Here is a 60,948-nt window from a genome sequence, read left to right as displayed (position 1 = left end):
GGAGACTATATGTCAGGTAACTGACACTGTTTACACTCCTTTATTTTGTCTTTTTTTTTTTTCGATGTTTATACTCTTTATATTCTTGCAAAAAAAAACCATCAATAAAAACTTATTGAACCATAAATTAAAGTCCATAAGTCCATATGCATACATGAAAATAAATAAAAATATAAATAAATAAAAAGTGTATATATATATATATATATATATATATATATATATATATATATATATAGTCCAAAAGGGCAAATCCCACAATGTGAGCAAGTGGTGCAAAGATATACATATTGCAAAAAAGTAGTGGTCAGTTGTGGTTTTTCAAGTGACTTCAGTGCTCAGCAGCAGAAGGTGACTGGTAGTGCTCCCCCCATCAGGTCCCCACTCACCGATAGAAGGAACCCCTGCAGGGGTAGTGGGCATATGTGGGTAACCGTAGATGGAAAATCCTCCTCCACTCTCTCCGTGTCCCATCTGTGGGTCTGTCGGTCTCCCGCAGCTGGCTCCGCTTGATCAAGCTGCCTCAGCTATCTCCATTCAGGGGTGGATGTTTCAGTCAGATCCTAAGAAGCCGTCACTCTGCAATCCGGTCCTCATATGAGGAAAAGAAGGGCTCCCATAGTGTAGTACTTAAAAAAGGCTTTATTAAAAAATCTCTAAAAGAGCTTCCCCACCAACAAGCGAGGAGAATCTGTAACACTACACTCTAGTCCTGTAGGAAGAGCTGGTTCATGGCGTGCGCTCCACCTGTGTTCCAAGCTCCCTACTTTCGTGTTGAGTATGACGTGAAAACGTAACCCTGCCTTACGCGTTTCGTCATAGGACGTTCTCAAAGGCAGGGTCGTACAGAGGTGGGGCAGATGAGAAAAGGGGAACATTGGTGGGACAGATGTGCAGGGGGTTACAGTGGTGGGGCAGATGTGCAGGGGGCACAGTGATATGAGGTGTGGAGTTGCAGGAATTGGGGCTGAGGCGTGAGAGTGCAGGATGTTCATTTCTCACTACTCAAGTAGTTTACAGCATTTACTTTATAAAAAGTCCTTTTCATGATTGAGAAGGTGAAGTTGACATTTTTTTGTTATAAAATTGGCACACTGTGCTCAAAAGGTTGCCCACCCCTGATATAGTCTGTAGGATAGTTGGAGTCCACAAACGATGGTCTATATGTGAACATGGATTAAACCTGGTGTACTGACAACCTATCATTTTTTTGAGGCCCAAAACCGCCAGGATGGTATAAATGACTTTTTTTTTTTTTTTTGGAAAGTAGTCCAAAGGTATTTGAAGTGAATCTAGCTAAATCTGTGCACTTGTGCAACGAGGTTAAGCTGTTGATATTAGTAAGGGCCACTTCACACCATAGAAAACACAGTCTGGATGCGTTTGATGCGTTCCAGAGCGTTTTTGATGCAGTCCAGTGCATCCCCCCCTTATTTCTTCTTAACCTTAACTACATGTGTGTTACAGAGTGTTTTACAGCGTTCCAGTGCAGGAAAAATGCAGCATGTTCTACTTTTTTTTTTTTAATCGGAACTGCAAGTACTGGTATGAACTATGCCATTGAAAACCATATAACCTACTTTCCATGTGTTTTTGATGCAGAAAACCCCCCACATTGGACTGAATATATTGTGAACTGGTCCTGACAGCAGCTGAGTACAATGGCCAGACACAGAACACACATCACTCAGCGCTGCACCATTATGGTTTATAGTCCAAGGTATTTAGTAAGAGGCACGGCAAGCACTTTTTGAAGTTGTCATTTTTTGGAAAATAAAGATTTTTTTTTTTTTTTAAATCACTTTTTTTTATTTTAATTAAATGCTGTCACTAGTGCAGTACATTGATAACATATGATCGGTGTAGCAGGGATCAAGGACATTTTAATTTTTTTATTATTACATATGTTTTTTTTTATTTAAAACACACTGTAACCAGAGCAATATAATGTTACCATTGTGACCATTATACCATTGTACTCTGGGGAAGGGATCAGCAATTATTCTTTTTTTTTTTTACACACGATTCCTTATAGCTGTGCATTACATTGCTGAAAACCAAGCATTTCACTGGATGCAACCGATTCATTCAGTCGTGATTGGACATAGCTAATCACATGGTACAGATGGGCTTTGATTGGCCCTGTCTGTACCATGTGACCACACTGACCAATCACAGCTAGCAACAAAATCGGTGGCATGAAAGACCGTCCATTGTGTACAACTGTCATGTGACCTGCTGTGATTGGTAACAGGGGTCACATGGTAACGCCAGCAAGCCCATCTCTATCAGTCTCTTGTACTGTATTGATAATCTCTATCGGTTTCTTGTATTGATCTCTATCAGTCTCTTGTACTGTATTGATAATCTCTATCGGTTTCTTGTAACCTTCTTGCCCATCTCCAATAATCTATAACATAGGACGGATCTTTAGCAGTCTCCAGTAAGAAGGTTGGATCCTGTAATGATCATATAATATGGAGACGTCTCTAATAATACAGAACAGGTGTAATATGTTGAGTGTCTCTAACAATCTCCTGTAAGGTGTCAGCCTTGTTCCCTGTATGGTAATCCCTCTGGTAATGAGGTGAGTCTCTCCTGTAAATTGCCCCCAAGCTCCAGTAACACAGCAGTGCCCGGCTCTGACAGTCTCCTATCACTCCCAGGCATGTCTCTGGCTCTCTCTATAACCCCTCTCCCTATCAGTATAGCAGCCTCATGACAGTGACGTTCCCTGTCACGTGATCCTCGAGCGAGCGTGACAGGGGACGTCACTGTCGACGTGTACCAGGAACCAAAATGGCCGCCCACAGACAAAAGCATTGTTGCCTTGCCCATAGTAGACATGGCGACCTTAGATAGTCGTATTTGCGTTTCCCACATCTAAGATGGCCGTCGCGAGTTAGTGACGCTCGAGGGTGCAAAAAAAGAGACAACACCGGAGATACGAGGGAAGGGTGCGCCTGATATACTGCGCTTCCTGCCGGGATGGAGGCCGTGCTCAATGACTTGGTGGCCGTGGAGGATCTGGTGGTGAGAGCGGAGGGGGCAGGGCGGTGTGGGCTGTGAGGGGCTCGGTAACTTGTAGCAACCAATCAGAGTTCACTCCTCTGAGGATTGGAGGCGATGGATGCTGATTGGTTGCTGTGGGTTACCACTCTTAACGGGACGAGACGGGTTCTGATTTGTTGCTATAGGTTACCACTCTGGACAAGGTAGATGCTGATTGGTTGATCTAGGTTACCAGTTTGAACAAGAGGGATGCTCATTGGTTGCATTGGGTTACTACACTTCACAAGATGGAAGCTGATTGGTTGCTGTGGGTTACCATTCAAGCCATAGTGATATGTAGACCCTCCATGACTGGATGAGGGGGGGGTCTGTGTCACCATCCCTTCCTTTATATTGTGTCTCCTCTCATAATAACACGTCTCTTCATCACTGATCCCCCATTGTGGAGCCCCCGATACCCCTCATCACCGCAATATTCACCACAACCAATGAGATGAGCGCAGATCGCGTCCTAATAAAACAAAGACCTCCAAAGATGATGACGGGCGAATGAGAACGTCGCCTAAAATAAATGTCTAAAATCAACCCCGCCCACACAACCATGTACCCTCCACCTGTGGGCAGTGTTCTGTGTCCGAGTCATTGTCAGTCATACTATCACCGCACTGAGCAATGGCTGGACAGGGAGGGGCGTATACAGGCCGGTGCTGTATAAGAAGTATACAGGCCGGTACTCTATAAGAAGTATACAGGCCGGTACTCTATAAGAAGTATACAGGCCGGTGCTCTATAAGAAGTATACAGGCCGGTACTCTATAAGAAGTATACAGGCCGGTACTCTATAAGAAGTATACAGGCCGGTACTCTATAAGAAGTATACAGGCCGGTGCTCTATAAGAAGTATACAGGCCGGTACTCTATAAGAAGTATACAGGCCGGTACTCTATAAGAAGTATACAGGCCGGTGCTGTATAAGAAGTATACAGGCCGGTGCTGTATAAGAAGTATACAGGCCGGTGCTGTATAAGAAGTATACAGGCCGGTGCTCTATAAGAAGTATACAGGCCGGTGCTGTATAAGAAGTATACAGGCCGGTGCTCTATAAGAAGTATACAGGCCGGTGCTGTATAAGAAGTATACAGGCCGGTACTCTATAAGAAGTATACAGGCCGGTACTCTATAAGAAGTATACAGGCCGGTACTCTATAAGAAGTATACAGGCCGGTGCTCTATAAGAAGTATACAGGCCGGTACTCTATAAGAAGTATACAGGCCGGTGCTGTATAAGAAGTATACAGGCCGGTGCTGTATAAGAAGTATACAGGCCGGTGCTGTATAAGAAGTATACAGGCCGGTGCTGTATAAGAAGTATACAGGCCGGTGCTCTATAAGAAGTATACAGGCCGGTACTGTATAAGAAGTATACAGGCCGGTGCTCTATAAGAAGTATACAGGCCGGTGCTCTATAAGAAGTATACAGGCCGGTACTCTATAAGAAGTATACAGGCCGGTGCTGTATAAGAAGTATACAGGCCGGTGCTGTATAAGAAGTATACAGGCCGGTGCTGTATAAGAAGTATACAGGCCGGTGCTCTATAAGAAGTATACAGGCCGGTACTCTATAAGAAGTATACAGGCCGGTGCTGTATAAGAAGTATACAGGCCGGTGCTGTATAAGAAGTATACAGGCCGGTGCTGTATAAGAAGTATACAGGCCGGTGCTCTATAAGAAGTATACAGGCCGGTACTCTATAAGAAGTATACAGGCCGGTGCTGTATAAGAAGTATACAGGCCGGTACTCTATAAGAAGTATACAGGCCGGTGCTGTATAAGAAGTATACAGGCCGGTGCTCTATAAGAAGTATACAGGCCGGTGCTGTATAAGAAGTATACAGGCCGGTGCTGTATAAGAAGTATACAGGCCGGTGCTCTATAAGAAGTATACAGGCCGGTGCTGTATAAGAAGTATACGGGCCGGTGCTGTATAAGAAGTATACGGGCCGGTGCTGTATAAGAAGTATACGGGCCGGTGCTGTATAAGAAGTATACGGGCCGGTGCTGTATAAGAAGTATACGGGCCGGTGCTGTATAAGAAGTATACGGGCCGGTGCTGTATAAGAAGTATACGGGCCGGTGCTGTATAAGAAGTATACAGGCCAGTATTGGTGGCACTATATAAATCCTGTATAATAATAATTATCAATGCACAGCAATGTGCTACCATAGATGAGTCCCATCGTCCGTCCCATGGGGTAACCTGGGAGCACATAGATTGGTCTGCACCATAGATCAACATGAGACAGAGCTTGTCGAAGAAATTGAGAGTGCCGATTTTATAACAACAAAATGTAAACTTTACACTCTCCATCATGAAAAGGAGTTTTTATAAAGTAAATGCTGTAAACTACTTTAGTAGTGAGTAATGAACTTCCTGCACTCTCATTCCTCAGATCAGCCCCAATTCATACACCTTCACACCTCAGATCACTGTCCCCCCTGCACATCTGCCCCACCACTGTACTACCCTGCTCCTCTCCCCAAACACTGAACCCCCCCCCCCCCCCCTTGCTCATCTGTCCCACCACTGTACCCCCCTGCTCATCTGCCCCATCAATGTACCCCTTTTCTCATCTCCCCCACCACTGTACCTCCCTGCACATCTGTTCCATCAATGTATCCCAATACTCTTCTGTCTCACTACTTAATAACCTTCTCATCTGTCATAACACTGAACCCATCTGCTCATCTGCCCCACCACTGTACCTCCTGCACATCTGTATCACCTCCTGTTTATCTACCCCACCAATACACCTCCTTTCACATCTGCCCCCCCCCCCGCCGCCCACTCATGTGGCCCAACACTGAACCCACCCCCTGCTCTTCTGTCCCACCTCTGAACCCCTCCTGCTCATCTGCTCCACCGCTGTACCCCTCTTCTCATCTATGATATGTGTGATATGCAGAGTGGTGAAAGGAAGCAGAGATGAGACACATCTACCTGTCCTGGTACACTCATCCTGCTGATCCACCTCTCACATCCAGCCCACGTGCTTGTATGTGATGTATGGGATGTATGGGATGTATATGATGCATGGATGTATATGATGCATGGATGTATATGATGCATGGGATGTCTTAGATGTATTAGTTGTATGGGATGGGATGTATGGCATGTATTAGATGTATGGCATGTATGGGATGTATGGGATGTATGGCATGTATGGGATGTATGGCATGTATTAGATGTATGGCATGTATGGGATGTATGGGATGTATGGCATGTATTAGATGTATGGGATGTATTAGATGTATGCGATGCATGGGATGTATGCGATGTATGGGATGTCACATACAAGCATATGGAACAGATGCACAATGATGAGCTCAGGTCAGGGGTATTTTCTGAAAGCAGTGGGCCTGTGTTCAGGAACATAGGTTGGGCCCCCGCACCTGAGAAAAAGTATTTGGATGTGATTTTCATTGCGCTGAATACTGGCTGTGGCTTAAAGGGACACAGAGTGCAGAGGGGTTCAGTAGTAAGTGACGCAAAGGTTCAGGAATAATTTCAATCTCCCAATCTCTTCCCCCATCACAAAATCTGACGATCACAGCTGCAGCAAAGTTAGATAACCAATCAATGCTTCCCATCTTTTACAGTGTGTGGGGGCGCAGTGCCTCCCCCCTCAGTACAGGTGCGGTTTGGGGAATTCTTAAATTGGAATGAATTAGTGTCTCACTGACACTTCCCTGCACTGCTCTGCTGATGGGGAGGGAATCGCGTGCTGGCAAAAGAGGCTTCGCATGTCACTTGCGGCACCAGTGCCCGGGGGTTGCCCACCCTTGCTGTACACTCACTACTTTACATTGTAGCAAAGTGTCATTTCTTCAGTGTTTTCACATGAAATATGCGTAATAATATATATATAATAAAATATTAACAAAAATGTGAGGGGTGTACTCACTTTTGTGAGATACTGTATGTATAATATGTGTATATTTGCATACAGTGTGGTCCCTGCATAGGACCACTAGGTGGCACCAGATGACTGGTAACAAGCTCTAATCAAGTCAGCAGCTACAGTGTTTGTAGCTGCTGACTTTAAAATGGTTGTATACCCCTTTTTTGTAAATTTTTACCTACAGATAAGCCTATATTAAGGCTTACCTGTAGGTAAAATGAATATCTCCTAAACCTATACAGTTTAGAACATATTCACTTTGCATGCAGCTGCTGACCTCAGCGGCGCATGCGATGTGAAGGCCCGGCTGAAGGTCCGGCGATGGAAAGAAGACACCCCCCCGCGCGCATGCGTGGGAGTGACGTCATCGTTTCTCTGGCCACTCACAGCGCCAGAGCTGCGAACCCGGAAGACACACCGAGGGGAAAATGTCAGCTCCCTCGGCAGTGACCAGGATCAGATGCCGATGCCTTGTTCTAAGGTAAGTATTTCATAATGAGCTAGTATGTGCTGCATACTACTAGCTAATTATGCCTTTGCCTTACAGGTTGTTTTTATTTTTAATTTTTAGTTTGTGCTGGTATACAATCGCTTTAAAAAAAAAAAAATTTGCGGCTGGAACACCCCTTTAAGGTAGTATGAACCCCGGGGGTTTGCCTTGTGGGTCCCCCCCCAAGCACATACTGCCTCAAAGGTTGGTGCTCTGTCCAAGCGGCAGCAGCTGTCAGCCTCTCTTAGAGCTTAAGAGCCTCTTGGCACTTGGTCTGGACCCTCCCGCCAGGATCTCGGATATCGGGGCTAAACGCCCGGTGTGTATGGGACCTAACACTGTCACACATGATGAAGGCTTCTCTGTGCTGAGGTTCTCCATGTTGTCCTCTGACCTCCCTATGACCTGCAGCGGTTTCCCCGGCTCCATATTGTGTAGGCGCTGAGTGTCCTGTGTGTGTGCCAGCATTGTGTGTACAGACACTCATCAGCGTGTTGGGTAAACACTCCTCTATGGGTCACAGCATGGGAATCCTTCCATCTGAGCAAACCTGGAAACCACAACAAGGATTAAAGTGAGGATAGGAATGTGGAGCCTGCCATTGATGATTAATTGACAAAACATAAAAAAAATAAATCAGGTTGCCCCTTCCCTCACTGAAGGATTGTGTGATACTTTAAAGAAACCCATTCAAATGAGCAGAGCAGAAAACACACCTGAACTCCTTTCCACCGCAGCACACAGCAGTGCATTGGCATGCATCGTGGTGTGTTGAATGCAGGGGCGTTCCTTTAGTGCGTGGTGCCTTTACCGTGTACTGCGGTTTAAGTTTGAAGTCTGCCTAATTACACCTTTCCCAGCTCATCACTGAATGATAATCAAATCATTAAATACAGCTTTTGTGTTTTCATGACATACCCCTTTTTTAGTAATGTTTGGGGACCATCTGGTTCAGCTTTTGATCATGTGACCACTGTAAAAGCCAATCACATCACTCACATGATCGGACAGTCCTAGCTACCCTACATGTGAATTAACACACTTAAAGAGTACCCGGGGCTGAGTTGGAAGAGGTTAACTAATCTTTCCCAATCCTTGGCAAGTGTTGTCGGTGATGGATTCCTTGCCCGCTGAGTGAAGAGTGTCACGTTGGTGGAGATGTCCCCGCATGTCCTCACCCCACAGAGACAGTACGAAGGTTTCGCTCTGCCTGATTCTTGGCCTGTGAATCACTCCATTCCCTCCGCTCCCTGCCCAGAGCTGACTCCTTTCTGCTTTCTGTTTAGTTTTATTTAAATTTGTTCTCCCAATCTGGCTTTTTTTTTTTTTAAAGCCCAACTCCAGGCAACACTTATTATGAAATGCTGGATAGAGTGGAGAAGAGTTGGAGCCTCCATCAGGTTTATACTTCTGTCTGTGTCTACTCAATGATTGGGCCAATCTGGCTGAGCCCTGGACTGTCCGTGTCTCTGAAGACTCATCTAATGAGTGGACCCACCAGGCTGAGCCTTGGGCTACCTGCATCTCTGAAGATGCACTCAATGAGTATGCCGACCGGGCTGAGCCCTGGACTAACCTGTGTGTCTCCTGAAGACTCGCTCAACGCTGAAATGGACTGGGTTACTCCCTAGACCAGTGATGGCGAACCTTGGCACCCCAGGTGTTTTGGAACTACATTTCCCATGATGCTCATGCACTCTGCGGTGTAGTTGAGCATCATGGGAAATGTAGTTCCAAAACATCTGGGGTGCCAAGGTTCACCATCACTGGTCTAGGGAGTAACCCAGTCCATTTCAGCATTGAGTGAGTCTTCAGGAGACACACAGGTTAGTCCAGGGCTCAGCCCGGTCGGCATACTCATTGAGTGCATCTTCAGAGATGCAGGTAGCCCAAGGCTCAGCCTGGTGGGTCCACTCATTAGATGAGTCTTCAGAGACACAGACAGACTGAGCCCTGAGCTGTCTGTGTGAATACTGGAGTTGCCACCTCATCCCTTTTTTTAAACCTGAACACATATGAATTACACAGGTTCTGGGGCTAATTTATTGCTAATAAGGTTCCAAGTGAGTTTAATTGCCACCTTAATTAGCCACAGAACCTGTGTAATTTAATGTGTGTTCGGGTTTAAAGTAGAGCTGCACGATTAATCGTATATAGAATCATGATCTCGATTCACGCCCCCCCACGATCTCCAGCCTGGACTACCGCAATTTTTTTCGAGTGTCCCCAGAATGTAGCCTGGACCGGAGGAGAAGCCGTCGGAACCAGCATGGAACGCAAATGGCGCCGATACCGGAACTGACGTCAGCAGAGCAGAGAGCGCGATGCGCCGCAGTAGATGCCTGGGTGTGGGCGGTACCACGTTAATTCGTCGGAGACCCCGGCCGAGAAACAGTGCAGTGACTGCGCAGTGTGGAGCGTGCGGACCAGCATTGATCCGATGGATTTTTCCTACACAAATGTGAGCTGATAATATATTATGACTGCTTGCTTGGACTTTGATGTCCAGAAAGCCCATGACATTGGAGGGGGTAATCTCAGTCCTCCCGATGTCACCATGTTGCACCATCCACAGATCTACATTTCGAAATGGTTAATTAACAAAAGAAAAATCTATATCAAAGTTAAACTCAACAAGAAAAAAAAAAAAGGTTGTTTTTAAAATGTGTGTGTGTGTGTATATGTAATATATATATATATATATATATATATATATATATATATATATATATATATCTATCCATTAAACAACTTTTTTTTTTTTATTGTTGAATAATCTATCTATTGATAGATTAGATATAGATATATATATATATATATATATATATATATATATATATATATATATATATATATATATATATATATATAGATTATATATATATATATATATATAGATTAGATATATAGATTATATATATATATATATATATATATAGATTAGATATATAGATTATATATATATATATATATATCTATATATATATCTATATCTAATCTATCTATCTAATCTATCTCTATCTAATTATTTAGTGAGTCTCCACTAGGGATGCCACCTCATCCCTTTAACCACTTAAGGACCAGCCTCGTTTTGGATTTTAGGTGTTTACATGTTTAAAACAGGTTTTTTTGCTAGAAAATTACTTAGAACCCCCAAACATTATATATTGTTTTTTTTCTAACATCCTAGAGAATACAATAGCGGTCATTGCAATACTTTTTTTTGCACCGTATTTGCGCAGCGGTCTTCTAAGCGCACTTTTTTTTGGAAAAAATTCACTTTTTTGAAAAAAAAAATAAGACAACAGTAAAGTTAGCCCAATTTTTTTTTATATTGTGAAATATAATGTTACGCCAAGTAAATTGATACCCATCATGTCACGCTTCAAAATTGCGCCCGCTCGTGGAATAGCGTCAAACTTTTACCCTTAAAAATCTCCATAGGCGACGTTTAAAAAATTCTACAGATTGCATGTTTTGCGTTACAGAGGAGGTCTAGGGCTAGAATTATTGCTCTCACTCTACCGGTCGCGGCGATACCTCACATGTGTGGTTTGACCACCGTTTTCATATGCGGGCGCTACTCACGTATGCCTTCGCTTCTGTGCGCGAGCTCGTCGGGACAGGGCGCTGTAAAAAATTTTTTTTTTTTTTTTATTATTTATTTTTTCACTGTTTTTAAAAAAAAAAAAAATTTGGATCACTTTTATTCCTATTACAAGGAATGTAAACATCCCTTGTAATAGAAAAAAGCATGACAGGTCCTCTTAAATATGAGATCTGGGGGGTCAAAAAGTCCTCAGATCTCATATTTAGACTAAAATGCAAAAAAAAAAAAAAAAAAAAAAGGTCGTTTAAAAAAATGACACAAAAAAAATTGTGCCTTTAAGAGAAGTGGGCGGAGCCGTCGTAATGACGTCGCTCCGGCCGTCACATGGTATGGAGACGGGTGGGGGCCATCACTCGTCTCCATACCTCAGCAGGGAAAGGACCCGATCTCCTCCGCCGCTACCGACGGCTCCGGTAAGCAGCGGAGGGTGCGGGAGAGCGGCGGGAGGGGGGGGTGGCACCTCTCCCGCCGCCGATAACGGTGATCTCGCGGCGAACCCGCCGCAGAGACCACCATTATCGTATACGGAACCGCCTGCTGAAAAGATGGATACCTCGGTTGTGGCAGCAGCTGCTGCCGTTACCGAGATATCCATCTTCAAAAAAATGACGTATATATACAGTGGGCGGTCCGGAAGTGGTTAAGCTAGAGCCGCACGATTCTGGGAAAAATGAGAATCACAATTCTTTTGCTTAGAATAAAGATCACATTAAAGAGTGTGTGTGTGTGTGTATATGTATATATATATATTTATTTTAATATATATTCTTTAAAATAGAAAAGTTATTGAGAATCGTGATCTTTATTCTAAGCAAAAGAATCGTGATTCTCATTTTTTCCCAGAATCATGCGGCTCTAGTTTAAAGGGATGAGGTGGCATCCCTAGTGGAGACTCACTAAATGAGTAGGCTGACCAAACTGGGCCTTTGGCCAACCTGTGTGTCTGAAGACTCGCTTAATGAGTAGTTCAATCAGGCTGACGACCGAGCTGTCCCTGTCTCTGAACACTCCATCTATGGGTATTCCATTTGGGCTAAGCACCAGGAGCTCCATCTTTTACCTGATCGCTGGGCATCTTTTAAATTTCCCAGTTTCTGCAGTTAAAGTGGAATTCCCGGCTAAAACTTAGAGGATTTTCACCCACCACTGCAAAAATCAAAAGCCAGCAGCTGCACATACTGCAGCTGCTGACTATTAATAATCGGACACTTACCTATCCTTGAGTCCAGCGATGTCGGCACCCGCAGCTGATGTTTCCATCAGCTGTCGGGTGCTGCCACCACCATTGCGGGTAAGGGAACCCAGCAGTGTAGCCTTACGGCTTCACGCCGGGACCCTAGTGCGCATGCACGAGGCACCGCTGCTCTCTCTTACTGGCCTGTCGGCGGGGGGAGGAGGGAGCCGAGCTGGCATGTAATTCGCCGCGGGCTGGGCTCCCAGGAGTGGAGACAGGTATCCGTTTCCCCCTCCCCAAAAGGTGCCACCGGAGGGGTGGGGGGGGGGGGAGAGACAAATGAGCAGAAGTTCTACTTTTAAGCTTAAAACGGAGTTCCACCCAAAACTGCTCCCACCTCCCTTCTAACACCTATCTATTCTCAGGTCTGGTCACATGATTTCCCCAGCGGCCTGGCTTCAGGTGAGAGGAGAGAACGCCAACAATGGATGGAATGCCTAGCCCTAGGGGATGACATCACCCAGTATGCTTACTATGGGGCATCCGTTGCCAGCTGTCCCTCCTCTACATTGAAGCTGCAGCTGGAAGCCGGTCAGGTGGAGTGCCCTGAGCATAGGAAAGTTTATGCATCTTCCTTCTACAGAATAGTTTAGTATAGGAGTTAGAATGGGGGGTTGGGAGCAGTTTTAAGATGGTTGTAAACCTTTTACTACCACTTTTATCTACAGGTAAGCCTATAATGAGGTTTACCTGTAGGTACCGTGAATATCTCCTAAACTTGCACGAGTTTGGAGATATACGAGGAGACGTCATCGTCGCACTGCACTGCGCACTGAAGAAACTGTTCGCTCCTGACGTTTCTTCAGTAGCTGTGCCGCTACCGGCGGCATCCGCGCACATGCACGGGAGTGATGTCATTGCAGCTCCAGCCAATCACAGTGCCAGAGACGCAAACCCGGAAGTAAGATGTCCGCACTGTACTCGGAGGGCCGACGCCGATCCAGGGCATCATTCTAAGGTTAGTATTTAATAATGAGCTAATATGCGATGCATACTAGCTCATTATGCCTTTGCCTTGCAGGGTTTTTTTTTTCTTCCCGACGGTTTACAACCTCTTCAAGCTTAGTTAGTTCTAGCCTGGGATGCCACTCTATTACTGATGGACTGAGCGCTGATGTCATCTACTCACATTCTCTAGCGCGGGTTTTTCTCCCATGTTTATTAGTCATATACTCGGTAGATTGTCACACTTGCCACTCGGCTTTGAAGTAGCTTCTCCCCGCTGCAGCTACTGGAAGTTGGATCTTCAGTCTGTTCCTGCTGCCTTCCTACAGTGACTTGGGTCACCTCCAGTCATCTGGCCTTCATCTGGGTTTTGTTAGTACCTGAGGCCTTATTCTTATCTTTACATTACCAAACTGCCCCAAGGTTGCAGCCTGGAATTATTTTGCCCTCTGATCCTAGAGCCTATGCCATCTTCAGAGACTTCCGTGTATGGTCCAAAGGCAGACAATCAGAGGAAATAGCGTTGTAACTTCACCTTTATCAGTCCCCTTTGCCTTTAGGGCTTATAGTACTACCAGTACTAGGTTGTCTCCAGTGCTTAATACAAGAAACTATATACTTTGACTGTAGAATGTCACTAGTGGACCCAAGTTGGAAGAGTAGACATACTGTACTGCAATGGAGGAAAGTCAGTTTGGTGAAGCTGGGGCTGGAGGCTGACAGTGGGCGCAATCTGCGGAAGCAGTAAACATCAGGGCAGGCAGCAGATGGAGACATCTGGTAAAAGTAGCAAAGGTCAGGTCAGGGCAGGCAGCAGACAGGAGATGTATTTGTTAAATGGAGCTCAGGAAGGCAGCTAGAGGACAAAAATCCATTTGGAAGTAGCAAAGGTCAGGGCAGGCAACAGATGGAAGTACCCATTAAATGTAGCTAAGGTCAGAACAGGCAGCAGACGGGAAGTATCAATTAAATCCAGCTAAAGTCAGGGCAGACAGAAGCATTCATTAAACATAGCTGAGATTGGGGCAGGCAACAGACTGAAGTATTCATTAAACGTAGCTAAGGGCAGGCAGCAGACAAGAGAAGTATCCATTACATCTAGCTATGGTCGGCATGCAGCAGACAGAAGTATATATTAAACATAGCTGAGATCGGGGCAGGCAACAGACAGAAGTATTCATTAAACATAGCTAGGGGCAGGCAACAGACAGAAGTATTCATTAAACATAGCTAGGGGCAGGCAACAGACAGAAGTATTTATTAAACATAGCTAGGGGCAGGCAACAGACAGAAGTATTCATTAAACATAGCTAGGGGCAGGCAACAGACAGAAGTATTCATTAAACATAGCTAGGGGCAGACAACAGACAGAAGTATTCATTAAACATAGCTAGGGGCAGGCAACAGACAGAAGTATTCATTAAACATAGCTAGGGGCAGGCAACAGACAGAAGTATTCATTAAACATAGCTAGGGGCAGGCAGCAGACGGGAGATGTATCCATTACATCTAACTAAGGTCAGGGCAGGCAGCAGACAGGAGAAGTATCCATTACATCTAACTAAGGTTCAGGGCTGGTAGCAGTCAGTAGATGTATCCGTTAAGCGTTGCAAAGGTACATAACAAGAACAAACGGTCATAGATACAGGTGGACTTGGTCAGCATGAAAACGGAGGCACAGATTAATGAGATCTAAAGAAGGCACCGTCTGTGCCCAGTGACAGACCAGACAGACAGCGTAAAGCATAGCAGTGAGTAAACACTTGGTGGAACTAGGAGGCTGCGTACAGTTGTCCAGCAACCGGAACGCTAGCCAAGGCGAGGAGAAATGGTGGCGGGACTTGTTGCCCGCAAGTTGACGCTGGGTGGAAAGACATGGTGACCCATGGTCTAGCCACCAGGATGCAAGCCACCTCTTGCAGTAGGGAAAGCTAGGAGCAAATGGAAAGGGATGCCGGAAGACAGGTAAGTAAGCAGGCTGCTTGACATTCTCCAGCTCTGTCGGGTGTTGCCGGATCCTCTGTCCCTAATTTTAAAGCCCAACTCCATGCAAAACTTTTTATGGCATTTTGGGAGTGGGGAAGAGTTAGAGCCTCTATCACATTCTTATTGCTGCTTTTTGTCTCTGCTGGAGATATATCGCTCTCACTTCCTGTCCGTATAGGAAATGATGAGAAATTTGTCCATCGGGGGCACAAACTGCGTAATGTGTTTTAGGCACAGAGTCTGTTATAATCTTTAATACTTCTTTTTTTTCTTTTCTGCAGAGATTTGAGAAGAAGTACTTGGCTGAGCTGTCTTCAGGGTCGCTAAGTAAAGGGACCCAGTTTGAGTACGCCTGGTGTCTGATTCGCAGCAAGTACTCCGCCGACATTCAGAAAGGGGTGGGGCTTCTAGAAGGTGAGCAATACTCGGGCCATCTGGAAGAATCTTTATAAATCTATAATGCATCACCCAGAATGCTTTGTAAGAGTTGTTCTCCTATGAGGAAATGTATTATCAGAGAGCTGCAGCTGTGTACAATGGATACAGGTCACAATGATTGGCTATGGAGCAGTGTTGGTATTAAAGAGATCCAATAGATTCTGACACAGGATACGGAGATGTTAGTGCATTCGTTTTAAGTTTTTACAAAAAGTTATATTCTACAGGAGTGACCTCACCGCTCTCCAGATATTAGTTATATTATACAGGAGTAACCTCACCTCACTCCAGATATTAGCTATATTATACAGGAGTGACATCACCGCTCTCCAGATATTAGTTATATTCTACAGGAGTGACATCACCGCTCTCCAGATATTAGTTATATTCTACAGGAGTGACATCACCGCTCTCCAGATATTAGTTATATTCTACAGGAGTGACATCACCGCTCTCCAGATATTAGTTATATTCTACAGGAGTGACATCACCGCTCTCCAGATATTAGTTATATTCTACAGGAGTGACATCACCGTTCTCCAGATATTAGTTATATTCTACAGGAGTGACATCACCGCTCTCCAGATATTAGTTATATTATACAGGAGTGACATCACCGCTCTCCAGATATAAGCTATATTATATAGGAGTGACATCACCGCTCTCCAGATATAACTGATATTAGTGCTTTTTCTATGTTTTCACAGATCTTTTGCCAAAGGCAAATAAAGATGAACAGCGGGATTATCTCTTCTATCTGTCTGTAGCCCATCACAGGTTAAAGGTGAGCGGGTTAAAATTAAGTACACAAATCTAGATTCTGTTTGTTTATTTTTATTTTACGATTCATTTTTATATACATTTGTTATATATTTTTATTACTGTATTAAAAAAAATATGTACACACACATTTCTTTCTCTTCTTCCTTTGTCTCTCTCTCTTTCTGAATCTTCTCTGACTTGACCATTTATATGTTAGATATCAATTATTAAAAAAACACAAACAGTAATAAAAAGGCCCAATGACATTATAATAATAGTTGCAATTATACACCACAAATGTTCCAGAATAACAGTGACCAGACAAAAATAAATAAATCCTTTGTGGGAAAGGCCTGCCCATCCGGCAGTCTGCTATAGGCAAGAAAGTGTTAATCACCACTAAGGACCAGTGTGCAGATGAAGGGAAGGAACACTGTAAAGCCAACTTTTTTTGGACATCTTACTGTGATGCCTACCTGTATGACCAAATGTAGGTGGACATCCCTCCAAATGATGAAATTCATGCATTTCCAGTGAAGGGTATTTTTTATTACTGTCTCATGCAAAGACTTCATAGGCAATTGTGATCTGCCACTCTTGTGGTAACAGTGTGGTGAAGGTCCTTTTCTGTTCCTACCATGTACAAAGCCAGCTCCATAAGGACATGGTTTCTTCAGTTTTGTGTGAAGGATCTTCAGTGGCCTTCACAAAGCTCTGACCTCAACCCTACTGAACACCTTTAGGCCAGATTGGGATTCAAATGGCAAGCCAGGTCTTCTCATGGAACATCAGTACCTGGCTTTACATATGAGCACAGATTCCTGCAACACCCCCCTCCAAAATCTTGTGGTGGCTTCCAATTGGATTGAAGGATGTTATATTCTCAAAGAAAGGAATAACTACATATTATTAGGATTTCCAAGCTCATCTAGGGGTGATGGTCAAATGTCCACAAACCCTTGGCCATATAGCACATTAACTTGACATTCAGAGCCCCGTACCATTTCACCCTTCTTCATGGAGGAGTGATAGGCTGGGCCCACCATCAGGATGATTTTCCACAAGCTGGACAATTCCTTTCCTCTGAGAACATTGCAGATGATGCTTAAAGGGTAAGTTCACCTTTTCATTTCAAATGTCCTGGCCAACTCTTTGGACCCCGTTGCATATAGCAGCCATTATGCCTTGTGCTGTTGGTGTAATGGTCCAATTACCGCAATCCACAGCCTCGGAGTGAGTATGCAAAATAATGCTCAAAATGGCACGCGCACGTTGTTTAGTGCAGCCACGTGACAGTGCTGACCAATGAGAACCAGAGTCTTCTTCCTCCAGTAAGGTGTCCCAGAAGAAAGAAGTGCTTCTTATTGGTCATACTGGCCAATGAGTACTTGCATTGTGAGCATTAAGACTGATACTTACTTCAGGGCTGTGTATTGTGGTGTGCAGTGGGGTCTGGAGGGGTGGCCAGGATATTTAGAGTTTGTTCGCCTTTTCATTTTTCGTGAAAAAGATGAACTTGCCCTTTTTAAGATTCAGAGCATCGCTTGGTATTATTTGGTGGCTATAGGTGCAGCACAGTGACTGCCTGATCCAAAGAGTCTTCAGTCAGATGCCCATGGACAGCCACAGCATATCAGTCTTGGAGGAAGCTGTTCCATTCCAGAGAGTAAAAAACAGATTGTCTGAAATTGACTTTTCCTAGCACAAACCTCATAGAGGACTCTAATGGCAATGGTGCCTGCACACTGTATAACCATATAGTTCTGTTTGTGAAGGTTCTCATTGATCTGACCAGGTCATGGCATACTACTAGTAGTTGATCAAATTCACCTGGACTTATTCTGCAATGTTCAAGACATTTTATAGCTTCTCCAAGCCACTTCTTCAGTTCTAATGAGTTATAGGATCTGACCCTACTGTTTATATCCACACATGTAGCACAGACACCTACGTCCCATCACCATGGAGTGTGTCAAAGCAGATATTGATTGTTTAGTTATAATTACAAGATGGGAGGTTTGAAAGTTCCAATTGCCATGGAAAAGCAGATATAAATACTGAGGTATGTTCCTGATGCTCATCAGAACAGAAGAAGAGTCTTGGTCAAGCCACAAAACATCCTGGCATTAAACTTTCCTAATTGTCTGTTAAGGTTCTCATTGATCCAAGTCATGACATAGCTAGTAGTCGTAGATCACATTCACCTGGGCATGTTCTGGTCCTCATTGTCCTCAAGGTTCTTATTGATCTAGGTCATAGTGTATCTAGTATTAGTTGGTCACAGTCACCTGGACATGTTCTGGTTCTCATTCTCCTTATTAGTTAGGTGAGGTTGAAAAAAGACCCAAGTCCAACGTGTGTGTGTTTTTTATGTCAGTATTACATTGTATATCCCTGTATGTTGTGGTCGTGTATATCGAATAGTTCTTTGAAATTATTGATGCTCCCAGCTGAAACCACTGCCTGTGGAAGAGATTTCTACATCCTTACCGGTCTTACAGTAAAGAACCCTTTACGCAGTTTAAGGTTAAACTGCTTCTCTTCTAATTTTGGTGAATGGTAGCGTGCCTTTTTAAATTCCTTTTTGCTGAAAAGTTTTATCCCTATTGTAGAGTCACCAGTACGGTATTTGTACATTGAAATCATATCCCCTCTCAAGGGTCTCTTCTCCAGAGAGAATAAGTTCAGTGCTCACAACCTTTCCTAATAACTAAGGTCCTCCAGTCCCTTTATTAGCTTTGTTGCCCTTCTCTGGACTCTCTCCAGTTCCAGTACATCCTTCCTGAGGGCTGGTGCCCAGAACTGGACGGCATACTCCAGGTGCGGCCGGACCAGAGTCTTGTAGAGTGGGAGAATTATCGTTTTATCGCTGGAGTTGATCTCCTTTTTTAATGCATGCCAATATTGTTTGCTTTGCTTGCAGCAGCTTGGCATTGCATTACACCGCTAAGCCTATCATCTACTAGGACCCCCAGGTCCTTCTCCATCCTAGATTCCCCCCCCTCCAGTGTATAGATTGCATTCATATTTTTTGCCACCCAAATGCATTGTTTTAAATTTTTCTACATTAAACCTCATTTGCCATGTAGTTGACCTCCCCATTCATTTGTTCATATCTTCTTGTAAGGTTTCCACATCCTGCGGAGAAATTATTGCCCTGTTTAGCTTTGTATTGTTAGCAAATACTGAGATTGAGCTGTTTATCCCATCCTCCAGATCGTTTATGAATAAATTAAATAGTATTGGTCCCAGGACAGAACCCTGGGGGACCCCACTTTCCGCACCGTACTCCCCATTTATCACCACCCTCTGAACTCGCCCTTGTAGCCAGTTTTCAATCCATGTACTCACCCTATGGTCCATGCCGACAGACCTTAGTTTGTACAGTAAGCGTTTATGGGGAACTGTATCAAATGCCTTTGCAAAATCCAGATACACCACGTCTACAGGCCTTTTTTTATATAGATGGCAGCTCATCTCCTCATAGAAGGTTAATAGATTGGTTTGGCAAGAACGATTCTTCATAAATCCATACTGATTACTGCTAATACAGTTTTCGCTACTAAAATCTTGTATATCGTCCCTTATCCCCTCCAAGAGCTTGCATACTATTGATGTTAGGCTAATTGTTCTGTAATTCCCAGGGATGTATCCTGGCCCTTTTTTGAATAATGGTGCTACATTAGCTTTTCTCCAATCAGCTGGTACCATTCCAGTCAGTAGGCTGTTCGTAAAAAAATTAGGAATAACGGTCTGGCAATTACTTGACTGTGTTCCTTAAGGACCCTCGGGTGCAGGCCATCTGGTCCTGGTGACTTATTAATGTTAAGTTTTTCAAGTCTTTTTCTAATTCTATCCTCTGTTAGCTATAAAGGGTGCTTCCTGTGACATGTCATGACAATTAACATTGCAGTTTTGGTTCCTGAAGCCCCCCGTTTCCCTCGTGAAGACTGAGGAGAAGAATACATTCAATACCTTTGTGCCTTTCGTGTTCTCTCTTAGCCGCCCTGATTGCACCCTTACATTTCTTGTTGCATTCCTTATAAAGTCTGACGGCTGATGATGATCCCTCAACCTTGTATTTTTTGAAGGCCTTCTCCTTTTGCTTTTATATGCATTTTTACGTTGGAGTTAAGCCACCCAGGACTTTTATTAGCCCTTTTTAAATTTATTTCCCATTGGGATGCACTGGTTAATACCCTCGTTTAATATGCTCTTAAAACATACCCATTTTTCCTCCGTGTTCTTTGTTCCTAAGATTTTATCCCATTCAGTACCTTCTAACAAGGATCGTAGTTTAGGGAAGTTGGCTCTTTTGAAATTCAGTGTCTTTGTACTCCCCTTATGTTTCCTATTAGTGTGATTTATACTAAAACTAATTGACCTGTGATGGCTGTTTCCATAATTGCCCCGTATTTCCACATCCATGATCAGGTCTGTATTGAATGCATGGTTCCTTCCGCCCAGTCTATGTCTGGATAATTAAAATCCCCCATTATAATGACACTTCCCATCCTTGCCGCAAATCCAGCTTGTGATAAAAGGTCCACCTCCTCCTCATCCCTCTGGTTGACCTAGGGCAGCGATGGCGAACCTTGGCACCCCAGATGTTTTTGAACTACATTTCCCATGATGCTCATGCACTCTGCAATGTAGTTGAGCATCATGGGAAATGTAGTTCCAAAACATCTAGGGTGCCAAGGTTCGCCATCACTGACCTAGGGTATGGTGTGTCTACTAGTACTTGGTCACATTCACCTGGACTTGTTCCGGTCCTCTTTGTCCTCAAGGTTTTCATTGATCCAGGTCATGGTGTGTCTACTAGTATTTGGTCACCTTCACCTGGACTTTGGTTTTGGTCCTTTATTTTTTATTTTTTTTTTTTTATAACTTAATGTTTTATTGTGGTTTTGTACATTGTACATGTAGATAAGGCTTAAAATCATGTACGTGTATTACAGAGGTTGTATAACATAAACAAGAGCCAGTACAAACAAATAGTAGTTCCAACAAACCGTGAATCTCAGTCCAGGAGAACGTTCCAAAGGTGATTTGACAACACACCTTGAGCCATAGTTCCATAGTTAATCTGTTTTTAAAAAAAAGACACGTGTCCATCCTGTTCAACCACCCATGTGAATAGAAGGATGAATACCTATGCAGACTTACTGACACCAAGGGTGGGATGATGTAACCAGAACAAGGTGCTTCCACAACTTTCACCCCTCCCATCCTGGTCTTGGACAATGAACATCTACACATTTCATGGCGAGTGAATTAAGGTATCATTTGCTACCTTTGTGTATATAAATGCTTGCATATGTTCCCCATTACTCATTAGAACTCAAGAACTGACTTGGAAAAGCTACAAAACGCCTTCAACATTACAGAACAAGTCTGTTGAATGCGACTGACTGCTACTAGCTAGCTATGTACTTGTGTTCAAGACAACCATGTGTGTCTATTGCCATGATCCTTCCACAGAATATTCCTGCAGACCACCATTCTCATGTTTAGGTCTGGCCTGACCCATTCATTGAAGCTTATACAGCATTTACACCAGAGACATACAAAAGTAAATTGAAGCTATATGGGGGTTGGGTCCCAGATCTTCTGGGTCTTGGAAGGTGTGTGATGTAATTTTTGGCATAACTTTGATTGTCCTCCACTTTCCAGGAATATGAGAAGGCTCTGAAGTACGTCCGCACACTTCTTCACAAAGAACCCAACAACACTCAGGCCCAGGAGCTGGAGAAGGTCATCGAGAAAAAGATGCAGAAAGGTGAGCAGAAGTACGGTACCGGGAGGGGGCAGGGATTTCTGATATTACATTAATCCAGGCTGACCTAAAGAATGGCAGTCAGAGGTGAGAGGTCACCTGGAGACTGGCAGCTGCTGCTACGCCAACTTCTGACTTCAGACCTTCATGATCTAACACACCCCCCCCCCCCCCCATCTCCCAAGTGTAAATAACCGCTTCATAACAGAGCTCTGTAGCTAAATCTGACCTTCTCTCAGTCTTGCAAAGTTGTAACGCCTCCTCTCATGGACTGAAATGGCTTACTCTGCTTTCAGTGAACACTGTGAGGCTTTCACAATGTGCATTAGAAACTGCAGCAAGTCAGATAGATCCCAACTCATTTACTGGCTGGAGGACGTCCAGCATTATCTAGCCCCGGGGTCTCCAAACAACTGCGGGGCACGTCTGGATTGATACAACATTTTAATTGGCCTGAAGCTGGTGTCAGTGGAGTGTCCCCAATGTGCGCTGATTGAGGAATATGGTCAGCAGGGGCTGCTTATGGTCTATATTTCTGATTTGAGGGGGGGACCCTGATGCAAGGGGAGTTTCTTTTGGGGACCCTGATGTAAGGGGCGACTCTGATGGGGACCCTGAAGCAAGGGGCGACTCTGATGGGGACCCTGAAGCAAGGGGCGACTCTGATGGGGACCCTGAAGCAAGGGGCGACTCTGATGGGGACCCTGAAGCAAGGGGCGACTCTGATGGGGACCCTGAAGCAAGGGGCGACTCTGATAGGGACCCTGAAGCAAGGGGGGGACTCGGATGGGGACCCTGATGCAAGGGGGAGACTCTGATGGGGACCCTGATGCAAGGGGAGACTCTGATGGGGACCCTGATGCAAGGGGAAACTCTGATGGGGACCCTGATGCAAGGGGAGACTCTGATGGGGACCCTGATGCAAGGGGAGACTCTGATGCAAGGGGAGATTCTGATGTTGTTGTTTTTTTTTGCCCATGACAAAATATACAATGTGGGCTTCATATTGAAAAGTTTGAAGACATCTAGCCCCTTGTTGCACAGTATGCTTCTCCACCCCCCCCCCCCCCCAACCTCCATTTCGTTGGAATACAGTTCTTTCAATCATGGAGCTTCAATGTCACATGTGGGTGTTACCTAGGGTGGTCTGCACGCAAATAGACCTGCCTAGGAACACCCACTCCTCCAGACATCAAGGTATTTTGATATTTGCTGAATCTCCCTGCATTGCATAGAGGAGCACAGAGACCCAGAGATGACTTCACTGGGTCTAAAATAAGGAATGTTATGGAAATGGGTTTCATTTAAAAATGTTATTTGCATGTTGATGGCTGAGAGGGAAACCAGAGAAGGAAAAAATATAGGCAAATAAGGCTTCAACTTTAAATGCCCCCATCCCCCAGCAGCACATACTCTTCTATTCTTTGCTCCAATCAGCAAAGTAAATGTATTGGTGCCTCTGGGGATGGAGGAGGCATGCGTCTCCCTTCATGTGACAGTGCTGGGAAAAAACAACAAGCACCACTGCTGTCACATGGATGGAGTCAATAGTCAATATAGGCTGTGACTTTAGGACAGGAGAAGCAGAATATACCGTATACCCCGGGATGGGGGAGATTACAGGGGGCCTGTATGAACAAAGCTCAGGCTTGCTTTAAAGAGTATGTAAACCCAGACCATGATCTTCTCCTTTTTTGGTCTGTTTTAATTTACCACTGAAAGTGTTTTTCTGTATCCATTCAAGAAGTGCAAAAAAATTCCATTGGTCTTATCAGAAATGTCTCTGTCCTGTGCGCACTCCCTATGTTGAGGTCAAAACTTGGACTACAAAACCCCTCCAAACTGTACAAACAAAATGGCAACAAGGTGCACATGGAAGGACAATGCACATCACAAACAAAAGATTTCCCAGCACACTTACCAGTCAGCCTGCAACAACCAAATTGTCCCGTCTTAACAGTTTACATTAAAAACAGAGGGATTTGTTTGCACACATTTGCAAATCTATGTGTAAGCCGCAGTGCCCACGCCCAGGGATCTCTGTATATACGGCGGTCCTAACTCCAGATTTCCAGCGCTTTCATAGTAGGAGCGCCTTGAGGCGATTCAGTTCGCATTTGCAGCGCTATACAAAATCTTTCATTCATTCACATATATCAATGGATAGGTAAAAGGGCAGGTATTCCTGGAGGGAGCCCACCTCTCCTTTAAAGCGGAGTTCCACCCAAAAATGGAACTTCCTCTTTAAGGGAAGGTGACCCCCTGACATCCCACATTTGGCATGTGATTTTTTTTTTGGGGAGGCGGAGCGGATACCCTATTTTTAGAGGGTCCCAGCTCCCACTTCTTCCCGCCGCACCGCTGCCCCGGAAGGGAGATCACCTCTCCCCCTCTCCCTCTCGGCAATCATCTAAGACACGTGACAGGTCCCAGATGATTGCCCGGCCAGTCACAACGCGCATGCGCAGTGCGTGCCCGGCTGTGAAGCCGCAGCCTGGCGCCCACAGTGACAATGCCGGCGCCGCGGAGAGCAGCGGGGCGTCGTTTCCCTGCATCGCTGGACCCTGCACAGGTAAGTGTCCGATTATTAAAAGTCAGCAGCTGCAGTATTTGTAGCTGCTGACTTTTAATTCTTTTTTTTTTTTTTTTAAGCAGAACTCCGCTTTTAAAGATACATGAATGGCAGCGAAGGCATCCGGTGCGTCCCTGCACCCAATTCAGCCAACTGTACAAAAAAAAAAAAAAAAAATGGCAACCGCCCCAACCTATAACTGGCCTTTGCAGCAAGGTGCACATCGCCCTTAACCTATCCATTAATATACACTATTTTACCAAAAGTATTGGGACGCTTCCCTTTACACACACATGAACTTTAATGGCATCCCAGTCTTAGTCCGTAGGGTTCAATATTGAGTTGGCCCGTCCTTTACAGCTATAACAGCTTCAACTCTTCTGGGAAGGCTGTCCACAAGGTTTAGGAGTGTGTCTATGGGAATGTTTGATCATTCTTCCAGAAGAGCATTTATGAAGTCAGGCACTGATGTTGGACGAGAAGGCCTGGCTTGCAGTCTCTACTCTAATTCATCCCAAAGGTGTTCTATCGGGTTGAGGTGCAGGACAGTCAAGTCCAAACTCGCTCATCTTTGTCTTTATAGACCTTGCTTTGTGCACTGGTCCCAATCATTTGGTGGTGTGGGGTTGTTTTTCAGGGGTTGGGCTTGGCCCCTTAGTTCCAGTGAAAGGAACTCTTAAGGCGTCAGCATATCAAGACATATTGGACAACTTTGTGGGAACAGTTTGCAGATGGCCACTTCCTGTTCCAACATGACTGCATGAGTGGGTTTGGGGTGGAGGAACTTGACTGGCCTACACAGAGTCTTCACCTCAACCCAATAGAACACCTTTGGGATGAATTAGAGGGGAGACTGCGAGCCAGGCCTTCTCATCCACATCAGTGCCTGACCTCACAAATGCTCTTCTGGACAAATGGTCAAACATTCCCATAGACACACTCCTAAACCTTGTGGACGGCCTTCCCAGAAGAGTTGAAGCTGTTATAGCTGCAAAGGGTGGGCCAACTCAATATTGAACCTTAAAAGAATATGCATGAAATGCAGATCAGATAACCCCCTTGGGCTTTTCAGGTACCATTCTTAAAGCACAAGTAAACCCATCCATAAAACCGTTACCTTTCCGGCATGTGCTGAAAATGTAACACTCCCATTGGTTGTGCTCTCAACCAAACTGTCAAACCATCCAATGGCTGGTGTCCTAACTGATCACATGTGCAGCATCAAGGCAGTTGACGATTAAACAGAGGCCAAGATGGCAGCTTTCTTGGCTGAAAACGTTTACTTCCACTTTAGTATTGAACCCTATGGACTAAGGCTGGGATGACATTAAAGTTCATGTGCTTGTAAATGCAGGTGTCCCAATACTTTTGGTAATATAGTGTATGTGCTCCTACTATGGAGGCTATGTAAATTTAGAGTTGGGACCACAGTATATACAGAGATCTCTGGGCGTGGGTACTGTGGCTTACGCATGTATTTGCAAATGTGTGCAAACAAATCCCTCTGTTTTTAACGTAAACTGTTAGACGTGACAATTTGGTTGTTTTGCAGGCTGGCTGGTAAGAGAGCTGGGAAATCCTTTGTTTGTGAACTACAAAACGCCTCACCCTATGTCGGGCCTGGCTGCAGTTGCGTGCCATGCATGTGGTTACAGTACGGGCTTTACAGGGGTAAACGTCCAGTGAGAAGGTGACATTGCCTCCCAGCCATATCTCAAACGCTCTCTGAAAAACAATTCACCAAGGATCGTTTTTAGAGGGTGATGAAAGTGCAAGACCGGCAATAGATTGAAATTTGGTTGGTTCAGCCGGAACCGGCTGAATTTGAGTCCAACTGTGGGCAGGCTGGTTGTTACTGAAGTCGATCCATTGATCGACTTCAGTACAACCAGCCTGTTGGTTTTTTTTCTGCGTGATCCCCGCCAGCAGCTCTAAAAACCGGCAGTGATTATTATTATACAGGATTTATATAGCGCCAACAGTTTACTCAGCGCTTTACAATGTAGAGGGGGGACAGCACAATTACAGTACAGTTCAATTCAAAAGGTACAGGAGGGCCCTGCTCATAGAGCTTACATTCTAAAGGGAGGGGGTGGTGGTACAAAAGGTAATAGATGCAGAGAATGATTTGATGGGGGGGGGTGGCTCGGGGACAGTTGTTAGGTGGGTGTGGGATAGGCTTCCCTGAATAAGTGAGTTTTCAGGGATCTCCTAAAGGTGGACAGGGTAGGGGCTGATCGGACATACTGGGGCAGGGAATTCCAGAGGATGGGAGAGGCTCTGGAGAAGTCCTGAAGGCGAGCATGGGAGGAGGTAACAAGGGAGCTAGAGAGCAGGAGATCCTGGGAGGAGCGGAGAGGGCGATTTGGGCGATATCTGCAGATGAGGTTGGTGATGTAGATGGGGGCGATGTTGTGAATGGCCTTGTATGTTATGGTTAGCATTTAGAATTTTACACGGTGGGGTAGGGGAAGCCAGTAAAGGGATTGGCAGAGAGGAGCAGCAGTCAGGGATCGATTAGTGAGGTGTATTAGTCTAGCGGCAGCATTCATAATAGACTGAAGGGGGGATAGCCTGCTTAAGGGTAGGCCATTAAGGAGAGAGTTGCAGTAGTCAAGGCGGGAAATAATCAAGGAGTGAATAAGTTGCTTTGTGGTGTCATTAGTCAGGAAGGGTAGAATTCTGGAGATGTTGCGGAGGTTAAGGCAGCAGGATTTAGCCAGTGATTGGATATGGGGGCTGAAGGAGAGGTCAGAGTCAAGGATAACACCCAGGACCCTGGCATGTGTGGAGGGACCAATGGTTGTGCTGTTGATCCTAATGGAAAAGTTATGGGGGGGAGGGGACCGTGAAGGACGAAATATAACAAGCTCCGTTTTAGAAAGATTGAGTTTGAGGAAGTGGTGTGACATCCATGCCGATATGTCATTCAGTAAGTTTGAGATCCGTGAGGAGATCGAGGGGGTGAGTTGAGAAGTGGAGAGATAGATCTGGGTGTCATCGGCATAGAGATGGTATTGGAAGCCATGGGAAGTTATCAACTGGCCCAGGGAAGAGGTATAGAGTGAGAATAGGAGAGGCCCAAGGACAGGGCCTTGGGGTACCTCAACAGAGAGAGGAAGAGGAGCGGAGGAGATGGAGTTGTAAGTGACACTGAGAGTGCGCTGGGATCGGTAGGAGGAGAACCAGGATAAAGCAGAATCACAGAGGCCAAGGGAGTGTAGTTTGCTGAGGAGGAGCAGGTGGTCAACTGTGTCGAAGGCAACAGAGAGGTCTAATGCCGCGTACACACGGTCGGACTTTTCGTCTACAAAAGTCCAACGGACGCTGACGGACTAAAGCTGGCTGGTAATCCGATCGTGTGTGGGCTTCTCCGGACTTTCAGCAGACTTTTTCAGCCTCAAATCCGACGGACTTTAGATTTGAAACATGCTTCAAATCTTTACGTCGTAAGTACGACGGACCCGAAATCCGCTCGTCTGTGTGCTAGTCCGACGGACAAAAACCCATGCTAGGGCAGCTATTGGCTACTGGCTATGAACTTCCTTATTTTAGTCCGGTGTACGTCATCACGTACGAATCCGTCGGACTTTTGTGTGATCGTATGTAGGCAAGTCCGTTCGTAAGAAAGTCTGCCGCAAGTCCGCCGAAGGTACGTCGGAAGTCTGTCGGACAGGCTGTCGGACTTTTGTAGACGAAAAGTCCGACCGTGTGTACGCGGCATAAGAGTGAGTATGGAGTAATGGCCATTGGTTTCAGCAGTTAGTAGGTCATTGATGAGTTTTAGTAGGGCAGTTTCCGTGGAATGTTGTGGAGGGAAGCCGGACTGTAAGGGGTCGAGAAGGTTGTTGTTTCTGAGGTAGCGACTCATTCGGCCATGGACAAGGCGTTCGATGAGCTTGGAGGCAAACGGGAGCAGGGAGATGGGTCTTAAGTTATTCAAACAGGTGAGGTCTGGTGAGGGTTTTTTAAGTATAGGGGTAACCAGTGCATGTTTGATTGGGGAAGGAAAGGTGCCGGAGGAGAGGGAGAGGTTGAAGATGTGGGTTAAGGAGTTGAGGATAGAGTGGGAAGGTGGTCGCAGTAATTGAGAGGGGACAGGGTCCAGGGGACAGGTAGTGAGGTGGGCCATGGAGAGGAGTTTATCAACTTCATCTGTTTTAACTGGGCAGAAGGAGGAGAGTATTGAGTGTGGTGTTGGACCTGATGTGTTGGGTAGGGGAGGAAGTTGAATGCTGGATATCTCCTTTCCGAATTGTTGTTTTTTCTTTTTGAAATGGTTGGCAATCTGTTGGTGGGTGGGGGGTGAAGTAAGGAATTAGGGGGAGAAAAGAGTTGACGAGGTTTGGATGAGAGGGTTTTGATGAGAGTGTTGTAATAGGTTTGTTTAGCAGTGTGGAGGCAGGAGTTGTATTTGAGAAGGACAGATTTGTAGAGGGTAAAGTCTTGCAGGGATTTAGATTTACGCCATGCTCCCTCAAGAGTACGGCTGTGTCTCTTGAGACTTCTGGTGTCGTCTGTTTGTGGCAGATGAGGCCTGGTTCTGCCTGTAGAAACAGGAGCAAGTACGTCTAGGGAGGATGACAGCGTGTTGTTGTAGATGGGAAGTGGTTAGGTCTGGGCAGTTTTGTCGTAAAGGCCATCAGTAAGCAGAATGAAGAAAAGAAGGGTTGAGGTTGCAAAGCTGGGAAACCTCCCTTTGTCCGAATACAATAGCACAGTGACCGAGTTGATGGGGGGGAATCGAGTAATTCTTCTTTCCTTCAACCCGTGGGCTTGCTTAAAGGAAACCCGAAGTAAGAATACAAATCATATATTGTTATTATGTAGGTGACCACTAGAGGGAGCATCTGCATTCCTGAATGTGAAATACAGTAATCAAAATCAAGTAATGAGATTTATATGAAAACAAATTACTTCCAACCCTTCACTTTATCCAAAAAAAAAAAAAAAAAAAAAAAAAGTTTTGGCCTAAGATGCACTTTAAAATTCACTTACCAAAAATATACTGCTGTTTGCCTATAATGGGATAAGGCAGGCATTTTAAAAGCAAAGTCCACCTTTTAACTACTTCCAGCCCAAGCCAATTCTGGCAATCCTCTCCTACATGTAAAAATCATCCTCCTTTTTTTTTTTTTTTTTTTTTTTATTATTATTTATTTATTTTTTGCTAAAAAATTTACTCAGAACCCCCAAACGTTTTATGTTTGTTTTTTTTTGTTTTTAGCAGAGACCCCAGGGAATAAAATGACGGTCATTGCAATTTTTTGTTTCACGGTATTTGCACAGCAATTTTTCGAATGCGATTTTTTTTTTTTTTTTTTTAAGTTAAGTTAGCACAATTTTTTTGTATAATGTGAAAGATGATGTTATGCTGAGTAAACAGATACCTAACATGTCATGCTTTATAACTGCGCACGCTTGTGGGATGGCACCAAACTTTAGTACTTGGAAATCTCCATAGACGACACTTTAGAAATTTTTACAGTTACAGAGAAGGTCTTGCACTAGAATTATTGCCCTCACTTTAACGTTTACGGCGATACCTCACATGTGTGGTTTTAATGTCGTTTACATATGCAGGCGTGTAGTACATTTGCTTGCGGGGACAGGGGTGTTTTTTTTTTTTTTTTCTGCTATGATTGGTCATAGCAATCACATGATACAGCGGCTGGGTGCAGAGCACCATGATACACCGAGTCCACCGGACACAGTGGTCAAGGGATTGTGCCGCTCCTCACCCCGGTGTTCATGCGTGCCGCAAGGTACCATTACATCGCAGTGCCTGTAGCTGCTGTCTGCTCGCAGTAAATGTGGTTAAGCTCCAGTCCAGTGACTATGCCTAGGCTGAGATGATGTCATCAGTCTGCTGCAGGCAGGAGGAAGCAGATCCTCACTCTTCTCTTCCCCAGTGATAGGACTGCAGCATTGTAACTTTGTAGCAAGTCAGAAGGTTGAAATTCAAAAAAGTGTATACAAAAAATAGGAACGATTCCCCGGGAGGGGGGGGGTTGACTTGTATAGAACTGCAAATGCGAACTGAATCTCCTCAAGGCGCTTGGTCCATCCTGTGGGTCCAGCTTGTTAGAGGAGGTAGGTCTTGAGTTTTTTCCTGAAGGCCTGATGGTTTTCTTCCATACGGATGTTGGTCGGTAGAGCGTTCCATAGCCGTGGTCCTTGGACTGCGAATCTTCGTTCTCCCTTTGATTTGTAGCAGCATTTGGGAACGTGGAGGAAGTTTGGGTGGGTTGATCAAAGACTGCGATTAGGTACCTAGCGTTTTTTTTTCTCGCAAAGGTATTGAGGCGCGTTTCCATGTAGGCATTTGTGGGTGAGGCAGAGGGTCTTGAATGGGATATGATCCTTTATGGTTAGCCAATGTAGGCTCCTCAGGGATGGGGAAATGGATTCCCAGGGTTTTTTTCCTGTTATCAGTCTTGCTGCGGTGTTTTGGATGAGTTGTAGGCGTGCAATCTGGTGTTTAGGTAGTGCTATGTAGAGGGAGTTTGCGTAGTCGAGTCGGGAGTTAATGATGGTTCCAACTACTGCTGCTTTTCCCTCTTTAGGAATAAAGGGGATGAGTCTGCATAGCAGGTGAAGAAGGTGGTGAGATCCGCTGACTACTATAACATTCCCAACGCGTTTCGACCTTCATGGTCACGGTCTTCCTCAGGGGATAAGTTTGCTGTTTAAAAAATTATATTTTAACATTTCAAGTGTCATGCTTCAAAAAAGTGTATTTTTTAATTTTTTTTCCAAATAAATTGAGTTTAAAAAAAAGCAGCAATTTACTCTCTAGGACCTCTGCTTTTAATATGTATGTATGTATGTATATGTGTGTGTGTGTATGGTTATTGGGGGTTCTAAATAATTTTCTAGCGAATACTGTAAACAAAGTGCCAGATAAGACCTGGACTGAAAGTAGTTAAAGCTTTACTGACGCTTCAGTTTAAATTGCCTAAATATAATCCAGGTGTATCAAAACAAAAAATATGCAGTCTTCACTTTTCCTTTTAAAAAGCAGCCACAGCCTGAGTAGAAAAGCCTGTGTCCAGCACGGGAGAAGAATTCTTGCTCTCTGTGTGTAAGCAGTGGTGTCTCTGCTGAAGTCTGACGCACCTCTTGGCGGGCAGCAGGGAGCATGAGTTTTGCAGATTACAGAGCTTACAGCGTTCTGATCCACCTGGGGAGCATGTAGGACTTCTGCAGAGAGACCACTGCTTCCTTGTATGTCGATGCATCTGAAATGTATTTCCCTAACGGAATTTGATTTGTTCAATGTACTCACTCACATTTCTCTTCATCTTCTTCCAGAGGGTCTTGTCGGCATGGCCATCGTCGGCGGATTGGCGATCGGAGTGGCAGGACTCGCCGGCCTGGTCGGCCTGGCCATTGCCAAATCTAAATAAAACATGTTGCTTGCCAAAAGCCTTGTTTTTCTGTTTAACTGTAGTAACCAAAACCTTTTTGTAACCGCACAATTCGGGACGTCCTTGTCTGCAGGAGTTCAGAAATGATTGTAGCAGCAGAATGAGATCCTTCCTCTAAACAGCAAAATCTATAAAACCTTCCAGAATCCAACCGGCCAATCACTGTGATCCACAGACGTTCTGCTACATACCATCATTGTCCTCGGTTTATATCGTGCCGTAAAACTTAGAATTAAAAAAAAAAAGTTTTTTTTTGTTTGTTTTATTATAAATGGCTCTTCGAGGAGGCGTCCACCCGGATGGCTTTTCTGGCTTAAGTTGGAAAGTGAATTATTTGAAGATGTTTTTTAATATACTTGCACTATCTATTCTCAGCTGTTTTTGAAATAATAATAATTATTTATCTCTTCCCAGTTGTGGCCCCAATTCTTTTTTTTTTTTTTTTTTTTTGCGGTGTAAATAGGCGGAGCTTATTGGGCGGAGCTTATTATAGCCAAGGAGTAGCCAGGACTGATTCAGGCATTTACCTGTCTCATTAAAAGCTGACCAATCCTCAGATATTTTATTTTACGTTATGTGCCAGTGTAACACCTCCAGATATGTATTACCTCTTACAATGCCTTCATCTGCTTATCTCTCCAGTAGGAGAGGGCCATGTTTGTTCAGGCATCATCCAGGACCACCATCTGCTTCTCGAATGAGATGACACCATCGTATAAATCCTGGTGCCTGTACAGTTATTGGCTGTGTTCACAGATCAGCCCCTTACCTTCTGGCTTGCTACAATGTTGCAGTCTGATCACCAGGGAAGAGAAGAGTGGGGAACTGCTTCCTCCTGCCTGCAGCAGACTGATGACATCTTCTCAGCCTGGGCCAGTGATGGTGAACCTTGGCACCCCAGATGTTTTGGAACTACATTTCCCATGATGCTCATGCACTCTGCAGTGTAGTTGAGCATAATGGGAAATGTAGTTCCAAAACGTCTGGGGTGCCAAGGTTCGCCATCACTGGCGTAGACATAGTCACTGGACTGGAGCTTAGCCACTGTGATGTAATGGTACCCTTGCGGCGCACATGCACACCGGGGCGAGGTGTGGCACAATCCCTTGACTGCTGTGTCTGGTGGACTCGGTGTATCATGTGACTGCTATGACCATTCATAGCGCTCACATGATTTACAATGTAAACAGAGCCAATCATGACCGCTTGCTTACTGTTGTGATGCTGTCATCGGCCAACAGCTATCACATGGTACCTGCCACCCTGTACCATATGATTTAGCTGTAGCCAGTCACAGAACACAATAGTAAGCAAGCTGTCATGAACGGAAGCTGTTCATGACAATAAGACCCCTTTCACACTGAAAACCACCTCCCGCGCCTCCCCAGTGTGCAAACCCGAGTGCTTTTTACACTGGAGCGGTGCGCTTGTGGGACGTTACAAAAAGTCCTGCAAGCAGCATCTTTGGGGCAGTTTGGGAGCGCTGTGTACACCGCTCCTCCACCACCCCTGCCCATTGGAATGCACGGGCAGCGCTTTCAAATCGCCGCAACACGGGCGCTTTTAACCCTTCAGCAGGAGGTTAAAAACGACCGAAAAGCGCCGCTAAAATGAAGGTAAAGCGCCGCTAAAATGGGCGGCGTTTTACTGCCAATGCTGCACGGCTACAGTGCGAAAGTAGCCTTAAACTATTGCTTATAACGGTGATCATCACTGTTATAAGCAATAATAGTGTAGAAAAAAATAAAATGTATACCACATCATTGAGGTGAGGGCATTCAGAGCACTTGGTGAAGTGGTTGAAGAAGCACTTGAAGATTGTCATATGGCTGTCACCTCACGCTAATTTCACGCACTAGCACTTTATGAACTGTCTTTTATAGTTTTTATAGAAGCACAATAAGGACGCACTACTTACTGGATGGCTATATGATTTACTCCATCACTGTTTTTTTCATTGATAGTAATATTTGTGGTTTAAGTGGTAGCACAACACTTATTTAATTACTTATACTCCGATGGCAGTATGTAAAAAGAAGTTTAACCACTTCAGCCCCGGAAGATTTGGCTGTTGAATGACCAGGCCATTTTTTGCGATTTGGCACTGTGTCACTTTAACTGACAATTGCGCGGTCGTGCGACGTTGTACCCAAACAAAATTGACGTCCTTCTTTTTTTTTTTTTTTTTTTCCCCACAAATAGAGCTTTCTTTTGGTGGTATTTGATCGCCTCTGCGGTTTTTATTTTTTGCTCTATAAACAAAAAAACACAATTTTGAAAAAAAAAAACAATATTTTGTACTTTTTGCTGTAATAAATATCCCCATTTTTTTTTTTTAATTTTTTTTTTTTTTTTTTTTTAAAGCAAATTTTTTCTCAGTTTAGGCCCATATGTATTCTTCTACATATTTTTGGTAAAAAAAAAAAATATCGCAATAAGCGTATTTCCCCCCTCACCTTCCAGGATAGCTACTTGAGAGATGATCGGCTCCGCCCTCTACAGGAAACACAAATCAGATAGAATTTAAAAGGCCCCTCCCTTTCCTGTGACCCTCAGTTGTTTTGTGTTTCCAGTCCCTCCAGTCTGGTAACTGTGGTTGGTGGACCCCCCTTCTCTGGTTTCTCCCAGGACTAGTTGTGGCCAAGTCCTGGATGATGGTCTGTACCAGAAGGGTTTCCTATTTCTAAGGGTTACTTGCCTTTGTAAAATGGTGGCAACTCCCTTCCTTACCCCAGCGCTGCTGTGTGGAACTGCGTCCTCCTAATTGCTTCATTCCGGTGTGCCAAGATGGCGTCAGGAGGACTTCCGGTGATGCAGCAAGATGGCGCCGAAACCGGAAGTCACATGACGCACTTCCGGACGCCGAGTTTTTATAAGGAGCATGGTGTGGAGACACTGAGGACATGCTGCAGGGGAATGGCCTGCTAAAAACGCCATTCTAGGCGCAGTTTTTGCGGTACAGCAGCAGTCTTCTCTGCGACCGTTCAATATAGGGGATAGATTTATAGCAGCTCCCGCTGCTGTCAATCAATTCCACTGATGTGGGGGGTGGGGCTGAGTCCTGCTGCCTGTGTCAATGGGCGCAGCAGCGGGACTCGGGAGCACGTCCGCACGGGTGTACCCATGGAAAGTGTCTCTCTGTGGGGGCACCCAATGAAGCGGAGGAGCAAGGAGCGCCGCCAGGGCACCCCAGAAGAGGAAGATCAGGGCCACGCTGTGCAAAACCCTTGCACAGAGCAGGTAGGTATGACATGTTTGTAAAGGTTTGTTTTAAAAAAACAATAATAATCACTTTAAGTATATTTAGTGACAACCTTATGTGCTGCCATAGAAAATATTAAGACAAAATAGCAAATATACATTAAAAAGTTGAATACCAAAAAACATGGTTAAATGTAGAGAGAACAAAAAGGGGAAAAAACAAAACAAGGACTCGATAAGGGAACAAAATGGGCCTGTCAGGGAGGTATCCAAGACTGGGATCTCTTAACCGCACTGTAAACTGCCGACTGATGGAAGGGGGAGGTCTTTCCCCTGAAACGCGTTGGCTGCATTTTATGCTGTTAAAAGATTTTTTGAAACAAATATTCGTTAAGTAAAATGAACGTTTGTATTGGGTACTGAGGAGTGCCTATTACAAAGCATGAGAGTCGACCAACCAGCATTTGCATAATGAGATTAAGGCAAAAGTGGCCACTATGATTCTCCTGGGAAATATTGTGGTCAATGGTGGAAGGTCCACACAAAGAAACTGACCGTACTCCAAACTTTATTGTTCCAGGACAGGATCACAGGAAGTCCATCCAGACCATGCCTCTCTGACGTGTCGCCAAGAAAAGGCAGAGAGTGGGCAGTTTCTGTCTTCCTAATGGGGTGGGGGGTGGGGGGGGGGGGTGATCTTAAGCTGACGCCTGCTGCCACAGAGATGGGTGGGCTGCAGGCTTATGAGTGGCGGCTTCCTTTGGCATTGTGGCTAATAAAGTTAAAATTAAAAGTTCATTGATTCTTTGGATTTGCTGGTCTTGGCTGGAGGATGAGCCAATGTGATGGCCAATCTCTTACAATCTGTGCTTCAGTCTCAGGCATTTATGATGCAATTGCATTGCATTGAAAATGGTGGACTGTGATCGTCACAGTTGGCTCACAGTTCTTGACTATATAATGTCCCCTACAATAGTCTGTGGGCAGGCTAAAGCTACCGACAACACATATGTCGAACACAAGGCCCATGGGTCAAATTCTGCTCACCGTGCCTTGTCATGTGGCCCTCGCACATAGTTTTGCAGCTGGAACTCCATTCCTCCACCTCTGGCTCTCACCCTAGGGTTTCGCTCCCTGCCAGGGACAGCTTTGCTTTTAGCGGCTCCCGCATCTCTGCACACGCTCACGGCAGGGATGGATCTCAAGAATCTGAAGGACTGTATGACCTCCTTGCAAGGCAGAGCCGCCTACACTAGAGCCTGACCAGGTAGAAGAGAGAGATGCAAGGAAGTATGGGGGGTTCCACACTCTTCGCTGTGTATGTAGTACACCCCTAAACTCGGCACTCTGTACATAGGACACCCCTAAGGCACATCCCTGAACTCTGTGCGTTGTGCACGGCTAAACCCTGCATTCTGTACATAGCGCACTCCTGAACTCTGCATTCTGTATGTAGTGCACCGCTAAACCCTGCATTCTTTACACAGCACACTCCTGAACTCTGCACTCTGTAAGTAGCTTAATCCTGAAATCTGCACTCTGTATGTGGAGTTAATCCTGAACTCTGTACATAACACACTCCTGAACCCTGCACTCTGTAAGTAGCATACAGTAATCCTGCACTCTGTACATAATGCACTCCTCTGTACGTAGCGTTTATCCTGAACTCTGTACGAAGCATTTATCCTGAACTCTGCACTTGTTTATCCTGAGCTCTGCCCTCTGTAAGTAGCCTAATCCTGAACTATGTACATAACACACTCCTGAACCCTCCACTCTACGTAGCGTTAATCCTGTCTGTATAAAACTGTATTTAAAGCTTTTAATATTCAAAAAAACACCCCTCCCTTAATACATTGAACTTACAAACAAATAAAAAAATAAGGTATCCAGTAAATGGTAGCGTGGTACATTCCGTTATGAGAATCTCACCACCTATCGGAGAGCTGTAATTGTCCGTGGTGGTTCCCGGGGAGAGCCCAAAACGAATAACCTGTAGGCAAGCCGTGTGGTACACCTAGACGCGTTTCGTGAATCCGTCTTTATCAATAGGCGTTTACCATTTACTGGATGCCTTATTTTTTTTATTTGTTTGTAAGTTCAATGTATTAAGGGAGGGGTGTTTTTTGGATATTAAAAGCTTTACAGTTTTACACTATGAGGCTTCCTCTCTCCTTAATTTGCCCGAGTATTAAGGATAGCTTTCAGCTGACTGGATCTGGGTGAATCAGAGGACATAAGTGCCGGCCTCCATATCTGCTGATCGGTCACTGTGGATTGGATTGATGTTTGTTTGGCAGCGATCGCAGCCACTTCACATACACCACAAGGCTTTTGATTGATCTTCTTTATGGTGAGTGCAATTCCTAGAGGGATCTCAAGCACTAGATATGTCGATTGTCGAAGGTTTTAAATAACAGATGAATCACTTATGAACTTTTATTTGCAAAACACTACGGCTTCTCCAGTTTTTAGCTGAAAATACAGACTCCTGAGCTTCTATTTAAAATCTTTAGCGCTGCTGAGGTTTTGAAAGATTACCTTTTGATTGAAATTATTCCAAATCGTAGTTTTGACTGCTTCCCTTGTTTCATAGAAAAAGAACATGTTCTAAATTTTTCCGACGGAACCAATTCCTGTTGGGAAAACCGATCGTCTGTATGCTGTTCCGGCGGACCAAAAACGACGCATGCTCTGAAGCAAGTACAAGACGGAAGCTATTGGCTACTGGCTATTGAACTTCCGTTTTCTAGTCCCGTCGTACGTGTTGTACGTCACCGCATTCTGGACGGTCGGAATTTGGTGTGACCGTGTGTATGCAAGACAGCTTGAGCGGAATTCCATCAGAAAAACCTTCATAGTTTATTCCGATGGTAAAACCGGTTGTGGAGGGCATAAGAGTCTGCAAAAGACTTGACAATGGGGCGGAGGTTCACCTTCCAGCAGGACAACAACCCTAAACATACAGCCAGAGCTACAATGAAATGGTTTACATTCAAATCATAATTATGTGTTAGAGTGGTCCAGACAAAATCCAGGCCTAAATCCAATTGGGAATCTGTGGTAAGACTTGAAAATTGTTTTTCACAGATGCTCTCCATCCAATCTGACAGAGCTTGAGGTATTTTGCAAAGAAGAATGGGCAAAAATGTCACTCTCTAGATGTGCAAAGCTGGTAGAGACATCCCCAAAAAGACTTGCAGCTGTAATTTCAGTGAAAGGTGGTTCTACAAAGTATTGACTCGGGGGGGGGGGGGGGGGGGGGGGGGGGGAGCTGAATACAAATGTACGCCACACTTTTCACATATTTATTGTAAAAAGTTTGGAAACCATTTATCATTTTCCTTCCACTTCACAATTATGTGCCACGTTGTGTTGGTCTGTCACAGTGGTCTCCAAACTGCAGCCTGGGGCACTATTTTCATCCACTGATACCAACAATGGTACATAATTCTCCCCCCCCCCCCCCCCCCCCCCCGCTGACACCAATAAAGAGGCACAATTCCTCCAAATGACACCAAAAATGGGGCACAATTCCTCCCAATGACACCAACAATGGGGCCCAATGACACCCACGATGGGGCACAATTCCTTCCAATGACACCAACAATGGGGGCAGGTTTCCTCCCAATCACACCAACAATGGGGCCCGGTTCGTCCCAATGACACCAACAATGGGGCACAATTCCTGCCATGACAATGATGGGGCACTATTCCTCCTACCGACACCAAAGATGGAGCAGTGTCATAGGACGACTGGTTCAACTATATGTGGGGAGTACATTGAAGTCATTTGCAGAATTAAGAAGAGAGTATGGTATACCAAATCACTCATTCTACAGATATCTTCAAATTAGGCATGCTCTTAATGTGTAGTTCAAAACACAAGTAGTGGAATGGAACAGAGCCCCTCTACTTCATAAGTTGGCTCAGTCTGGAACAGCTAAGGGTTTAATTTCAGAGTTATATGCACAGGTAAGTAGCAAAATTATCAATGGGGTAAGGTTGGTCAAAAACAAAAGTCGATGGGAAGAGGACCTGGGGGTAACAATAACAATGGAGCAGTGGAGGAAGATACTAGAATAGGGTCCCTTAGTGTTTGTCTCCCCCTCACAGAAAATGTCACATCAGTTTTTGATACACAGAGCCTACTATACTCCCAAGAAGTTATTTCAGTTCGGTTGCCGGGCAGATGCCAAATGTCCAAGGTGTCAAGAGACAGGAGATCTTGTACACATGATATGGAGATGCCCAAAACTATTTAGGTATTGGAGAGAGATATTAGATGTCATGAACAGAACCTTTGGACTAAGTTGGCACTAGAGGGCAGTCTATGTGTGTTGGGAATTATGGAGGAAATTAGAGAGCCTGCATGTGTTAAAATGTATTAAGGTGCTTATTCCAAGTAAAGAACTGATTGCCTCAAAACTGGCAATCAAACAGGTGGAAAATTTCAAGGGGTATTGAATACTTTTTCAAGGCACTGTATATATAGATTTTTTTTTTTGTTTGTTTCTTGGTTTGCAGTGGCATTATTGCGGTCTTCCTGGTAACGTTAGACACTGATTCATTATCAGTGGAGACAGGCCCTGTGGTTGTCATCCTCGTTTTTCTTCTGATCAGTGCTGAAAGTTCAGTCGTGTAGCTTTTGTGTGGATGGAGACAACACAGAACCCGGGATAAATATTTAGAGGTGTGTTGTGTCCGAGGTTGTTAAGGATCAGCTGAATTGTGCTGAAAGACAATGATTGCAGAGTCATGGACAATGAGGGTGAATGCAGCCAAAATGACCTCACTCAGCAAACAGAGGTTTGCTGAGTGAGGTAATTTTGGCTGCAGAGTTGATGAACAGAAGGTGAGGAAGACTTCTGTAGTACCTACTCTACCAGCCAGCAATCCCACATTGCCTTTATACAACAGTCACAAAGTGGTTGTAAACCTCAGACATGAAATATGAACAAAGCACATCCCTCTATAGCGGGGATTGGGCAAGTTGTCGATCTTGGTTGACCGCAGGAAGCCGACAGGTGGATCTCGTGACCATGGCTCTCTGCCTCTCTCCAGCCTCCTCCACTCTTGTTCACTGCAGAGCAGAGAGCAAGAGGCAGCATTGTGCTGGATGGAGGGCGGGGGTGGTAGCTGTCTCAGTGATTGGTTGCTAGGCGTTCCTAGCAACAATCACCAGCTTGTTATTATGAAATGTTTACTCCAGTAGCTCCTGCCTTCCACCAGCACTATGCTGTCTCCTGATCTCCACATCTGCTGTTCACATGCTGGTAGGTAGGAAGGCACAGCATTGTGTGTATGTGGAGGGGACAGAGGACACTACAGTGGGGGGGGGGATTGTGATGAGAAATGGACAGAGGACACTGCTTTGGGGATGGCGAGGCAGAGGACACTGTTTTCAGGGGGACAGAGGACACCATAGGGGGGATTGTGATGTGAAGGGGGGCAGATGACAATATTTTCAGAGGTGTGTTGGGGCAGAATGTGAAGGGGCAGAGAACACTGCTTTGAAGGGGGATACGGGACACTACTGTGGGGTAAGGGGGCAGAGGGCGCTGTTATGGTGGGCAGATGAACTTCAGTGGGGGTTGATGTGAAGGGTGCAGAACACATTTTCCTGACGGCTCCATGTCAGCACAGCTGGGTCTAGGCTCTGCCCTCCCCATGCCTCCAGGACTTAACTCATATAAATTTGAGCCCACCTACAGCCTTGCTGTTCTTTTTTCCTCCTATGTGCAGGACCTAGGTGTGCTTCTCTACCTGGCTGGTCTAAATGGCTGGCTGTCCGTCCATGCATGTGGATTAGGCTGGACACAGTCACTGTGTCTCGGCTAAATGACCCATAATCCAGGGAGCCCCGCTGCTGGTCCTCAGGGTGGCTTTTATGAGGGCTAACAGCCTTGTCTGGGGTACACTGGGTCCATGTAAAGTGGGCAGCGGTGTTGGCAGAGTCTCCCCTATGCACGCGCACCCGTGCTGTGCCGGTGTTTACGGTCGGATGACGGAGGTTGGGTGAGCTAAATTTGAAAATGCTTTGTATCCAAATGAATGCTGCATTGCTGAGTATTATTGTGCCTTGCTCCCTGCAGCCTCTATGCATAGCCTGAGCTCCTCCACAGGGAGTACTCTGCATAACAGGTACACAAAGTAACACTTTGTCTGTTCACACATGGCAATAACCTGTTGGTGGCTTCTCATGTTTGCATTACTGTTGTGCCATTATGCCAACCCCCTCAAAAGACCAGCATTTCCAGAGAAGCTAGAGGAGTCACCTGTGGATGACTACATTCAACACCTAATTCTACTGTTTTTCAAGATGCAATTTGGTTGAAACCTCAAACTGTTTCCGAAATGGGATCTCTCATTGCTGTTGGATGTTATTGTATCAGCTGCCTTCAATAATGTGGTACCTCTCACTGAAAACTGTTTTACCGGTGGCAATAACATCAGCCAAAAGAGAGTCAGCATTGGTGGTCTTGGGGTTTAAAGAACCCATACTCGCGTACTTCCCAGACAGGGTAGTACTCATGCCAATGCTCAAATTTTGTTCCTGAACTGACCTTCAGAGTCCATATCACACAAGACGTTGTCCTCCTACGTTCCTTTTGGGGAGTACTCAAGAAATTAGCTAATTGGATATGGGCCAAGCTTTAAAATGTTTAATCAAGGCAACTTCTGCCATCAGGAAGTCGGAGCATCTGTTTGTCATTCCAGGTGGAACACATAATGATTTTACGGCTTCCAGCAAGATTATTGACTCTTGGTTGGTAAAGCTCATCTCCTTGGCCTACAAGTTGAAAGGTTTGGCCGTGCCAGGAGAATCATGGCACCCTTCACTAGAAGGGTCTCGACCTTGAGAGTGGCAGCAGGCCGAGTGTCTGAAACTTTCTGCAAGGCAGCTACGTGGGCACCAAAATATTCATATTCATAGCTTATTGACAATTGAGTTTGGCAGAGGCATCCTGGCTTCTGTTTTTTAAGTCAGATTTGAGTAGTGTGTAGCATTATCCCTCCCCTGTTTTGGCTAGTTAGTTTCCAGCTGTGCTGACATGGAGCCGTCAGAAAAACGGAAAATTGAATTCAAATACTCATCAAATCTATGTCAAAGAAAAATTTCTAAAACAGTAGCAGCGCTAGTACTAAAATAGCAAATATTTATGTAGCGCCCTGCTCCTGATGGGCAGGTGCTATCTATGTAAATTTAAGTTGTCTGAAGCTGTAGTTTAGCTCAGACTAATTATGGTAAATTTCCTGGCATTTGTACCAGTTTAGCTGGGTTGTGTCAATTTTCACTTGGCCGTGGGTGTCGCTGTGGCCACCGTTAAGTGTTGGAAATGCAACAGGCTGGATGTATTGGGTACCCCTTTTACTCAGAAATAACCCGTTGGGAGTGGTTCAATCGCTGTGCATTCTGGGTGAGGGTACTTAAGGTACAGGCGCCAATTGGTCGGGGCTCGTTGTTCCCGACCTGGAGGCCCTCCTGGCCCAGGGTGTGCCGTGGCCCGAGGCTTTGTTACTACAGAAGTAGGCACAGGAGTTCTGGGGCCTGCTGATCCAGAGGTTGGTCCTGTGCTGTCTTGCCTGCGGGGAAAAGCCGATCGATTGGAGGAGACCAGGGGAGGACTTCTCTAGAGGTTACTGAGCCAAGTATGCTGGTATCTCAGGAGGAGCCTGGAAACCCAATCGGGGGATGCAACCTGGATCATCTAACTCGCAGTATTGCCCGGTCGGCTGAAAAAAATCTGATACTGTACAGCTAAACTTAAAATCTAATCAAAGTTTGGTTACACCATCCTGTGGCAGAGGATAGTGTACGACCGCAACGATATTCTGTTTTTTCATCAACTCTGTGGCAGAGACTGTGTTCAAGCATTGCACCCGGCTGCTAGGTCAGTGAGAGAGGCCTATCCGGTGATTGCTATATCCAGTTGAGGAGACCGTTAGTCCTCTGAATAAGTAGGAATACCCTGACTCACAATCTAAGGTACCTGAATCTCCCTTAATCCTCCATCCCTGTTCTTTTGGATTCAAAGGATAAAAGAATTGCAACGAAAGAAACTTAAGTGTTTGGTGCAGACATCATTTAATACTTTTTTTTCCTCTGCACCATTGCGACCCCTGTGACGGACACGAGGTAACGGTAATCCCAATCAAAACCAGCAGCTCCTTCAGGGGTAAGTGCTACATTTAAAAATATCAATGAAATTGCTTAAGAGTCCACTTAAACAAAGTATCAAATGGTGATCCATTGAAAGTCCATTAAGAAAAGGCAGGTGAGTATAAACTAGGTGATCGTGGAAGAAAATATTAGCAGCGATCCCAAGTCTCCATCAATGGCGTCCCTAGGGGGGGCCAGAGGGGGCCCTGACCCCCCCAACATTATGCTGTTCTCCACCATGTGCCCCCCAATTAAAAAAAGAATTTTTTTTTTTTTTTTTTACAAAAAGGCAATGTCTGAGAGGGAGAACGTCCCCAGTCAGCTCCTGCGGGTGATTCCCCCCCTCCTCTGCTCGCTGACACTGCATAATACGGGCGCTCACACAACCATGTCCGCCCGATCTGCTCCTTCCCCTGCATCCTCATTGGCAGGGAGAAGAGCGAGTTGCAGGAAGGACTCCACCAGGACTTTCAGGTACTGAAAAAACAGACTGATTTCTCCCGTCCTTAGGACAGGAGAACCAGCCTGTAAATTCCAAGAGATGCCAGACCAGAGCTGTCAATAGCAGGGGCAGGACAGCAAGGGGAGGCTGGGGAACCCCACAGTGGCAGAAAACCAGGGCCCGGTGGCAAGACAACCTTTGAAACCCTAATAGTTCTCCCACTGCTTTGAACCCTTATATTTTCTTGGCATGCTGGTGACATATATCTCTTGTATTCTGCCACCCTGGGGGGCCCCAATACAGTAGGAAGGGAGCTCACTGCAGAACATGTGAAAGGGTCGTTGTGGGATCGTAGTTAAGGGCCCCAGGAGATATATATAATTGCATTTTATAGTTGCCCCCCTACTTTTGTCCCTGTCCCCCCATGTGCCCCCCCCCAATTATCAAAGCTGGAGACGCCACTGGTCTCCATCACCACACCACTTGTGCCACAGCCCTACAGGGTAATCCACTTACCAGACCCTGCTGATTAACACACTTATCAATCAAAGGGATAATCGCTGTTCACTGGACACTTTTCATCTGTATTTTGCTCATTGCAAGCAATAGATAAAAAAAATTCCACATAGCGTAATCCAGTACAACAATTATTTATTAATTTAAAATCCCCTCTAACCTCTCACCGCTCCCGCGGTGTTCCCGGGAAGACCTTGTCTGTCCTTCCCATGAACACCGCGGGAGCGGTGAGAGGTTAGAGGGGAACACACGACTGACATAGTATTGATTTCACATGCCCTTATATTATGCAAACATTGTGAGTCTGTCCTTCCCGGGAACACTGCGGGAGCAGTGAGAGGTTAGAGGGGAACACACGACTGACATAGTATTGATGTCACATGCCCTTATATTATGCAAACATTGTGAGTCTGTCCTTCCCGGGAACACCGCGGGAGCGGTGAGAGGTTAGAGGGGATTTTAAATTAATAAATAATTGTTGTACTGGATTACGCTATGTGGAATTTTTATTTATCTATTGCTTGCAATGAGCAAAATACAGATGAAAAGTGTCCAGTGAACAGCGATTATCCCTTTGATTGATAATTGTGTTAATCACCAGGGTCTGGTAAGTGGATTACCCACAGGGCTGTGGCACAAGTGGTGTGGTGATGGAGACTTGGGATCGCTACTAATATTTCCTTCCACGATTGTCTAGTTTATACTCACCTGCCTTTTCTTAATGGACTTTCACTGAGTGGATCACCATTTGATACTTTGTTTAAGTGGACTCTTAAGCAATTTCATTGATATTTTTAAATATTTGCTATTTTTGCACTAGCGCTGCTAATGTTTTAGAAATTTTTCATTGACATATATTTGATGCATCTTGTTTTAGTATAGCAGCTAATGACTATTGTTTTATCAATAATTTCTCTGTGTGCGCTGAGGGAGGGATACTGAACATAGTTGTTTTTTTTATCTCTCATTCTTTGATATTTGAATTCAAATACTTACCGTAATTTTCCTTTCCTGACGAGGTCCATGGCAGCACAGATCCCACCCAGCTTGGTTGGACTAGTTACAGAACGCCGAGGCTGTAGGTGGGCTCAAATTTATACAAGTTAAGTCCTGGAGGCATGGGGGGGGGACCTATACCCAGCTGTGCTACCATTGGGAGGGTGATGTGAAGGGGGCAGAGAACACTACAGTGGGAGGGTGATGTGAAGGGGCAGAGAACACTACAGTGGGAGGGTGATGTGGGACACTACAGTGGGAGGGTGATGTGAAGTGGCAGAGGACACTACAGTGGGAGGGGATGTGAAGGGGGGCAGAGGACACTACAGTGGGAGGGTGATGTGAAGGGGGCAGAGAACACTACAGTGGGAGGGTGATGTGAAGGGGGCAGAGAACACTACAGTGGGAGGGTGATGTGGGACACTACAGTGGGAGGGTGATGTGAAGTGGGCAGAGGACACTACAGTGGGAGGGTGATGTGAAGGGGGGCAGAGGACACTACAGTGGGAGGGTGAGGTGAAGGGGGGGGGGCAGAGGACAGTACAGTGGGAGGTGAGGTGAAGGGGGGTGGGGCAGAGGACAGTACAATGGGAGGGTGATGTGAAGGGGGCAGAGGAAAGTACAGTGGGAGGGTGATGTGAAGGGGCAGAGGACACTACAGTGGGAGGGTGATGTGAAGGGGGCAGAGGACAGTACAGTGGGAGGGTGATGTGAAGGGGGCAGAGGGACACTACAGTGGGAGGGGGATGTGAAGGGGCAGAGGACAGTACAGTGGGAGGGTGAGTGAAGGGAGCAGAGGACAGTACAGTGGGAGGGTGATGTGAAGGGGGCAGAGGACAGTACAGTGGGAGGGTGATGTGAAGGGGCAGAGGACAGTACAGTGGGAGGGTGATGTGAAGGGGCAGAGGACACTACAGTGGGAGTGTTATGTGAGGGGGGGCAGAGGACACTACAGTGGGAGGGTGATGTGAAGGGGGGCAGAGGACACTACAGTGGGAGGGTGATGTGAAGGGGGCAGAGGACAGTACAGTGGGAGGGTGATGTGAAGGGGGCAGAGGACAGTACAGTGGGAGGGTGATGTGAAGGGGCAGAGGACAGTACAGTGGGAGGGTGATGTGAAGGGGCAGAGGACAGTACAGTGGGAGGGTGATGTGAAGGGGCAGAGGACACTATAGTGGGAGGGTGATGTGAAGGGGGCAGAGGACAGTACAGTGGGAGGGTGATGTGAAGGGGAGCAGAGGACAGTACAGTGGGAGGGTGATGTGAAGGGGGCAGAGGACACTACAGTGGGAGGGTGATGTGAAGGGGGCAGAGGACACTACAGTGGGAGGGTGATGTGAAGGGGGCAGAGGACAGTACAGTGGGAGGATGATGTGAAGGGGCAGAGGACAGTACAGTGGGAGGGTGATGTGAAGGGGCAGAGGACAGTACAGTGGGAGGGTGATGTGAAGGGGCAGAGGACAGTACAGTGGGAGGGTGATGTGAAGGGGCAGAGGACACTACAGTGGGAGTGTTATGTGAGGGGGGGCAGAGGACACTACAGTGGGAGGGTGATGTGAAGGGGGGCAGAGGACAGTACAGTGGGAGGGTGATGTGAAGGGGGCAGAGGACAGTACAGTGGGAGGGTGATGTGAAGGGGGCAGAGGACACTACAGTGGGAGGGTGATGGGAAGGGGGCAAGGACAGTACAGTGGGAGGGTGATGTGAAGGGGGCAGAGGACACTCCAGTGGGAGTGTTATGTGAGGGGGGGCAGAGGACACTACAGTGGGAGGGTGATGTGAAGGGGGACAGAGGACAGTACAGTGGGAGGGTGATGTGAAGGGGGCAGAGGACTCTACAGTGGGATAGTTATGTGAAGTGGGCAGAGGACGCTACAGTGAGAGGGTGATGTGAGGGGGGGCAGAGGACAGTACAGTGGGAGGGTGATGTGAAGGGGCAGAGGACAGTACAGTGGGAGGGTGATGTGAAGGGGGCAGAGGACTACAGTGGGAGGGTGATGTGAAGGGGGGCAGAGGACAGTACAATGGGAGGGTGATGTGAAGGGGGCAGAGGACACTACAGTGGGAGAGTGATGTGAAGTGGGCAGAGGACAGTACAGTGGGAGGGTGATGTGAAGGGGGCAGAGGACACTACAGTGGGAGGGTGATGTGAAGGGGGCAGATGACACTACAGTACGAGAGTGATGTGAAGGGGCAGAGGACAGTACAGTGGGAGGGTGATGTGAAGGGGGCAGAGGACAGTACAGTGGGAGGGTGATGTGAAGGGGCAGAGGACAGTACAGTGGGAGGGTGATGTGAAGGGGCAGAGGACACTACAGTGGGAGGGTGATGTGAAGGGGGCAGAGGACAGTACAGTGGGAGGGTGATGTGAAGGGGGCAGAGGACAGTACAGTGGGAGAGTGATGTGAAGGGGCAGAGGACAGTACAGTGGGAGGGTGATGTGAAGGGGGGCAGAGGACAGTACAGTGGGAGGGTGATGTGAAGGGGGCAGAGGACAGTACATTGGGAGGGTGATGTGAAGGGGGCAGAGGACACTACAGTGGGAGGGTGATGTGAAGGGGGCAAAGGACAGTACAGTGGGAGGGTGATGTGAAGGGGGGCAGAGGACACTACAGTGGGAGAGTGATGTGAAGGGGGCAGAGGACAGTATAGTGGGAGGTTGATGTGAAGGGGGGCAGAGGACAGTACAGTGGGAGGGTGATGTGAAGGGGGCAGAGGACACTACAGTGGGAGGGTGATGTGAAGGGGGGGCAGAGGACACTACAGTGAGAGAGTGATGTGAAGGGGGGCAGAGGACACTACAGGGGGAGGGTGATGTGAAGGGGGGCAGAGGACACTACAGTAGGAGAGTGATGTGAAGGGGGCAGAGGACACTACAGTAGGAGAGTGATGTGAAGGGGGCAGAGGACACTACAGTGGGAGAGTGATGTGAAGGGGGGCAGAGGACACCACAGTGGGAGAGTGATGTGAAGGGGCAGAAGACACTACAGTGGGAGAGTGATGTGAAGGGGCAGAAGACAGTACAGTGGGAGGGTGATGTGAAGGGGGGCAGAGGACAGTACAGTGGGAGGGTGATGTGAAGGGGGGCAGAGGACAGTACAGTGGGAGGGTGATGTGAAGGGGGCAGAGGACTACAGTGGGAGGGTGATGTGAAAGGAGCAGAGGACACTACAGTGAGAGGGTGATGTGAAGGGGGCAGAGGACACTACAGTGGGAGGGTGATGTGAAGCGGGCAGAAGACACTACAGTGGGAGGGTGATGTGAGGAGGGGCAGAGGACACTACAGTGGGAGAGTGATGTGAAGGGGGCAGAGGACACTACAGTGGGAGGGTGATGTGAAGGGGGGCAGAGGACACTATGGTAGGAGGGTGATGCTAGGGGGGGGGCAGAGGACACTACGGTGAGAGGGTGATGTGAGGAGGGGCAGAGGACACTACAGTGGGAGAGTGATGTGAAGGGGGCAGAGGACACTACAGTGGGAGGGTGATGTGAAGGGGGGCAGAGGACACTACGGTGGGAGGGTGATGCTAGGGGGGGGCAGAGGACACTACAGTGAGAGGGTGATGTGAGGGGGGGCAGAGGACACTACAGTGGGAGGGTGATGTGAGGGGAGGCAGAGGACACTACAGTGGGATAGTTATGTGAAGGGGGCAGAGGACGCTACAGTGGGAGGGTGATGTGAAGGGGGGCAGAGGACACTACAGTGGGAGTGTTATGTGAGGGGGACAGAGGATACTACAGTGGGACGGTGATGTGAGGGGGTAAGACAGGGGATATAAGTGACATTGAACGTGGCATGGTGGTTAGTGCCAGATGGGATTGTCTGAGTATTTTAAAAACTGCTGATCTACTGGGATTTTCACACACAACCATCTCTCGGGTTTACAGAGAATGGTCAAAAAAAGAGAAAATATCCAGTGAGCGGCCGTTGTGTGGATGAAAATGCCTTGTTGATGTCAGATCAAATCACCATTCCTAGCACACACCCCTCATTTCCCCTCCTAGAATAATTCTTATTCCCTGCCAACCTCCAAATTCCCCCTCCCCAATCTCTTTGAGGTGCCCCCCACCTCACATGATACCACAGTGCCCAGGGAAGCCACTCCTTCTGCCCACCCCTTGTCCTGGCCCTGCAACCAAGGTATGCAGAATACCATCACTTAACGCAGAACACATCGAGCCTTGAAGCAAATGGGCTACAGCAGCAGAAGACCGCACCGTGTGCCACTCCTGTCAGCTAAGAACAGAAAACTGAGGCTACAGTTTACACAGGCTCACCAAAATTGGACAATAGAAGATTGGAAAAATGTTGCCTGGTCTAATGAGTCTCGATTTCAGCTGCCACATTCAGATGGTAGGGTCAGAATTTGGTGTAAACAACATGAAACCATGGATCCATCCTGCCTTATAGCAACAATTCAGGCTGGTGGTGGTGTAATGGTGTGGGGGATATTTTCTTGGCACACTTTGGACCCTTTAGTACCAACTGAGTATCATTTGAACACCTGATTATTGCTGCTGACCATGTCCATCCCTTTATGACTACAGTGTACCCATCTTCTGATGGCTCCTTCCAGCAGGATAATTCACCATGTCACAAAGCTCAAATCATCTCACCACTGGACAATGAGGTCACTGTACTCCAATGGCCTCCACACTCACCAGATCTCAATCCAGATCACACTCACCAGATCTCAATCCAATAGAGCACCTTTGGGATGTGGTGGAAGGGGAGATTGGCATCATGCATGTGCAGCCGACAAATCTGCATCAATTGCGTGATGCTATCATTTCACTATGGAGCAAAATCTCTGAGGAATGTTTTCCAACACCTTGTTGAATCTATGGAACGACGAATGAAGGCAAAAGGGGGTCCAATGCGGTACTAGCAAGGTGTACCTAATAAAATGTCCGGTGAGTGGACATAAACACACATATTCACACACACACACACACACACTGGAGACAGTCTGTATGTGGGAACGTTTATATTAGGGTCCTTTCACATCAGCGGACTGCCATTTCCTTTCTTTTCTTTTTAGGGTCATTTACATCCTTGAACTGTATGCATGGCAGATCACTGCGGAGCATCATCACATGTTGTAAAATGTATGCCTGCACCATTTTATTGCAATGCATGGCAATGCAGTGCATTGGTTGGTGTAAACAGGCCCCATATGAAGCTAAGCTTTCAGCCTTGTGTTTGCGTTGGGACTGTGTTGGGCAACGCCGCTCAACGGGGCTAATGTGAGCAAGCTCTTAGGGGTATAGTTACATTGACCTTGCTAAATTAGTCTGAGCACTTATGTTTTACAAGCCTCTGTTTAACCACTTCCATACCAGGCCAATTTTGGCATTCCTCTCCTACATGTAAAAATATTCTTTTTTTTTTTTGCTAGACAATTGAAGTTGTGGAGAAGTTTAACCGCTTGCCGACCAGCGCACGACGATATACGTTTGCACAATGGCACGGCTGCGCAAATGGGCGTACCTGTACGTCCCCTTTAAGACGCGGCATTGTGGGTACGCGCGTGCCTGCTGCGTACTCAGTGACCCTGCCCACGTGTCCCGCTGACTCGATGTCCCGCCGGGGGCCCGCGATCGTGTCACGGAGCGGGCCCCCAGGTAAACAAGGCATTTCCCCGTTCTGCCTAGTGAAATGACAGAGATCTACTGCTCCCTGTCACCGAGAGCAATGATCGATGTAATTTCCTAGGTAGCCCATCCCCCCCACAGTTAGAATCACTTCCTAGGACACACTTAACCCCTTGATCAACCCCTAGTGTTTAACCTCTTCCCTGTCAGTGTCATTTATACAGTAATCAGTGCATTTTTTTTAGCACTGATCGCTGTATAAATGACAATGGTCCCAAAATAGTGTCAAAAGTGTCTGATGTGTCCGCCATAATGTCGCATTCACGATAAAAATCACAGATCACCGCCATTACTAATATAAAAAAAAATTGCATAAACCTATCCCCTATTTTGTAGACGCTATAACTTTTGCGCAAACCAATCAATATACGCTTATTGCAATTTTTTTTACCAAAAATATGTAGAAGAATACATATTGGCCTAAACTGAGGAAAAAAAAAAAATTTATATATTTTTTGGGGATATTTCTTATGGCAAAAAGTAAAAAATATTGCTTTTTTTAAAAAAAAATTGTTGCTCTTTTTTTGTTTATAGTGTAAAAAAAAAAAAAACGCAGAGGTGATCAAATACCACCAAAAAAAAGCTCTATTTGTGGGAAAAAAAGGATGTCAATTTTGTTTGGTTACAACGTCGCACAACCGCCGAATTGTCAGTTAAAGCAACGCAGTGCCGAATCGCAAAAAGTGCTCTGGTCAAGAAGGGGGTAAATTCTTCTGGGGCTGAAGTGGTTAAAGCAGGGTTAGGTTATAAAAAAAATCTCCCAAGCTTTGAACATCTCACAGAGCTCTGTTCAATCCATCATCCAAAGATGGATATCCTATGGCACAACTGCAAACCTACCAAGACATGGCCGTTCACCTAAACTGACAGGCCGGGCAAGGAGAGCATTCATCAGAGAAGCAGCCAAGAGGTCCATGGTAACTCTGGAGGAGCTGCAGAGATCCACAGCTCAGGCGGGAGAATCTGTCCACAGGACAACTATTAGTCGTGTTCTCCACAAATCTGGTCTTTATGGAAGAGTGGAAGAAGAAAGCCATAAGAAGTCCTGTTTGCAGTTTGTGAGAAGCCATGTGGGGGACACAGCAAACATGTGGAAGAAGGTGCTCTGGTCAGATGAGACCAAAATTGAACTTTTTGGCCTGAAAGCAAAATGCTATGTGTGGCGGAAAACTAATGCCCCATACACACGGTCGGATTTTCCGATGGAAAATGTCCGATCGGAGCGTGTTGTCGGAAATTCCGACCGTGTGTGGGCTCCATCGGACATTTTCCATCGGATTTTCCGACACACAAAGTTGGAGAGCAGGAGATAAAATTTTCCGACAACAAAATCCATTGTCGGAAATTCCGATCGTGTGTACACAAATCTGACGGACAAAGTGCCACGCATGCTCAGAATAAATAAAGAGATGAACGCTATTGGCCACTGCCCCGTTTATAGTCCCGACGTACGTGTTTTACGTCACCGCGTTTAGAACGATCGGATTTTCCGACAACTTTGTGTGACCGTGTGTATGCAAGACAAGTTTGAGCCAACATCTGTCGGAAAAAATCCTAGGATTTTGTTGTCGGAATGTCCGAACAAAGTCCGACCGTGTGTACGGGGCATTACACTGCACATCACCCTGAACACACCATCCCCACCGTGAAACATGGTGGTGGCAGCATCATGTTGTGGGGATGCTTTTCTTCAGGAGGGAGAGGGAAGCTGGTCAGAGTTGATGGGAAGATGGATGGAGCCAAATACAAGGCAATCTCAGAAGAAAACCTGTTAGAATCTGCTAAAGACCTGAGACTGGGGCGGAGGTTCACCTTCCAGCAGGACAACGACCCTAAACATATAGCCAGAGCTACAATGGAATGGTTAAGATCAAAGCATATTCATGTGTTAGAATGGCCCAGTCAAAGTCCAGACCTAAATCCAATTGAGAATCTGTGGCAAGACTTGAAAATTGCTGTTCGGACGCTCTCCATTCAATCTGACAGAGCTTGGGCTAATTTGCAAAGAAGAATGGGCAAAAATTTCTTTCTCTAGATGTGCAAAGCTGGTAGAGACATCCCCAAAAGACTTGCAGCTGTAATTGCAGTGAAAGGGGGTTCTACAAAGTATTGACTCAGAGGGGCTGAATACAAATGCAGGCCACACTTTTCATATATTTTATCATTTTCCTTCCACTTCACAATTATGTGCCATTTTATGTTGGGCTATCACATAAATTCCCATTACAATACATTCTCTTTTTTGGTCAATTAAAAAAAAAAAAAATATATATATGTATAAATATATATATATATATATATATATATATATATATATATATATATTTCCCCAATTTTTTTGTATAATGTGAAAGATGATGTTACGCCAAGTAAATACAGTGCCTTGCAAAAGTATTCACCCCCTTGACATTTTTCGTGTTTTGTTGCCTCACAACCTGGAATTAACTTGGATTGTTTGAGGATTTGCATCATTTAATTTACAGAACATGTCCACAACTTTGAAGATGTTTTTTTTTTTTTATTGTGAAGCAAACAACAAATAGGACAAAATAACAGAAAAAGTCAATGTGCATAACTATTCACCCCCCTAAAGTCAAAACTTTTTGGAGCCACCTTTTGCGGCTATCACAGCTCCAAGTCACTTTGGATAAGTCTCTATGGGCTTGCCACATCTTACCACTGGGATTTTTGCCCATTCCTCCTTCCAAAACGTATCTTTCCCTCAACCCTGACCAGTTTCCCAGTCCTGACTGGGATGGTGTTCTTTGAGTGATGTGATGTGTTGGGTTTGCGCCAGACATAGCGTTTTTTTTTGATGGACAAAAAGTTCATTTTTAGTCTCATCAGAGCAGAGCACCTTCCTCCATACATTTTGGGAGTCTCCCACATGCCTTTTTAAACTCAAAACGTGCCATGTTGTTTTTTTCTGAAAGCAATGTCTTTTTTCTGGCCACTCTGCCATAAAGCCCAACTCTATGGAGCGTACGGCTTATTGTTGTCCTATGTACAGATACTCCAGTCTCTGCTGTGGAACTCTGCAGCTCCTCCAGGGTTACCTTAGGTCTCTGTGCTCCTCTCTGATTAATGCCCTCCTTGCCCGGTCCATGAGTTTTGGTGTGCTGCCGTCTTTTGGCAGGTTTGCTGTTGTGCCATGTTCTTTCCATTTGGTTATGATAGATTTGATGGTGCTCCTAGGGATCATCAAAGATTTGGATATTTTTTTATAACCTAACCCTGACTTGTACTTCTCAACAACATTGTCCCTTACTTGTTTGGAGAGTTCCTTGGTCTTCGTGGCAGTGTTTGGTTAGTGGTGCCACTTGCTTAGGTGTTGCAGCCTCTGGAGCCTTTCAAAAAGGTGTGTATATGTAATGACAGATCATGTGACACTTAGATTGCACACAGGTGGACATCATTTCACTAATTATGTGACTTCTGAAGGTAATTGGTTGCACCAGAGCTTTTTATGGGCTTCATAACAAAGGGGGTGAATACATACGCACATGCCAATTATCAGTTTTTAATTTCTGATAAATAGTTTTATGTATATATTTTTCTAATTTTACTTCACCAACTTAGACTATTGTGTTCTGATCCATCACATATAATTCAGTTTAAAAAAAAACATTGAACTAAAGGGTGTAATGTAACAAAATAGGTAAAAAGCCTAGGGGGTGAATACTTTTGCAAGGCACTGTAGATATCTAACATGTCCCGCTTTAATATTGTGCAGACTGGTGGAATGGCGCCAAACTTCGGTACTTAAAAATCTCCATAGGCTACGTTTAATTTTTTTTTCACAGGTTACCAGTTTAGAGATATAGAGGGTCAGTGTCAAGAGCAACCTCTGCAATACTTAATCATAACGTGATGGATTTGTGTTATCTTCACATGCACACAGACCTTCAATACTTAAATTGACTCAGCAGACACCCTTATGGGGCCCCTTCCACCCCCAGGCCCTATGGCAGCTTCCTGGGCTGCTCTAGCTATTGTTACACCGCTGCTGATTCATTTTTTTTTCCAGTACCACTTAGACGTCATCAGGCTGTGAGTGGCATAGTTAATATCTTCTAGTAATATTTTTGAAAATTTTCCACTCCCATTATACTCTAGAAGAGACTAAGAGCACAGACTTTCTTTTCTTCTAGTCTAAGCATGAGAAAGGGTTAGAGCCAATGCCAGGTTTTTATTGCTGTTGGAGACATTTGCCTTTTCTTGAGGTCACCCAGTTACTGGGAGTGGAAATCTTTCCAGCTAAGACACAAACGGCAATAAAAATAAATAAATAAATAAATAAATAAAAAATCCAGGCCTTTTTCTGACATTTGTTGTTTACAAGTAAAAATCTGTATTTTGTACTAGAAAATTACTTAGAACCTCCAAACATTATATCTATCTCTATCTATCTATCTATCTATCTATCTAGATATCTAGATATATATATATTTAGCAGAGACCCTAGAGAATAAAATGGCGGTCATTGCAATATTTTATCTCACATTGTATTTGCATAGTGGTCTTTCACATGCAATTTTTTTGGAAAAAATACTGTCTCTGACTGATTTCATGGTTTCTGACAGCCCTTAGGCAATTAAATGACTTTATTATCAAAGTCATGTCACACAGTGATGGGGTCTAACAGCTAAGGGCACTACATGTTCCAAGGTCTAACCACTTGCCGACCCCCTAACTGATTTACAATTAAATACCGATTTCACATTAAATACCGTTGTTATGGCAGCAGCTAGCTGTCATAACCCCCCAGTATCTTTTTTTTTTTCGTTAGGCGGACAGCTTTCCAATAACAGTGGTCCCAGGGAAGCATTCGACACAAGATAACTTTTTCAGGCAGCGGGAGAGGTGCCCCCTTCCCTCCCATTGCTTCCCTTCAATTCTGAGCTTATCGGAGCCATCAGTAAGCCTGGAACTGATCCAGTGTGGCAGATGGATAGGCAGGAAAGTCGAGTGAGGGCAAGATAGCCCCCCCAGTATTAAAAAAACAAAACAAAACAGTAAAGTTAGCCCATTTTTTTTTTTTATAATGTGAAAGATGATGTTACACCGAGTAAATAGATACCAAACATGTCATGCTTCAATTTTGCGCACGCTCCTGGAATGGCGACAAATTACAGTACCTAAAAATCTCCATAGGTGATGCTTTACATTTTTTTTTTTTTTACAGGCTACCTGTTTAGAGTTACAGGGGACGTCTTATGCTAGAATTATTTCTCTCGCTCTAATGATCGCAAGGATACCTCACATGTGTGGTTTGAACACTGTTTACATATGCAGGGGCGACTTACGGATGCGTTTGCTTCTGCGCGCGAGCATTCAAGGATGGGGGGCTTTACATTTTTTTTTTCTTATTTATTTTCCTTATTTATTTTTTTTTTTACACTGTCCCTTAATTTATTTATTTATTTTTTTATCACTTTTATTCCTACTACAAGGATTGTAAACATCCCTTGCAATAGAAATAAGGATGACAGGTCCTCTTTATTAAGAGATCTGGGGTCAAAAAGACCCCAGAGCTCTCATTTACCCTTAAAAGCAAAAAAAAAAAAGGACATTTTGACTTTGAAAAAAAATCATATTTATCTTCCCGAGAACCCGGAAGTGACGTCGGAGGTCACTCCGGTCCTCCAAGGGCATAGAGCCAAGTGTGGGGGCTATCTTGCCCTCACTCGACTTTCCTGCCTATCCATCTGCCACACTGGATCAGTTCCGGGCTTACTGATGGCTCCGATAAGCTCAGAATTGAAGGGAAGCAATGGGAGGGAGGGGGGCACCTCTCCCGCTGCCTGAAAAAGTTATCTTGTGTCGAATGCTTTCCTGGGACCACTGTTATTGGAAAGCTGTCCGCCTAACGAAAAAAAAAAGATACTGGGGGGTTATGACAGCTAGCTGCTGCCATAACAACGGTATTTAATGTCAAATCGGTATTTAATTGTAAATCAGTTAGGGGATCGGCAAGTGGTTAAACCATGGAACATGTAGTGCCCTTAGCTGTTAGACCCCATCACTGTGACATGACTTTGATAATAAAGTCATTTAATTGCCTAAGGGCTGTCAGAAACCATGAAATCAGTCAGAGACAGAAGTACAGTTAAATCACACTGGTTTAATAATAAAAGTGAAAAGAACAAACGTAGTCAAAACATAGCCAAAGTTCAGTAACCGGAAAGGATAGTCAGCCAAGCCAGAAGTTAGGGATCAAAGTAGTGGAACAGCAAGCAGGATCCAGAGCCAGAAGGGATGTCAGCAAAGCCAGTCTTTAAACAGGAACGCAGGAGATAGTTTCTTGTGATGTCGACCAAGGCGAAGGCAGAGCTTCTCTGGACTGGACGGCTTAAGTAGGCAGGACTGACGAGCAGGATATCATCCACAGCTGAGTAACTGTGGAGAGAGATGGGATCTGGCAATTAGCCGACAGCTGAGCGCCAAGCTCAGAGAAGGAAGGGCTGAGCCCAGCCCTGATAAGGGCCCAGTCACACCAGATGTGTTGGGGCAGGGGTCTCAAACTGGCAACCCTCCAGCTGTTGCAAAACTACAAGTGCCATCATGCCTTTGCCTGTGGGACTCATGCTTGTAACTGTCAGCCTTGCAATGCCTCATGGGACTTGTAGTTTCGCAACTAAAACAGAAAAAAGAAAAATCAAAGAAATAAAAAAAAAATCTAAAATCACCTGTGTAGTATTGTGTCACCAGGCTCGACACAATACTACACAGGTGATTTTGGATTTTTTGTGATTTCTCTGATTTTTATATTCTCTGTTTTATGGCATAAGTGTATTGGAAAAAAAACATTATACCACAAAATGATACTCGCCTTTCCTTCATGAGCTGTCACGGTAGATAAAATATGCAAAATCTTTAGTAATAAATGTTTGTTATTAACAGACACCATGTTATTTGTCCTAGTGTTTAAATATTAAACATTGAATGTCTTTTATGTATAATATAATATTTATATATTTATAATATATATATTAGTTTGCATATGGTTACAGTGTATAACAAGATCTGATGCCCTGACAAAGCGGGTTATCCTGCCAAATGCGTTGACCATACAAACCAAATCTTATACCCAGGGTAACAGTACCCTGGACAACCAGTTATCCCACGAAACGGGTTGACCATACAAACTGAATCTTATACCCAGGATAATAGCACCCTGGACAACCCGTTTTGTTAAATTGTTTTTAAACAAACCCCCTTTTTTGTATGCCATTTTAAATAAAGGTTTGTGACATATTTTCTTTTAATCAGTTGGTCAAGTGGTTATTTTAACCCTAGAGGGCACATGTAAAGTCCCAAACCCCGTTGTACTGTTTTTCTTGAAAAAAAAGTACAGCATGCAGTGCCTTTTTCAGCGCACCTGATGTGTGGGGTCTAAGTACACCAGAGGTCCTGATGGTGGAGATTGCTTTTGCCATGTGTTAGTACCAGGTCGCGGTTCTCAGCATCATCCCACCTGGAGGTGACCTAGCAAGAGCAGGTAGGGATCAAGCAGAAGCGTAGTCAGTAAACAAGCCAAATGTCGGTAACGAGTGGTAGCGGAGATACGGATGGCAGCAGGAGTGACAAGAGAGAGATATTAGCTGGAGAGAGCACAAAAATCTGGCAAGCAGGAAGTGCAAAGGCATGGCTTAAGTAGGAAGTTCATGGGAGGAGCCTCTCCCCTGTTTTTCCTCTCGTTTGATAGTGCGAGAGGAAAAAGTGTGTAGAGTGGTAGTGCTGGCGGGGAGTTGGGATGAGTGGCAATGCTGGGGGGGAGTTCTGATCGGCCAACTTAGGTGTTCTTGATCAAGGTCATCTGCTGATCTGAGAACTGTAGTGGGGACTTTTAATGGCAACTATAATCACAGGTAGTGTTACTCACTGTGTCTCTGGCTTCACTGTGTCTCCAACTTTGTGGTGTCTCGTAGCAGTGACACCTATGTTGAAATCAGGAGATAGGGTCTCCTCCAGCCCCGCCCCTTCACATTCCTCTCCAGTCAGCTGACCTCTAGTCACTGCCCCCCAGCCATGCCGTTAACTGATTGGGCAGCTGAGTGGGCGGCCGCGGGCTCCAGGAACAGCCCAGCTGGGCAGCCGCAAAAGGACTAGGAGAGTGTTGCAGGCTTCAGGAACAGCCCAGGATTCGGTGACCCTGGCAAATCATCATTTGACCCCCGAGGGGGTCCCGACCCCCAGGTTGAGAACCATGGCACTAGAGGGATCACCGGCAGGAGAAAGAAGGTCCTGATTCCCCTCTATAGATCTTCAGTTATAAAAAAAGGGATCATCAGCAGAAGGAAGGAGGTCCTGATTCCTCTATATAGATCTTTAGTTATCAATAAAGGGATCACCAGCAGGTGGAAGGAGGTCCTGATTTCTCTATATTCATTTTTAGCTATCACTAGCGGATTCACCAGCAGGGAGAAGGAGGTCCTGATTACTCTATATAGATCTTTTTATCACTAGAGGGATCACCAGTAGGAGCAAGGATGTCCTGATTCCTCTATATAGATCTTTAGCTATCACTAGAGGCATCACCAGTAGGAGGATGGAGGTCCTGATCCCTCCATATGGATCTTTAGTATTCACTAGAGGTATCACCAGCAGGAGGAAGGAGGTCCTGATTCCTCTGTATAAATCTTTAGTTTTCACTAGAGGGATCACCAGCAGGGGGAAAGAGGTACTGATTCCTCTATATAGATCTTTAGTTATGACTAGAGGGACAACTAGCGGAAGAAAGGAGGTCCTGATTATCTATAAAGGCAAGGGGGGGCACCCTGAGAAGAGAACCTGGTTTTGCACAGCAACCCCAAATGACTCAGCTGGCTGTCAGAATAGGAAAAATAAGAAAATGATTTTTGTTTTTGCTGACAGTTTCCTCCTAATCGCCAGGAATATTAATCATGGTCAGAAATTGTACAGCGCATTCTCTCTGATGTATCTGTAGACACAAAGCCGCCTTTCCTGAAAGTGACGCAGCTTTCAACAAATCTAGATCAGTTGCCATTTCTTCATCTCTGTTCCTGTATGATTTTCTGTAGATAGTGATTTCTATGATAAAATATAAAGGGACATTGTGACAGCAGCTAACATTTGCGCTGGTCGAATAACCGGTTTTCCTGCCACGGGTGTCGGGAATAATGCTCATATTGTATTTATATAAGATTACGTTTGCAGCTTGTGTGCGTAAAACGTGATTTCAACAAAAACAAACACATGCTTTTTTTCCATTCTTTTATCAATTTGCGCCATCCAGGATGTGAAGTGCAGCAGTACTGGGATGGAAAAGAACAAAAAGACTTCCTTGAATGTGTTCGTATAATGGGCACTTGAGAAAGCCGGTTTGGAAAAGTAAAGAGCTACCATGTTGTCATGCTGTGTATTTAAAATTTGGTTTTGGCCATTCCAATGCCTCAAAGTGATTAAAGGGGAATTCCAGGTATGGATATTTTTCCATAGGTACATTGACCCAGCTTGGACCAATGTAACTATGTATACACCATACCTGTAGGATCCCTCTAGAACAGGGGTGTCAAACTCAATTTCATAGCGGGCTGCATCAGCATTATGGTTGCCCTCAAAGGGCCAGTTGTATCTGTGTGGCAGATGATGCAAGTTGGAAAAGGAGGGTCGCACCCCGCTGGTTTCATCCACAGGAAACTTTATATGAGACTGCTCAGACAGAACATGGTTTTGCCATGGTGTTCTGTCTGAGCAGCCTCCAATAAAGTTTCTTGTGGAACCTGTGGATGA

General features: G+C 45.4%; 1 protein-coding gene across 1 annotated transcript; it reads left to right on the top strand.

Annotated features, from left to right (window-relative positions):
* The first annotated feature begins 2,839 nt into the window (after window positions 1-2,839).
* Window positions 2,840-32,631, top strand: FIS1 (fission, mitochondrial 1). The gene is made up of 5 exons (XM_073623034.1): window positions 2,840-3,033; window positions 15,519-15,651; window positions 16,383-16,459; window positions 22,114-22,219; window positions 32,103-32,631. Exons 1-5 carry the CDS (start codon window positions 2,989-2,991, stop codon window positions 32,195-32,197), a joined length of 456 nt encoding a protein of 151 aa, XP_073479135.1. The 5' UTR covers window positions 2,840-2,988; the 3' UTR covers window positions 32,198-32,631.
* The last annotated feature ends 28,317 nt before the right edge of the window (window positions 32,632-60,948 follow it).

This window comes from Aquarana catesbeiana, linkage group LG03, assembly GCF_042186555.1.
Source record: "Aquarana catesbeiana isolate 2022-GZ linkage group LG03, ASM4218655v1, whole genome shotgun sequence".
In the NCBI taxonomy this organism is placed as follows: domain Eukaryota; kingdom Metazoa; phylum Chordata; class Amphibia; order Anura; family Ranidae; genus Aquarana; species Aquarana catesbeiana.
Note: the sequence above shows the minus strand (reverse complement) of the source record. Positions and strands in the feature narration are given on the sequence as shown.

Coding starts and splice junctions, on each gene's coding strand:
- FIS1 (XM_073623034.1), top strand. CDS start 2,989: ATGGAGGCCGTGCTCAATGACTTGGTGGCCGTGGAGGATCTGGTG. Junction 15,652..16,382: donor AGGGGTGGGGCTTCTAGAAG/GTGAGCAATACT, acceptor ATGTTTTCACAG/ATCTTTTGCCAAAGGCAAAT. Junction 16,460..22,113: donor TAGCCCATCACAGGTTAAAG/GTGAGCGGGTTA, acceptor TCCACTTTCCAG/GAATATGAGAAGGCTCTGAA.